Below are 63,797 nucleotides of genomic sequence, written 5' to 3' on the forward strand. Positions count from 1 at the left end.
CGGCCCAATGATCTAGGGGAGGGCCTAATATGATTTATCATTCCTAATGTAATTAGGAATGGTTTTGGTCTTCTAGAACATTCTAGAAGGTCTTATCATTCTTAATTCAATTAGGATTCTTTAGAGTTTTAATTAGATCAAATAGCATTTTCGACTGAAATTATATTATTTTATCTTCCAGTACAGTAAAATTATCATAGTTTCGAAAACGTGTTAAAAGCCAGTTTGGCGTCCAACCCCAGGCCTTGGCGCCTGGAACCAGGATTGGCGCCAGATGCTAGCCATTGGCGTCTGGCGCTAGCCACTGGTCCTGGCGCCAATGAGCCAGGGCTGGCGCCAAGTTGTTTCTGTGATCTTCAGGCTCTGTTTTGATAAATTATCTTTTTTGGCCGATTTTCTCTATAAATATCGTATCAGAAAATTCCGTTTTCATTCACCAATCACCAATTATCTCCAATCACCGATTATCAATTTTCTACAATCTACAATCAATAATCATCAACATTCTCCAATTCTCTTTATTCATCATCTTTCTTTCATCAATTCTCAATCTTTTGGCATTCTTTCTTTCTTGCTTTTTCATACAAAATTCCGCATTCACAAGATCTTGAAGCACCTAGCCATATTCGAAGTTGCCTTCGCCCTACACGTGAAAGGTTTTAATTTCTAAGGGTTTGGTCCCAAATCTCTATTTCAATTATTTAATTTAATTGCTTTGATTTATTATTTTCCTTGAAGTTACTAACGTGTGTATTTTGTTATTAGAAAGAGGTACGAGGCATCCAAATAAGTATTTTAATTGTTTTTATGATGTAGACATCATGTGTTTATTGTTATGATTCCTAATATCATGTCTAGGGTGTTTCTAATATCAAGCATGATTAAAAGTATGATGTTTCCTATGTTCTTTCTAACATTTATGATTATGATTGATGATTATTTATTATGTTTCTTGATATGCCTATTATTGTATATTGTTATTGCTTGATCACCTTTTATTGCAGGTTAAAGGGAATTTGTATTTGCAATCACGCTTAATAAGATAATTAATAATCTTGTTAGGTTAATTGTGATTATAATTTAAGTGATCGCCAATAATAGTTTAATTGTGCATTAATATTCAACCAACATAGATTAAACAGGTTTAGGGTTAATCTATTGATTGTATGTTAGTCAGAAAGCGCACATGAATACGATCAGAATAAAGTAGAGGTCTATTATTAGGGCAGGTTCAATCTCTTTTAGGTTGGATTTGTACCTTCATCCCCGAACCCTTATTTGGTTCATGACCTGATGGAGTTGACGATCTCTTGGATCGTTAAGGGGTGTAACCTTCACCTCGTGAACGATTTACAAGTTCCTTAAAAACTTGTTGGCGACTCTTTTGCTGTATCTTCTTCCCTTTTGGACGCCACCGTACTTTAGTGTATGATCACAGTGGGGTTCAAGCTAGTGGGATTTTTAAAGGCTTGAAACTATTCCCTACAGATATAGAAAACAAGAGATTTCAATAGTAAAACACAATTATATGTCAATTATCTTTAATTTTGCATTACAGTTTATTAAATTTCTCAATTAGATCTTAAAATTAGGGTTTATGGTCAAAAAATTGAATTAAGGGCTTTACGAAATTGAGGAATTTGGGGCAATTGAAGTGTATAATCCAATTAAGGGTTAATGTAGTGCAATATTATCATTTAATTTGGGTTTTTTGCTAGAAATTTTATAAAATATGCCCCAAAAACGGAGATTCTTGTCGGAAACAATAAATGTGATAGTGCTACTCAAACTTTTTGTATTTTTGTGGTAGTTTTTTTAAAAGAAAATTTTAAATGGTAGTTGTTCTCAAAAGTGGTCATTTAAATGGTAGTTATTCGCAAAATTCCCTTTGTTTTACGAGTATTTTTTGGTACATAGTATAATATATGTCATGCATTAGCACGAGTATACAATTCCTTTATCAACAATTCATTGTAGTACTCTAAGTCCCCAACCCTTCAATTATATGCATTTTTTAGGAACTACCATCTAAATAATTTCCCCTTCTCTAATCATAAAAAAAAAATGTACAACACGTTTTTGCGCAACTGGCCTCACCGAATAACTATTTGCAATAGAATAAAGTATATAACTCCTAATTATTCAAAAAAAAAAAGTATATAACTCCTAAAGCAAGACACTAACCCATATGACACTAACTGAGTAACCCGAGTAACCCCTATAACACTAAAACGGTAACCACTATAACTTTGACAAAGTAAACCTCATAATAGCTAGCTACATTATTGCGTGGCCACCAACATAAAAGAGTAAGACCCTATTTTTTGAGCTTCTAAGCAAAGCAGGGAATATCACATACAGAGCAGGTGTCAGCACGACATAACAATTGTCGGCACATTATTAATACGATTACTAATACTCACTAGAACAAAGCTAAGCAGAGTTCAACAGAGTCGACCAGTCCAAAACCGACCATTGTAGCCCAATTAAGTATAAGGCCCCGTTCTCTTCACCTTATTTTTTACTGAACTGAAATTATTTTTACTGAAAAAAAATTATATTTGCTGAACTTAAATTATTTTTAATGAACTTAAATTAATTTTTTACTGAAATGAAATTATTTTTGCTGAACTGAAATTATTTGTACTGATTTTTTTGTTATAACTCTTCTTTAAGAAAACTGAATTTTACTGAATTGAACTTATTTTTACTGAACTGAAATTAATTTTACTAAACAGAACTTATTTTTACTGAATTGAAATTATTTTTACTTAATATTATTTCTTTAAGTTTAAGAGAACAGGGCCTAAGTTACGATATCAAAATCAACTTTTCATATTTTAAATATATTGTTTCTTATATATCCCTTACATTTTTTAAAGTACACTCTAGTTTTTTAAAATTACATAGTATAATAAAAAAAATGTAAATTATATCAACGATTTACATTTGTCATCAATAAAAGTGAACAGTTGTGATTTGATTTAATACGTACAATTGCCACAATTTAACTTTGGTCATTTGAAAACTGTCCTTTCTCTAAATGCTCTTTTGTTTCGACGATGCAATTCTCACAATTAAAAATAAAATAAAACTAAAAAAAAATTTACAAAGCATTTTAGAAATGAACGAACGAGTATATTACTACCTCCGTTAAATGTTATGGGCAACTTTGGGGCATTATTTGTAAGATATAAAATATTCCAAAGTTGCACATAACACTTAATGGAGGTAGTACAGTAAAAAAAATATTAAAATTTTTTTAAAAAAAATTAAAAAAAAAATGAGAATTTCTATATGAAGTGAATGATGGATTCCAACTTAGCCCACTTGTCCCATAAATACTAAATATTTATTAGCTATTATATAATAAATATCTAGAATTATTAAATTTGGTTTATAATTCTGTAACACTATTTGATTGTGCTGAGAGGACAGATAAATGTCAATTATACAATTAAATTGGAAAAATAGAAAAATGAAATTATACTAATCCGTAAACCTGTCAAGGTTACTATACAAAAGAAAACAAAATAGAGCTGTTAGAAGATACCAAGAATAAACCTATTTTAATATAATTGTTTCATTTTAGAGACGAAAGTCAAACCATAAACTAATTAGTAGTGTTAATATGCTAGCATAATCATCCTTAACCCCCTCGCACGAAGCCATCAATTCAAACCAAAAAAACGACATTCCTCTACACATGTGAATCTCTACACGTAAGTCATTAATATATTAAGTTAATGAAAACGACTATGTATGTAAGACGTTGCTAATTGATGATTGGAGTTTGGTTCAAAGCCTCGTTCATAAAGGTGTATGTACCATGCATGGTATATTGTACATACGTTTCATTAAAACAATAAAAAAAAAATAAAAAATGGGATGAACATATTATAGAAATGTAACGAATATACAGTTACAGTGAGAAGAGCGTACTATTAAAATGTAATGATCATATATGTTTAGAGAAAAAACATACTGTTAAATAATGTTCTATCTTTAACCCCATGTTTTAATATAATGTAAATTATTTTATGACATAATGTTCATTACATTATACTACCTTTGATCTTGAAACTTCGACTCGCTTACTATTCATGTAGTCAAAATAAAATAACTTTGACGTAATCTATGATTTACACAGTACAATAGAAAGAAATTAACATGTGGGATTTCATTAGATTCCCCTTATTATATATTTTTCGAATATCAACTTTTTATAATTTTCATTTATACATAGCCGAATATATTCATGGCCAAAAATGTTCATTGGAGACCGCACAAATTAAAGTGAGTCAAACTTTCACGAACGGAGGGAGTATTATCGTGATCCTTATTAATATTACGGGTATTCTTTAAATATACAAAAAGAACTTAAATCTAGATGTTCTTTATAAAACAATTATATGTTCTTTACAAAACAGCTATATGTTCATTAAAAACAATTAATGTTCATTCCGTCTTTTTTTAAAAAAAAAAAAGAAATTTAAAATTTTGTGTGCACCAAGCATGGTGCATAAGCCTATAGGAAGAGAATTTTAAGTTTGGTTTGATCCGGTGGTAGATCCAGGATTTAGGGAATGAGGTTATGAAATTAATTAGTTTGATAAAATAATAAAAAGGAAAAAGATATATGCAGCCCTAAGGGTAGCATATAAGAAGCTAAAAATGAAAAGAAAAGACAATAAATAAACATTTATTACACCGATTTACTCGTGAATTGTCGATAAATTGCCCATTTAATACTAAAAAATGAAGTGCCCTCAAAAAAAAATACTAAAAAATGAAGTATATTAACATATAGCATTACCAAAAAAAAATTACAAAATAATATGTGGAGTGCAATAATTTTTTCCTAACTAAATTTTGAATTAATAAACCATTTCGCTATTGTATTAGAACTAGGTTATCCTCGTCACTATCGAAAGCCAGACCACCTTCTCCTCCACCTCACCACGCAAAACCACTCTTCCCCTCCCCCACCTCCGAAAATAGCCTTAGTGATGGTCTTAATGATGTCGGGGTGGCAACCATAGGTAAGTGTAAAGTGTTGGTGACAAAGCGATAAAAGAAAAAATCAAAATATATGATTGTTTCATCATGTCACCGGCCATTTTAGAGCATAAACAGTGATTTTCCTAAAGTTCGAATTATTTTTAAAAAAATCTAAAATTGGGATAAATAAAAGTAAATTGAGCATAATTGAGATTATAAAGTGAAATTAAGGATGGAGGAAATATCCGATTTCTCTCCATATGTACATTAATAAGACCATCTCTAACGGTATACAAAAGGGACATGCTTGTAAATTAATTAATATTACAAGCATATATGTAGCTTGCCATTAAAGTGGAAAAATTGTTGTAGCTAAATTATATTATACAACTCTGCTCAAACAAGCTACGTTGCTTGATGTTTTAAAGATAACATTACTCACTTAAATTCTGACTTGTGTATAATAATAATAATAATAATAATAATAATAATAATAATAATAATAATAATAATAATTACATGTCTTATTGATTTATTTTACTTCCAAGCTACAATATGCTACAACTAACAATTGGATCACTTTGTAGTTACAAACCTAGTGTGTGACTCGGGTTTCGCTCCAAGTGATACTTTGAATAATTTCATTTTTAAAAGTCTTGTTAACTTTTATGTTATGGGTGAATTAGAATACATTAAAATCAAAAAAAAAGTTGGGAAAAAAACCTGACCTAAGCTTTCTCTCTCTAGAGTTTTAGTCATCGGGGAACATCTTCGACACTTCTGTGTTCGGAGCTCCGGGAGCTTTCCTCTAGCTGAGAGCAAGTAATGTTCTCTCATATGCATTTCTTGCATTTGTTCTGAGTTCTAGTTAGTCTTTCGATTTTTGGGTTCCGTTCACTTCTGTTTTTCTTTAGAGTTAGTCTATTAAAATGGAGTATGCAGCAGATATGGATATTAACATCCACTCAGGAAGTAGACTTAGTAAATAGATCAGTGGTAAGGTTAGACGCAGGGAATGAGGTTGATGTCATAATTCAGCAATCTGAGGAGATTGTTGAAATGGAAGTCACTCAAGAAATCCAGCAAACTAATTCTGCTAAGGCTATAAGCCCAGGATCCCAAGCAGAGAATGAAGGGGGCTATAGTAAGAGTTTGAATACTTCACATGGTAAATTGGGTGGTACTTTTAGAGAGGCTGTCTCTAAATCCTCTCAATGGTTCAATGAAGCTAGAAAGATTGTAATTGCTTCACAAGAGTGGGAAGAGGAGGAGGATGATCTTGCAGGACATTCTCATGCTGTCAGATTCCAGAAGGAGAAACTTAGAGAACTAAGAAGGCCATGGCACATGAAACTGATTGGAAAATGCCTTGGAGTTAAAATCAGAGCTGAATTTATGCAACAAAGAGTGCAGCGTATGTGGAATCCAAGAGGAGGAGTCGAGGTTATTGAAATGGAAAATGGAGTTTTTTTATTCAGATTCTCGATTCAAGATGATCTAGAAAAAGCTCTGTTTGGTGGCCCTTGGATTATATTGGATCATTACCTGATGATGGCTAAATGGAAGCCTAATTTTAGGCCATCGGTCGAAAGCTTCAAAAACATGTCCGTTTGGATTAGATTTCCGGAACTTCCGGTTGAGTATTATGATAAAGAGGCTAGCATTGCGAAAATTGTTGGGAATCCAATTCGAGTGGATTACTCTACGGATAAAATCAGTAAGTGCCGCTATGCTAGGGTATGTGTTGAGATTGATCTTGAGAAGCCATTAATTAACAAAGTATGGGTAGGGAAGGCATGGAAAAAGATTGAATTTGAGAAAATTCATAGTTTATGTTTCGAATGTGGTGGGATTGGCCACTCCAAGGATCAATGTCAATTAAAAAAAGAGAAGCAATTTCAGCAAGAAAAAGGAAGTAAAGATCAAGCTAGCAGCACGCCTCTGCTGGAAAATTCTCCTTCAACGATACTGCTAGGGGGTAAAAGCACAGAGCACCATAAGCCTACTGCGGAGTCTAGTATCTTGCAGAAAGAAAACGATAAAGATGATAAAATAGAGTTGCAGGAGGGAAAAAAAAGCAACCTATGGCCCTTGGTTTTTGGCGGCGCCAAGGAGAAAGTATTTTAAAAAGGATGAGAAAAATAAAAAGGAGGGAAAGTTACAAGAGGAGCAGAAGAATACAAAAGGAAAATATACAACAGAGAGAAATAAAGGGAATCAGCCTAAGGAACCCAACAACTGCCAAACTCGAAATAAAAATATTCAATGGGATTTGTGTAGGGAATATTTCAAGTGTTAATCCCCTAGGTTGAACCCCACTGTAATCATACAATAAAGTACGGTGACGTCCAAAGGGAAAGAAGATAGAGCAAAAGAGTCGCCAACAAGTTTTTTTAGGAACTTGTAAACCGTTCACGAGGTGAAGGTTACACCCCTTAACGATCCAAGAGATCATCAACTCCATAAGGTCTTGAACCAAATAGGGTTCGGGGATGAAGGTACAAATCCAACCTAAAAGAGATTGAACCTGCCCTAATAATAGGCCTCTACTTTATTCTGATCGTATTCATGTGCGCTTTCTGATTAACATTCAATCAATAAGATTAACCCTAAACCTATTTATCTATGTTGAATGAATATTAATGCACAAATAAATCTATTATTGGAAATCACTTGAATTATAATCAAATTAACCCTAAACAAGATTATTAATATCTTATTAAGCGTGATTACAAGTACCAATTCCCTTAAACATGCATAAAAGGTGTGATCAAGCAATAACAATAAATAACAAGCAACATAATAAATCATCATAATAATAATTATAATCATAATTATAAATCATAATAATTAAACAAGATTATTAATATCTTATTAAGCGTGATTACAAGTACCAATTCCCTTAAACATGCATAAAAGGTGTGATCAAGCAATAACAATAAATAACAAGCAACATAATAAATCATCATAATAATAATTATAATCATAATTATAAATCATAATAATTAAAATAATCATGTTAAAGCATAATAATAGCAAGATCCTAGGCATGATACTAACAAGATTAATAACAAACCCTAGCATGTCACTAAGCAATAAAGATCAAATATTTAGCCCTAACATGATACTAACATGAATATTAGGAAAGAAAATAGAAGGCATCATAACAATCATACTTAGTATTAAAACCCTAGACATGATACTAGGAATCATAATAACAACCTAAGCATGAACTCTACATAATAACATCAATAAAAACCATTAAAGTACTTACTTTGATGCCTCGTACCTCTTTCTAATAACAAAATACACACGTTAGTAACTTCAAGAAAAATAATAAACAAAACAATTAAATTAAATAATAATTGAAATAGAGATTCGGGGTCAAACCCTCAGAAATTAAACCTTTCACGTCTAGGGCGAAGGCAACTTCGAATATGACTAGGTGTATTTAGATCTAATGAATGCGGAATTTTGTTTGAGAAAAGCTAGTTTAGAAAAGAGAGAGAGAGAGTAATCAAGAGAATCTTGATGAGAGAATGACAGATTGTAGATTAGAATTGGTGATAATTGGTTATCGAAAACGGAGTTTTTACGACGTTATTTATAAAGAAAATCAACCAAAAAGATAAAATATCGAAACAGAGTGCTGGCACAGATAAAATTGAATTAGCGCCAACGCTGGCTATTGGCGCCAGACGCAAACATTAGCGCCAGACGTCAATGCTAGCGCCAGGCGCCAAGCGTAGCACCAGGCGCTACAGTTGGCGTTTGGCGCTGATTCAGAAATTAACGCGTTTTCTTAAAATCAAATAGAAATTGCCGTACAGGAGGATAAAATCGTATCTTCCTAAAAAAAACGTTCTTTGATTTTAATTAAAACTCTGAAAAGTCAACAAAAGTCAATTTATCAATGCTAATTGAATTAGGAATGAAAAGAACCTTCTAGAAGAATCTAGAAGACTAAAACCATTCCTAATTGCATTAGGAAAGATAAATCTATATTAGGCCCTCCCCTAGATCATTGGGCCGCATATAAGGCTCAAACCGGGCCCAGTTTGGTAATTTGGCTATAACTTCCTCAATATTCATCGAAATTGGGCTTATAATATATCGTTGGAAAGCTCTTTTCAAGCCCCATCCAACTACACTAATATTGGACCCATATCATGGACCAACCAAACTGGATTGTCTGTTTTCTTAAAATAAATTTTCAAAAAATAAAGAGAAGTGAAAAGAAATTAAAACTATCCGCAACACTAGACTTTCCACACTTTCACCTCATTCGATTATGATTCGACATAAAAGGTACTCATCACTGGGTTTGGTTTTGGGGAGACACAAATGGGTGTCTACAATTTGCTAGCAGTGGAAGAGCAGGAAGAGGCTTACATTAAAAATACAAAAGGTGATCTTGAAATAATTTTTTATTTTTTTCTTGCAATAATAATAAAAATAATATACAAACAAACATCAGAAATACGAACCAAACAAAAATAAATGGTAAAATACGGAGTCTTGAAATTTTTATATTCAAGATCAAAACAATGGTAAATCACATTATATTCAACAAGTACATTGTTATTGTACAATACCAAAAAAAAATTAAAAAATTACAATGAATTATAATGAAATTCAACTCAGAAACTGAAATTGTAAAAAAAATAAAAAACAATAAAAAAATTACAACATAAAAACAATATTCCAAAATCAAAGTCTTGAATCCTTGTAGCATGAATTAACACCTGCATCAATTAAAACACAGAAATTATTAAAACTAAAAAAAATACGAGAAACAATAACCCAGAAAACTCATGCATGAAAGAGAAAGAGAAAATCAATCCAGAAAACCCAGAAAACCGCACAAACAATGAATTATATTGACAAAATCAATTAAGCCAAAATCAAACCCAGCAATCAATTAAACCCAGCAAACCCAGAAAATCAATTAACCCAAAACTTTCGAAAATCAATTAAACCCAGAATTTTCGAAAAATCAATTAAGTGCAAAAAATGACAAAATCAATTAACCCAAATAATTCCAAGATCAATTACACCAATTAATTTCGAACAATATTACAACAATCAAACCCAAAAAAATTAAGGCATATAACATAAATAATTAAACCCAAAAACCCTTATCCCGAATAATTAAACCCAGAAACATGCACTAACCTCAAATTTGACCTGAAAATAAGTGGACTTGGTGGCGTCGGTGGTTAGTGGCGTCGGTGGTGGTGGGCAGAAGACAGAAGAGAGGTCGGAGATCGAGACAGAAGAGGACAGAGAGGACAGAGAGGGGAGAGAGGACAAAGAAGAGAGGTCGGAGAGAGAAGGAGGGGAGGAAAGGAACGCCGGCGCCGATCGAGATCAGAGGAGAGAGATGGAGAGGCGCCGATCGAGATTAGAGGAGAGAGAAGGATGAGAGAGAAGGAGGAAGGTTAGCTTATATTAGGGTATATATAAAGGAAAAGGCCGGTTTTTTTTAGAGCACCGGTTCAGTGGCACCGGTGGCCTTTTTATTTTTGGCACCGGTTTGAGCTGAACCGGTGCCATTGTTCTTGGTCTAAATCCCCGCCCAATTGTAGGCCGGTTTTTGGCACCGGTTTGGCCTGAACCGGTGCCAATTGGGGGTTTCCTTTTTGTATTTTTCTACTAGTGTATGGCCGGAAGATGTACTCTAATTAAATCTGTCCTTAACTCCTATCCCCTTTATGTCATGCAAACTACTTTGCTTCCTAGTGCCATCACTAAGGATCTTGAGAGGAGTTGTAGGAGGTTCCTTTGGAATAAAGTGGATAAATCTCATTATCTTCCTAGAACTAGTTGGGAAAAGGTTTGTCTCCCTTCCGGGTTAGGAGGTCTTGGTATGCGTAATCTTAGGAATTGGAATCTTGCTTTTATAGCTAAACTTGGTTGGAGAATCATTCATGAACCGGATAAGCTTTGGGTAAGAATTATTCGTGCTAGATATTTTAAACGCTCCACCTTCCTTAATAGTATCCCTAATTCTAATGATTCCCCTCTTTGGAAGGATATTCTCAAAGGGAAGGATCTTCTCTTGAAGGGTATTTCGTATAGAATAGGGAATGGAAGGGATATATGTCTTTGGTTCCATCATTGGGTGGGGGATAAGCCCATTTACTTAGTCATTGACAAACCTATTCCTAACTCCATGGCTCATTGGGGGGTTAGTCATATTATTGACAATGGAATGTGGAATACTAACAAAATCAAGCATATCATACCGGATTACCTTTGTAAACTTATTGAAAGTATTCCACTTCCTAGAGTTGCCTCGATGGAGGATACTTTATGTTGGGGAGTGGAGACAAATGGAAAATTTAGTATCTGGAGTGCTTACAAGCTTGCTTCTAATTTTGTTACTCATCATTCTTTCCCCTCTATTAATTGGAAGAAATTATGGCATATGCCTATCCCTTTTAAATATAAAATGCTTGTTTGGAACATTTGTCATCACATTCTTCCTACTGCTACTATTTTGGCCTTGAGAATTGATAACTTCGACCCAATTTGTACAAGATGTAACCTCAGTGATGAGAGTCATATGCATTTGTTTAGGGATTGCGTTAATACTAGAACCTTGTGGTCTAGGATTTTTGGCCTAAATAAAATGGATAAAGACTTTAACTATAATATTTTTTTCAATCTTAATTGGGAAGGTTGGGTTAACTATAATCTAGGGATGAGTACTACTTGGAAGGTTGCCTTCTCGATTGCCTTGTGGTACATTTGGAAGGCACGAAACTACACTGTTTTTCAACAAGCTGTGTATCACCCCATTTCGTTATTTAATAAATATAAGTTGGACTTGGATGTTACTCTCAATACTTTTCAGGGCAATGCTAGACTTCCTGTTAATCTGATTCGGGAATCAAGGTGGCAGAGGCCTTTGGGAAGCTGTGTCAAGATCAATTGTGATGGTGCGTGGCAAGGAAAAGAGAAGGCTGGTGCGGGGGTGGTGGCTAGGCTCTCTGATGGCACATGGTTCTTTGGTAAGGCATGGAGCTTTGCTGCTAACAGACCTGCTCACGCTGAACTTATGGCTATCCATGGGGGTATGCAAATGGCGGTGGACGCTCAACTCAAGGATGTCATCATTGAGACAGATGCTTTATCCCTTAAGCGCACAATTCAGGACGTGGCCAAGCATCAAACTCATGATTTGGCAGCGATTCTTATGGATATGCAAGCTCTCCTCGGCAAGGGATGCTCGTTTGACTTCAATTATATGCCAAGGGAAGCGAATCAGGTGGCTCATATCCTTGCTAATTTGGTTGTACAGCAGGGAGGTGGTGCTAAATTCTTTGATGAATCTCCTTCTTGTACTCTGAACTCTTATGAGGAGGATATCACTACGAGTATTTAACTGCTTTAGCATTATTGTTCATTTGCTAGAGAGTTCTGTTGGCTATTATCATGTGTTTTTGCCTGATTTAGTGATGTGTAACATGGTTGCAGGAGTGATTTGTAATTTTGGGGTTGGATTATCTGCAGGTAGTTTTCATATTAGGCCTATGGGGTGGAACTTTGTCTTGTTTGTTAAGCTTATGCTTGTGAACCTTGATTATCGTTAATGAATGATTTGCCTTTTTATGTTAAAAAAAAAAGAATTAGAATACAATGACAAAATAACTTGTTTTGTATTTATTTTGTTTTTGTTCTACATTCTAATACTTGTATTTATACATAAATGTGAATTAATAAACATGATTTATTATAGCTAAGATGGTAATACATGTTTTCATTCAATGAGGTTTTGGGTTCGAATCTCTTTGATGCATTTTTTATTGAGAACATTGAATGCAGCATGATGTTAAAGGTCGTTGAATGATGATGTGGCAGTACTTGTGTAATAGAGGATACATGTGGCACATACACAAATTTAGATACTCTTTTTAATATCCCTAAGCTACCTTATAAAAAGTAGGAGATTGCTCTTATGAATAATGCATGAATCATTATACCCCTTTCTACCTTATAAAAAGTAGAAGATTGCTCTTATGAATTGTGCACGCACCATTATACCCCTCAAAATATTTATATACCTTATTACCCTCATATGTAATTTTCCTAATTTCTCATTGGATTGGGAAATTGTCCGTACATTTTCTTAACCATTTTTTAGTTTTGAGCTTTCTTCTCCTTTCTCTGTTCACCTTCCTTGATGTACTGATTGTCTGATTACTCATGAACATTTTTACTTTCTATTTCTTCTCCATCTCTGTTCACCATCCCAAAATTATATAAGAACAATTTAAATCAAAATCACTTAGTTTCCAATTGGTCATATATTTATAAAATTAATATACTTAACGTTTCACCCCTATATATTGTAGTACGAATTGGTATAATTTTAAGAGCTTTCACATTTTTTTAATGTGAAAGATTGATTTGATTATTATCTACAAGTTTCCATTTGCTATTAATTCCAAATTATAATTTTTTTTATCAAATTTAAGTAGTACCGTTAAGCTCATTTGCAATTGTATTAGTATTTTAAGAGGAGAAAAATAAGGGGCTTTAGCAAGGATGTGAAGTGTTGATCAAATGTGGGTACATGAAAATGAGATTAATTGCCAGAAAGTGGAATATAGATAGTGAATGATAATAAGAAGAATGATGAATTTGGTTATTTGCCTTTTCTTGCTCTATATTTCACAAACTTCCTAGCAATATTATCTTGGCTTGGTGACTCCATTAGATGGATGAATTTGAAAAACCCATCAATTAATTAGAAATTAAATGAAAATTGGAATAATAAATTAAAGTTTAAAATATTTTAAATTTAATGGGGGTTATGGTTTAATTACATGAAAACATTAGTCACTGGACATCTAAAGGTTGTTGCTTTATGTGGGTGTATTTTTTCTTTATTTTGTGAAGGTCAAAAATCAAAATTAACGACTTACCCATAATTGTGTTTAAAGGACATTGAGGCTAATGAAATTAATTTATGATTGTGCCGAAATAGATGTATAGGAAGAAAAGAAACCAAACTGACTATGTGAAAAGGGGAAGAAAGGTAAGAAGGGATTCAATGGAATTATCAAGGGTAGACAAAGAAGCTATAAGTGGAGCAATGTAGAGCTAATACCTGCTAATTTAACTACAAAGCTAAATTCTTAAAAGCATTTTGTCTAAGTTAATTTTTTACTTATTTGTTAGCTTTTGAGCATTGTTAAATCATGTGTAATTAACTCCATGTGAAGTTCAAACACAAGCCGAGAAAAATTAAGCCGAAAGGGCTGGCCACCCCACTCGCAACGTGAGCGATGGCTGCCCTAGTATAGTATAAAAAATATGTATATTATAAATGAGGTTTTATAATAAAAATTATGTGATAAAATATAGAAAAATATTAAATTAGTTACCTTTGTTGTAAATAAAGGAGTAATATAGTACAAATTAAATAGTATAAAAATATTTAAGATAAAAAAGATAATCTCACAAACAATAATGGAATAATATCGGTGTGTCATGATGCAAATCACTAACTTGAAAATGAATTTTGACGCAACCAAGGTGCTCAATTGTATTCGTCAGCACTTTCCTTAAGGTTAACATACCATTTCCCCACAGAGACACTTTTGGGTGGAAAGTTTGAGTCAAGTAACTTATGCCCAATAGAGAATGTGTTTAGACTGTTGTGCTTGATTTATTTTTTAAGTCTAAAAGTCAGGATAAAAAAAAATGATTCTTCTATTTATAGAGAAACATGAAAGAACATAGAAGAAGAATCTCAAGCAACAAGGGAGGTGAATAATCACCTTAAACATCCTCTTAAATAGAGGGTTATGAGAGTTATTACTTATTAAAAGAATAATGGTGGTGATTAATCTCCTTAGCTTGAACATCTTATAGTAATTGTATGACATGGGGCCACATCATCTGCCTAGTCATGATAACACTTGGCGAGCTTTAACATTTAACTAGTACATACCTCTAGTGTTGCCCATGAATTCCGTTTTTTGAAGGGTGTACTTATTTTTATACATCCTTCGAAGTTTTTTATGGTACCCATTATTATTATTATCATTATTTAAAACTTTTTTTTTGTTGAAAAAAAATTATTTTAACTATTGTTACTTGTAAATAAATTACTATTGCCTCTAGTATTTTAATGTCACATTTGAACTTTTGGCATTATTAGCTTGACCTAGTTCGACCAATGTTCCTCTTTGGGTTTAATACTTCCCACAATCGAGTGATCCTCTCTTTCAAAATCTAGTCTTGTCTCTTGTTATTTATATCTAAATCCTTGATCAAATGATAATATGTGAAATTTTAAAAAACAAAAGATAGATAATGACACATTATAAATCTTTTTATGTAAGGGTATTTAATATGAAAACTGTATAAATTTAAGGGAAAAGATATATGGGCTGCATTTAACATGCTAAAAGTGGAAAGAATTGACAAAAAACAAACATTTATTACACCGATTTACTCGTGAATTTTCGATAAATTTCCGACTTAATATTAAAAAAGGAAGTACATTAAGGGTATGTTCTCTTCAGCTTACTTTCAGTTCAGTTCAGTTCAATTTAATTCAGCTCCAATAAGTTCAGTTCAGTTCTTAATTTCCTTCTCTCATAAAATATTCAGTTCAATTCAGCTCAGCTCCAATAAATTTTGTTCAGTTTAGTTCAACTCAGTTCATTCAATCAGAACAGGCTCTAAATGCTTATGGGCTATAGCATTACCGTAAATTTGAATTAGTGCTTAATTGGGAAATGTATAGATGTATCATGTATTTTATATGGTATTATGGTAAGAGAAAGGTAAAGAAAAAAAATTAGTGTATGATGTAAAATGAATATAAACTAGTACATACAATATTTTGGATCACCCATAAAAATATATGCACTACGTTATGTGACAAAGAAAGTATTAATGGAATATATTACGGAATAAAACAATTACATTAAAGTGGGGATGTAATCCGAAGATATAACAAATTAACAATTAACAAGGTGCATCAACATTAAGTTGTTTTGCCAACTCCTAATATCATGGTATTTTCTAGATGAAACATCCTATTGAATAGATTAATTCTTTCTGACCTTTTACCTACCTTAATACTCGCAACTTATTTTCTCATTTAGATGCTTTTCTATGTTTTATTATTTCCCTTTTTATTTGTTTTTATATCTTTATGGTAGGAAATTTTGGATTTAATAACAACTAAAAAAACCCCACATTTTTTTTTTTGTCTTGTGTCATTTTAATGTTTGCTCATTTTCTTTCTTTCTTTCTTTCTCAGTTGAATGGTTAATTAGTGTGTATAATTCATCTATTAGATTACATGGCATGCATGAGAATTGGCTCTAAATCTGACTCTTTGCGTCGTGAAGGCCAAACTTGGTATGTTACGTTACTTTCTTTCATCACTTGTTCATTTTATCATCTTGATTAGTAGTTTTGAGTCGTTGAACCAAGGATTTTAGACGGATCCATATAGTTTTAAGGAAAAGAATTTTACATTCTTTCTTTTTAGGACGGGAGGATAAGGGAAATTCCTATCGATTATAATTTTTTGTTGTACTTGTAATTGTTTGGAATGAAAAATGTAAAAATAAAAAAATTTTGTGAAATTATAATTAAATGGTTTGTAGTCAAAATGACAATAAAAGATAGCTTATCAATGTATTTGTAATAGATGGAAAAGTTTAATAGAAGATTACAAAATACTTGTTATTGTTTTTTGTTTATTGTGCTATTGAGTAATTACATGTGATTTGATATGGAGGAATGAAACCTGCATTATAATCAATTTGAGCTTAAATTGGTATTATGGAAAATTAATTTTCTTTGTATCATAAACATTTCTTTTAGATATATGTTATAAACAAGAAAAAATATAAAATTTATCAATAATAGGAGTAAATTATAAACTATAAACAACAACTTGTTTTGATTGTTAAAGTATAAGGAATAAATAATACTATGTGATGGCCAAGATATGGGATGAAATCTCGCTTACAAACATGTTGAACGGGTGAAAATAACATTGGTGTTATTTTGTGTTGTCTTTATTATTTTCTTTCATTTTCTATTACATGAAACATTGAAATTTAATACATTTTAGTAACATGTCAAAATCTAATGAAGTGTTGATTGATTAATGTTGTGATTTTTAGTTTCTTTGTACAACTTCAAGTTGTTTTCATATATATTTTACTAAAAGATACAAGTAATGAAATATTTGCATTCAAATTGTATGTTGGCAAACGCAAAACTCAAAATATTACTTGTATATTTTATTTTATTTTTTTTTTGAAAAAATTACTTGTATATATTGTACTGAAGAATTGTCTTAAAAAAAATAATAATAAAAAAAAAAAATATTGTACTGAAGAATTATTGTAGTGAATACTTTTAGCCTTTTAAGTTTGGTATTAGTTCAATATTTCCATAGAATACTTCTTTACAATTTTGTTGGTTTCCAATTGTATCCTTTTTTTTCTGTATCTATTTTTTTTTTCTTCAAATATTTGAATATCAGTATCTTATATTTACAGGATTTGTTCATCTGGTCTTGCAAGTGATGTTACCATAGATATTGGTGATATATCTTTTCACTTACACAAGGTATAATGATTTTACATCCATATATATATGTAAATTAGTTATTAAATATGTGTGATTATTTTCATTATGTTGTATACTTGTATGTGTTTAATCTATTCTTATACTTTCGTATTTTCGTAGTTTCCCTTGATCTCAAGAAGTGGACTGCTAGAGAAGCTTATTGGAGAGTTCACAAGTGAGGATGGATCAAGCTGCATCGTCAGACTCGATGAAGTACCTGGTGGATCCAAGGCATTTGAACTTGTTGCTAAATTTTGTTATGGAATGAAGCTTGAGATTAATCCCTCCAACGTAGTCTCTCTACGTTGTGCAGGAGAATACCTCGAAATGACTGAAGAGTATGGGGAGGGAAATCTCATTGCCCAAACTGAGGCCTTTTTTAGTGAAGTATTCAGCAGCTGGACAGACTCGATGCAGGCTCTTGTGACCTGTGAAGAAGTTCTCGAGCAAGCAGAGGAAGCTCATGTTGTGTCAAGGTGCATAAATTCCTTGGCGATTAAAGCATGTTCGGATCCTAGCTTGTTTGGATGGCCAGTTAGTGGACAAAGTAAGAACTCCAAAGAGAAGTCTTTATGGAACAGGATTTCTTCAGGGAGCAAGTCACAGATTACTACTGCTGATGATTGGTGGTATGAGGATGTATCTTCTCTTAGTTTTTCGCTTTATATGAGGCTTATTAAAGCTGTTGAAGCAAGGGGAATGAAACCTGAAAGAGTTTCTGGTTCAATCATGTTTTACGCTAGGACTAATATCCCTCTTTTGAATAAGCAAGCTGAAAAGGATACAACCAAGCAAGGATCAGAGACTTCAACTACTCTGTTGTCTGAAGTTGACCAAGGGAACCTTCTTGAAGACATCGTAAATCTACTTCCTACACAAAAAGGCGTCACACCAACCAAATTTCTGCTAAGGCTACTGAAAACTGCTATGAACTTACATTGTAATCCGCCTTGCTTGGAAAATTTGGAGAAAAGGGTAGGAGCTCAACTAGACCAAGCCACATTGGTAGATTTGCTAATTCCAAACACAGGGTTTGCGTTAGAAACATTGTATGATACTGATTGTGTTCAGAGGATTGCCGATCATTTCATGAAAATGCAGTTAGGCGTGTCTGGAACATCTTCTCCTACAACAGCAGAAGATGGTGTCCAGTTGATAAATGCATCTGAATCTATTGCTTCCATGACTTTGGTGGCCGAACTTATTGATTTTTACCTTGCTGAGGTTGCCCCTGATGTCAATGTTAAGGCTCCCAAATTCCAGGCTCTTGCTGCTGTGATCCCTGATTATGCAAGGCCTAGATATGATGCTTTCTACCATGCCGTTGATATCTATCTTAAGGTATCGCCTATTTCCCTTTTGTATGTTCCAAATAATAGAGATAGTAACAATACATTAAAAATCCTTATATGCTACTTATTGCAGGCACATCCATGGCTCACAGAGTCCGAGAGGGAGCAAATTTGCAGGTTAATGAATTGTCAGAAGCTGTCACTAGAAGCCAGTACTCATGCAGCACAAAATGAGCGGTTGCCACTTCGAATGGTAGTCCAAGTCCTTTTCTTTGAACAACTAAGACTTCGAACTCAGATCTCTGGATGGTTTTTCTTGTCTGATAACCTCGATAGCTCGCAAAATAGAGATCAAGATGAGATTGTGGATCAGGATCGAGCTTTAGTGGTTGCTGGTGATGTGAGGAATCGAGTTTCTGAGCTTGAGAAGGAATATCAAACTATGAAAAAAGAGATACAGAAAATGACTAAGACCAAGAAAAAATGGAGCATATTTTCGAAAATGTTTGCCAGACCTAAACCGCGTGCTCAGTTAATCCAGCCAAAATCTGGGCTTACAAAAGTGCAACAAGCATCTCTTCTCAAAACCCAAGAGTTGGAGAATACAAAGTTTACAGAGTTAGATGGTACAAATCAAAATTAGAAGGGTAATGATTTTGTGTTTGCTTCTCATTTTCTGCTTGGTACTTTAGTTTTAAAGACTCCTATGTTCTACATTTTCTTGTTAGAAAGGTTCTTTTATGTTGCAGAAATTCAACACTCGTGACTTTTTTCTACTTAGTTCGTTGTAATGTAAGTTATTGCGTTACTGTCTTACTGATTTTCCTACACTGCTTCCTCTCCCTAAGTTTTCGAACAAGCTTGATCAGAATAAGCATTGGACATCTTGTTTTGATATAATCCAGCTTGAAAGTTTATTAGTTTGTGTGGCATTTTTGTTTTCTAGATTTGACAGTCCTTTTGGTATATTACGGAAGAGGGTGTTTCGTTTACTTATTCTGGCAGTATGGTAACAAAGTAAATCACCTACTTCCGCTAGGGTTTCGAGGGTAAGGGCAGCGACAGTCGGCGGTTTTAAGGGGACGAGGCTGGGTTTTCGGGCAAGTTAATTTTTTCCGACGAGGGGAGAATTCTTCTAAGGAAGGTGCGATGGGTTCCAATTTGGAGAAGGGAAGGTGCGGCACCTACCAGCGAGGACTGGACGAGATCCGACGAGGACTAGGCCAGCTTCGGCGATGTGGTTTTGCGGTGGGGGTAAGTGGGTAAGGTAGTGGGCTGGTGTGTGTAGTGGAGGCTTAGGAAAGGGAATGGGAAAGTCTAGGGGAGGGTGGGGAATCAAGATAGAAGAATTTGAGGTAAACTCAAAAATAAAAATAGGTAAAGGGAATGAAAAAAATGACAAACAAACAGCAACAAAGGGAATGAGGCATGTTCATTCCCTTTCCCTTTGATTATTAACCCCAACCAAACGGCCCCTCAATATAAAGTGTCTCTATAGACAAGTTTAAACGTCAAAAATCAAATGCATCAAATGATATAATCTTGAAAATAACACTATGAAAGATTTGCTGAAGAATGTGAAATACTGAACCTGAAATTCTTGCATAAAGACTTGTAAATAATGCCTGGCTGAATTTCTCTATTAATTTATAAAAATGTATTGATTATTCCTAAAGCCATAGTTGGTCAAATCTCCAAAGGTACAGCATAAACCCTTAAGATATAGTTCTATATAACTAAAAGACGAAATAAAGCTATACAACATTTATCAAAGATTATATTTTTGTCTCAAAAATGTAAGTTGAAGATACGGCCAAACCTTCAGCATCGAATGTGCGTACCAATCTCTGCCTTTTATCAGGAGACTCAAGCCAACAAAACTCAAGATGAAATGACTTTAGTTCAGCCACACTCTTCGCTATATCAGTAGGGCATCCCATATACATACCTCCAGGCAACAAAGTTAACTGGAAACCTTTGTCAAACTTTATCAGGTTGTCCTGCATCGTGCCCGTCCATTGAACATTAGCAGTGACATCACTTCCTTTGACAGTTGAACTTATGTCCTGTATATTTGTGACCCAAAAAGAGGATTATTAGGAACCACACAAAGATCACTTAAAATATCAAGTCATGTCAACCGCAACATGAACTTCAACGATCCGAAAAATTGAAAGGCTACGATAGCAGTTTATGTAAGTATCTAATAGTATGAGAAAACACAAAGATAATACTAGTATAAGACTACGCATACATTACTCTTAAGGCACTGATGAAGCTTAAGCAAATTGGATGCTTAATCTAAAATAAAGAAATATTACAGTGGATGGAGCTACCAAAGTTGTTTTTGTCACCGCCAAACTAATAGAGTTATTGAAGGTACGTAACTAGGGCATTTCGAGATGTCTTCTATTCTTTATTTACACACGTAAGATAGCTATTTTCATTAATCCCTAATACTTACCACCGTTTTTTTTAGTTGACAAGTATATCTTTCTTTTAGGAAGTTTAATTTTAGTTGACATGTTTCCTTTTTAGGTAAGTTTTATACCTTACTTTTTTAGTGTACCCCACTTGCTTTACCATTCTCTTTCATTATGTTGACCTTAAGTTTTGATGATGAGTCAAGGAACCTAAGCAAATCCATAGGTGTTTTAACCTTTGTCTATTAGCTTTGATTTGTTGTCAGGTTTTATGCAACGAAGTTTTAGAGTCAAAATGGAGCATGGAACAAGGCAAAGGATGAGCTATGGATGAGTATAGAAGACAATCAGAAGCCAAGTTCCTTGAGTGAGGAACTGAAGCCTCAGAGTCGAAGCTTCACAGTGTGTCAAGGAGTCTAATGTATATTTATCTCTATTTTAGGCTTTTTGTATCTATGTTAAGTACATTGTTAATTGATAGGATTTAAGTGGATTTAATTTAATTTGATAAAGATTTTTATTTTCCATCTTTTAACTTGTTTCAATCTTATTTCGGAAAATATCTTTTTAGTTAAAATATCTTTATGATTAAAAGATTTTCTGTTTTGATTCTATCCTATTATTTTGGAAAAACTGACTTGGAAAATATTCTTTTAAAAAAAACGGTTCTTCTACCTAGTCAAGGAAGTTGATAGAATTAAGGAAGCAGTAAACCACTTCCTTGAAGAATGCTTCAGCTTGCTGCCCAAGCACCCACGAACTACACTTCCTAATTTCATGGAAGTAGTGGCGTAGTGGGAGTTAAGGCTAACGGAAATATTTCAACTTCCTGCCTCTAGTATAAATAGGATTGGTTTTCTGTTTTGAAATACACACTTGAGTATTACAATCCTTAGCTTTTTGAAAAGAGTCAAAAATCCGCTTAAGTCCTTGAGTGTCTTTGTACTTAGCAATTTAGAGTTTAATCTTTTGAGTTGTATTGGGTTAGAGTTTGGGAAAACTCTAAGAGTGTTTTATTGCTTTGAGTGAAGCAAGGAGAAAGAGAGAGTGCTTGAGAGTTCGACTGATTGAGGGATCAGTTGAAGGGAGCTTAAGTTCATAGAGGAACTTGAGTTTAGAGTCTTAATTTGTAATAGGTTGTTTGCCCTATAAATATTAAGAGTTGAGTTAAAATCCCTTGTGGTCGTGGTTTTTCTTCTTGATTAGGGCCAAGAAGTTTTCCACGTAAAATCTCTCTTTGCACTTTTAGTTTTTATTCGAGTTCCTTTATAAATTCCGCAAAAATTACCCCAGTTCCTCTACAATACAATTCACCCCCCCTCTTGTATTGTTCATTCGAGTCAACACATTATCTCTCCTCTCCTTAATATATGTGCCTAAATTGAACGCGTCAACTAAATAGAAACGAAGTCATTTACTAATATTCCACCTACCTTTTCAAAGTTAAACATGTGATATAGCTTACACTAGATTTTTTCTAGGATGCTAATCTAGAGTTGTTGCTTTAGTTGGACTTTGTGTAAAATTAGTACTCATAGTTCTGACAATTTCAAAATAAACAATTTCATCCTGTATGCATGCAAGCAGTCTACCAAATATGTCAGCTCTGACAAGGCATCCAAAAACAGCATCTCGCACACAATAAATATAGTTGCTGTTAAACTACCCCATTCTGGTGCCTAACCTTTCTCACAAAACCACCAAGATATAAACCTAACCTTTCATGCAGCACATTTATGACACCAAAATTTCCCAGTTTATATGGTGCAAATGTTCACTCCCACTACAGTGTCACACTGTCACCATTCTTGATCAACCTTTAGCATTCATCATTTGTGAGGCCAGTAATATTATATCTAATTTGCCCAGCCTTCATAATTGCACATTATATACATTTAACCATCGCTGCATTTGACACCACCTACGTGATAGTTCTGAAAATAAATAGGAAGACTCGTGGACAAAATCCTGCACATTGTCCCACAAGACTCTCAGTCTTGACAGTGTGTACACAAGACTATGCATCAGACCCCCAACAAACAGACCCTTGATATGTACTCTTTCACAATAGCAGCTGTTAATTTATACAATAATGAGCTACTTAATTCTCAATGTCCAGTAATTTAACTTTTGCATTCACTGATGAGCCATAATTTTTTATAATGAATTGTCACCATCATTTTAATAAAATTATAGTATTCCCTCTATCCGAAATTTTCCTGGTTACTTTTTTGTGATGCACATACTTGACCAAAAATATTATAAACCATGCATTAGTAAAAATTAAACAAAGTTGATATGTGGAAATATAAACTATAATGACCTTTAAACAAAATTTCACATGTTAATGTCTTTTCATATATATTGACAAAAAAAAACATGACCAAAGTTTCAGTTTTGCAACTGAGACATCACTTGTAAGAAAATAACAAATGATATAGGAGTATAAAATTTATTTTTCACATCTTTTCAAAAGCACATAGTTAATTTTTATATAAGCAAGGGGACTGTATATGCAAGCATTATGTCAATCTAAACCACATGAAGTCATAAAATAAACAGATGTACTCTGCTTCAAGCATAGTAGTATAGTACTTTATGAAGCATTTGGTCAAACACTAAAATAGCATCCAAAATTGATAATCTGTTGAGGGGAGTGTCATACCTGGATCAACAGACCATTTTCATCAATTTCTAGTGAAGCAACTGTATCATGCTCAGCCATTGTTGCACCATACACACCACTGCGTTTGGTGACTGAACTACCCTTCCATCGACCAAGAAAAGGTAAAAGCCTGTTACTGTTATCCTACGAAATCCAAAAGGATCAGCTAAATAGTTACATTCCTTGGCTTCTTACATTTACTTAATAATCAATTCAAGTAATTATACAAGGGTTTTTGGTTGGTGAATACCTCTAAGGAAGGGGGTGCATCAACAATGCTTCCTCTCTCTTCAAGAAATATAAGAAGCATTTCTAGAATTCCTTTTGGGTCCATGATATGGAATGCTCTAGCTCGCATATCTTTATTGATAGAATAAAGGCAATTCTCACAGACAATAGATGGCCGCGAAGAGGGCAGCTTCAAGTTTCTGTGAAATAAAAAATATTTCTTTAAAACCTGGTGAGTTAACTCAAAGATATTGACAAAAGTTACAGAAGGATGACACTTTAAACTTTAAAGTGTAGATGTAAAGTCACACTATCATTTCCAAGATCCTAACGTGGACTCAATGCCTTACATATCAGAAAATGCATGATCTGTTATCTGTACTATGTAAGATTTTAATATCTCCTGCATGTTTTACCCTATTTGTCTATACTAGTATACATTCAAAAAGGTCAAAGTGAACCATCAATTTACATCAAAGAAAACAATGATGGACATTTTTTCATGGTTTGTCTTTATGTTGATCATCTTATCTACACTGAAAATGGTATGAAACTTATTAATAATTTCAAAGAGTATATGATGCAAGAATTTGAAAAGACAGACTTAGGCCTCATGAAATACTTTCTCGGAATTCAAGTAACGCAAACCAAGGGAGAAATTTTTATTATATCAAGAAAAATATACAATGGATCTCCTCAAAAAATTTCGAAAATTCTAAATCTCAGTTCCCCTGCTTCTCTCTCTAAAACAGAAATGCTCCTCCTTCTCTCTAAAAACAAAAACAGAGCCCCCTCAAACTACCCCCGCCGCCGGCGGCCAGAGCACCAGTGCTCAACCAAGGTCGTCGGCGAGCATTTCTTGACGACCTAGGCGACTATTCAAGTGCGGTTCCTCCTAGCTAACCCAAACATTCTAATTTTCTTGAAGAAAAGTTAGGGTTAGGGTTTCAGATTTCGATTTCGGGGGAACTTTTTTCGATCTTCTACCTTTCCAGATCGAAGAACTAGTGATTGGTTGTAATACCACTGTTGTTCGGGGTGGTGTAGGTGCTGCTAACGGCGCATCTGACGGGGTTTTGCGGCTCTGCCAAGGTGTTCTTTATAATGGTCTCTCTGGTATGTCTTGTTTGGTTATGGAGAAGCTTGTTTTCTCTTTGTTTATCAGTTTGAACCTTAGTTTCTAGTTGTTTGGTATTTAAAGCTTGTCTTAGTTTTAAGTTTTTATGGATAAGTTTGAAGAACTTAGGGGGATTTTGTGTATTGCTCATGTTGAAGAAGATGATATATCTTCACATAAACTAGAGCTTTTAGTTGGTAAGTTGGGGAATCCTTATGGTATTCTGGAATTTGTTAGGGGTTTGAAAGATAAAGGTAATGCCTTCTACAAACAGTGTAATATGGGATTAGCGTTTACTAAATACTCTCTTGCACTCAAGCTATTATCTTTTGTTACGGTGGGTAATGATGAAGATAAATCAGTTTTTTCGAGCCTAGCTATGTCTCTTAATCTGAACTTGGGTGCTTGTTATGTCAAAGAGGAAAACTTTGACAAGGTGGGTCAGTTGTGTACTGCAGTTTTGTGTTATGATACTTCTAATGTGAAAGCTTATTTTAGAAGGGCGGTGGCAGCTTTAGGGCTCAATAAACCCGAATTAGCTTTCATGGATTTTGCACAAGCAATTAGGATTGATCCCACCAACAGAGAGTTTCAACAAAAACTCAATGAGGTGATATCTTTATTGGGTTGGTCCTCAGATTTTGTTAATGAGGCACTTGCAGTTACAAGAGAGGATAAAATGTTTAGAGATTATGCTAAAATTGGGAAAGAAGAAGAAAAGAGGAAGTTAGGGAAAAAAGGGAAAAGAAAGGAAAGAGATGGTAGTGGAGATGGTTGTGTTCGTAGGTGTATTGGTGTAAAAGATGTCACCAAAAAGGAAAAGGATGTTGCTGGCAAATCTTTGAATTCGGAGGAGGGTAAAGTTAACCCTATCGATCAAGATCGAAGGCCCAACATTATTGATAACAATTCTGATCTGAAGTCAACTTCCAAATCTTACAGGTCAAGTTATCGGTTTTGTTACCGAAAACGTATTGATTCCTATTTGCATGTCACTCCAACAATGTATGGAGCGATTTCTAAAGGACGGACACTACACTACTATTGCTCTTCCAGGAAGGATTTTATTAGCATCCGAGTACTCGATCCTCTAAAGAAGATGGATTGTGTTGAAACTCAAGAAGTTTTTACACCAATGGAGATTAGTCACCCCCCCTATGAAAGGGCATGATAGGTGTGAAGCAACTCCAAATTTGGCACAAGATGATCCGACCATAGGTATGGTTGATCAAGTGTCATCGTGTGAAAGTATGTCGGTGCCCCTTCCAGTTGCTCCAGTCTACTCCCCGTTGAAATCTGCTGCAAGCCCCAACAACCCCTCTTCTCAGATTTTGAAATTATTGGTTTCTATTTGTCGTTCCAGAGCTAGAAGGAAAAGTCAATCTCTAAGAAATTTAACTTCTTCTATCTTTACTAACCCTTTGTTTTGCAGGATGAGTGGCTCAAAAAGGAAAGCGTCTTATCCCACTGAACTCCTATGGCTTCCGAATAGAAAGTTGTTATATGGTTCTACCCCTAATGTTCTAGTGTGTACTTTAGTTTATGATTAATTTAGGGTTTTGCTGTTGTAAAAAAAAAAAAAAAATCATATGGAGAATTGCTAAACTGTGAATACTCCTATGGCATTGAATGAAAAATTAAGTCAAGATTATGGAGCTAAAAAGGTCGATATTAATATATACAGAAGTTTGGTAGGCTCTTTACTATACTTAACCCATTCAAGACCTACCTGACATAGCTCAAGCAATGAATATGGTATCAAAATTTATGAATAATCCTAGCAAAACACATTTTGCTGCCGCGAAAAGGATAATATGTTATCTTCAAGGCACCAAGAAAATAGGCATAATAAGATACCGAACTAAAGAGTGTGATAAATTGATTGGATACACAGATAGTGGCTCTGTAGATGATCGTAAGAGTACATCAACTTACATATTCTGCACAAAAATAATATCATGGAATTCAAGGAAACAACAAAGTAAAGCATTGTCCTCAACAGAAGCTGAATACATGTCCACTAAAGCAGCATGTGAAGCGGTTTGGTTAAGAAGAATTTTAAAAGATTTGGAAAAAAATGCAAGAAAGTTCAACAACATATATTGCGACAATATGTCGGCAATTGCAATGACAAAAAATCCAGTGTTCCATGGTAGAAGCAAACACGTTATGATTCGACATCATTTTATACGTGACTTAGTCCATGAAGGAGAAATAAAGCTTAAGTTATATTAAGATTTCCTTATGTTATAAAGGACTTGTTAGGTGATCAATTACATCACACCCTAGAGAGCCAACAAATTAGGACTCATTGTTTATTCAAGTTGTTCTTTCTCCATTATATGAAGAAGCTTCCGAATCCCCCACCTGTGGACGTTGGTCAAATTTGACCAAACAACTTGTGTTTTCTTTGTTTTCTTTATCGTTTTTCTCGTTCTAAATTTTCATTGACTTGTTCTGCATTAATCAAACATAATGCCACCCGACTTCCCAACAACTATTTATCACAATTAGCAAAGCAAGTGGCAACTAGATGCCATAACTACAATAACTATTTGACAAACATGGTTGATTATGGCTCCCTCCTAAAAGGTGAATGCATTAGATGTTGGGAAAAGTCTAATATGAAGAGGAAGAAAGACAAACTCATGTCCCTACTATAGAACCAAGGGCAATCACGGTAGGACTTATATTGTTAAGATTAATGTGGCCAAAATTGGAAATATATTGCTTCCTTAGGTCTCGAAAGGAAAGATTTATAAATTGTTTCAAATAGATTGGTAGTAATATATATACCATGTTGAGTAGGGTGTGAGAGGGAAAGAGGTTTAAGTAGCAACTGCTACATACAAAATAAAAAGAAAGAGTATATTAAAGAACTCAAACTTAGGCAGAGTCTACTTGGAAGGAACTTTAAAACCTTCAGATTAATATTGTACTTCATATGCAATCTGCAGTTCTATTCGTGTGCTAGGAAATATCAAACAAACATCGAAAAGGGAAATATATCTCTACTTGTTTTCAAACGATTGTGTCACTGACACTGTGTTATTTGCCTATTATATAGATGATTTCACCTTTAAAAAATCCCATACTCCTAGAACATATCTTATTAAACAAGCCATCTTATAATGCTTGATTAAAATATAGGAGAAACTGCCTTAGAAAAGAGACCACCTACTTGGGAGATTCTTCACCGGTGTCATCTTCCCCAAGAACCCCCTGTCTTAACACTGTTTCTAACATACCAGCAGTCTGGTATCTTAGGGCAAATGCCCTCTCATTTGGAAAGAAGCCAATCTGTAAATGAAACAGGTTTTACATCAAATTCAAAAGACAAAAATCACTAAATGTAAGGTTTACTCCAGAATTTGAAAACCATCTGCCATGTATTGAAAGAAAAACCTGTTGATACTTGTCCACAGTAAACATGTTGCTTTCTTTGATTTTGTACTCTGCCCACTCTGTCTCCTCCTCATCACCAGAAATGGATGTGCTTGATACAGGCTGTTTTATGTACAACCTGAAAGCAGTTCATGATTGTCACGAAAGGCAGAGAGGGCAGCCACAAGGCCCACAAAATAATGGATTCACTGATCATAATATCATACTATAAAACATAACTTCAATATAGTGATTGCAACTCATAAATATTTATCACTAGCCAAAATTATTGAGAACATTATACTAGCACCTCTAAAGAGAAAACCCCTTATATCTATTAAAACTTTCTTATGATCCGAAACCTAGGGGTGTCTATTAGGCATTCAGTTTGATTTTGGCCTATATCCAACCCAGTCCAAACTAAAATTTGAGTCCAATCCGATCCAAATTTTCCCAAAATCCAACAAGATTCAATCCGAATCAGATTTCAGTAGTTAGGATCCAATCTGAAATCCAAATTAAAATAAACTACCATGTTTTGTCAAGCCAAACGACCCTTGTATGCAATAAAAACATCATAAATCATCAATGCACTAACTAACTCGAACACGAATTTTGATATAGATCATAAATCAGCAATAAGTATATTATGTAAAAGTAAACAATGCAAGGATTGTTGTGAAACATCATGGACTCATCTATCCAAGCCATGATGAGGGAGCAAGGGAGAAGTTAACATACGTCTGAATGAGGCTAATGAGCTCATCTTCACCATAAGAGCCAGCAGAGAGCCGAGTAGTCACTTTATGCAGAAGCTTTCCATTAGCATCAAATTGCTGCCAACATCAAATATACTGCTTATAAATGCATCAAAAAAAAAGTATTGTGCTGGTTAGCATCAAGAGTTGTATATTAAAAAGATAACAGAAAAGAAAGTATGTGACAGTGGTTAGCTAACTAGATATATTCACTCATATATAATGAAATAGGTGAAATTCCCCAAGTGCTTAATGCTGCGGTAGTACTATTTTTTTGTTCCAAGAACAGTTTGCAGATTAACCAGCCAAAAACATATGAACCTCTAATAGGAAGGTTTACACTACCTTCTATGGAATCTAACAACAAAATCAGCGTAAGTATGGCATATTCAGACATAGTTTTTTGCGGTACTTTCCTATACACAATGTAAAAGTTCTTCAGTCATCTAAAACCAATTCTTCCAAAAACCATCTAGATACTAGACCTCATCCAATATAAATCCTAGTAGACATCAGCAGAAAAGCCTTTGAATCTTGTGTAGCTAGACCATTTAAGCAAGCCAACCCTTTGTAGCAGGACACTCAATGACTAATGTTGTATGCCACCAGAAACAAAAGTTCACTACACAAACATATTGTATCTTACTTATCTGCTTCAAGTCAAAAGCCTATCATGCATCTCGAGCCAATCATGAAACAATCTCAAGGAACATTCTTGTACCCATTAGCCTCAACCTTTTTTCAAGCAGAAAAAAGCATAAATGTTGCTTATTATGCTTAATATGTATCTCCTATCATCTCCGGGATTAACACTTGAAATAAGAACTTCCAGGCATCAATCATATTTGAAATATTGTTAGGTTTGTAACTATAAAATCTAGGTTGGTTTATATTCTCAGCTTTATGATTTGGTTCAAGCTCAGTCCAGCAGCAGCAGATGCAGGGCAAATAATCACAACAGGTTGAGCTCAGGCAACTTGGTGATCAGACAACCTTGTCCACCTCAACAAGAGGTTGTTGTTAGATAGTTTGTTATGATATTCCAATTTTGTTAGAAAGTTGTCAGGGTGTAATAAGCTTAGCTCCTTTCAACTTCTGTATTTCTATACACTAATATATGTTAGCTGTAAATAATGAAAAATGAGAATTCATAATTTTTTTTTAACAATGTTGTTTGATTAGTCCAATGTATATTTATACAAGATCAATTTCTGAAAATTTTTTTTTTTTTCCAACTTATAGCCTGTTACGGATATTAATGGTAAAATACATGTCTCAAAAGTAGCAAAATACAAAGTAAATTCATACACAGTACAGAGTACTTAATAGTCCCAGAAATACTCTACCACTAAAAAAGAAACCCAGAAATTATAAACAAAAACCATGAAGAAAAAAAAAAGGGGATTAAAATTGAAATGAGGAAGAAGATACCCACATAGAAAGAACCAGCCCAACTTCCGAGATTAATTTGAACAAAACGATGAAGATTGTCGATACCCAATGAATCCTCATCTGCTATCTCCAAGTCTGGGACAGAAGTTGGGGTTGTAGTTGCTTTAATTGAATATTTGGGATGATTTTTGATGCTGTAAAATGTTGGAATTGTGCGGAAGTTTGAAGATGGAAGAAAAATTGGTTGATATTTGTTGTGAGAAAGAAGTTTTGGGGTAAATGGAGAGGAAATTGAACAAGAAAAGGATGCCATAGTAGTAGCTAGGAGGAGAGACTGGAGTTATCCTTTAGAGTTGGCTTATCCAAGAGTAGACATTATTCTGCTATAGTGCTATGGAGTAACAGATTAACGGATAGAGAAAAGTTTTCAATTTCTTTTGAGCAAGTGTAGCGCAAATTAGAACGTACACGAGGGTGTAAAACTTACCTGATCCTAAAGCTTTATTTGAACACCCCGTCTTATGTGCGGCTTAGACCTGGCAAATGGGTCGTTCAGATCGAATACCGTCAGATAAGTTTCGGATCTAGTTAATTCAGGTGGGTTATTATGAGTTTTCGGGTATAATTCCGGTCAGGTATCGGGTTGATTTCAGATCGGGTTAATGTCAAGTCGGATCATTTCAAGTCATACTATTTAATCAAGCTCAAATCAACAGTTGGATTTATTTATGACACCAGACATGTTTAATTCAATTACAGAGTAATTTTAGTTCGGGATATTCGGATATCGGGTCTGTTCGAGTCAATTAGAGTATCGAGTCTGTTCAGGTCAAACACTTCGGGTGAAATTCGGATCGGGTCAGTTCAGACGTCGTGTCAAGATCGAGTCAACTGCATTTTCGGGTTCGGTATGGGTCGGGTCGGGTCAATTTCGAATTTCGAGTCATTTTCGGGTCGATGTTTTTGGGTCATGAGTTAGGTTATCAGGCCTGGCTCAGGATTGCTAGGTTCGATCTAGTGTGGTTGGCCACATCATGTAGCCACTTATAACAGAACAAAATAACCCTAATAACACTGATTGAGTAACCCTATAACACTAACAAAGTAACCCCTTTAAAAGTGATCAAGTAAATCATATTATAGTAACGAGGTAACCTCACATATAAGAATTAGTGTTACTTGAAATCGAGCCGGTTTTTGATCTGAATTTTTTTTAATACAAATCCGATTAACTTGAAGTTAACTTTGATATCAATTTTACCCCGATAATTTACAATCCAAACACAACTTGGTATCAACTCATTCTTTATCTAAAACAATATAATATGATAATTCAATATATGAATTGGATCTTACACGAAATGAAATAAAACCATTTACACCCAAATAAAACCTCATTTTACCCAACTTAAAACTATTCAAGCCCGATTAAACCCGACCCAAAACATATTAGGCAATTATTTATTGACTTATTGATTATAGTAGAGAACAAAGGAGGACTTATAATATTTAGTATAAAACTAGTTATTGGCCCGGACGATGCTCCAGATCACTATAAATTTGTAAGATTGATCAGAATTAAATTTAAAAGTTTGGTATTCAACAATATTTATAAATAAATAAAAATGTAATAATAAATTTTAGATTAATGGGGGGTTAGTTTTTATTCATTTTACTTTACATTATAAAATAATAACTTTATAAAAATATTATTGTACTTCGTGGTATTGAATCTAGTAAATTAGCATCGAAAAAATCAATGACAATTAGTGTGAGATTAATGTCTTAAAAATTAAATTATAGAATACTATGCAATTACTTAGGAGTTATATTCTATGAAAAAATTAAATACGTACAATTGAATATTATGCATATGAAGAGCTTTAGGATGATGAATATTGACACATAAGACCAAGTGACACATAGCGCGCGCGCACACACATATATATATATATATATATATATATATATATGAGAAATTCTCAATAGTAGCCTCCTGTTTTTGCTTATTTCTAATGGTAACCATTTTTTTTATTATTATCTTTGGTAGCCCTAAACTTTCATTATTTTACAACCGTGACCTTAAATCCTTAATGATGATATTTCCGTTAATTCTAACTTACTATTCAACTAAGGTTAAATTATTCCAAAAAAATGTTAACTATTTATATTTTTTAAAAAAATTATTAACAAAATAAAATACCCATTCCCCAACCAACCCTTAACCTCCATTGACAAGCGTCCCAGGAACCACCTACAGACCAGAATCTCGCTACAGACCAGAATCTCGCTGGTCATCGTCAACCAACATCCCCAATCCCTCCGTCCACCTTCGACTAACAACGCCTCCTACCGGCAATCCAAATCAGACCCCACAATGTTTCCCCTAACCCCGACCCTTTTTCTCTCCCCAAACCCGGCCCCAACCCAGACCCTAATGGCGTGGCTAGGCACTTTACCTGGCTACGCCACTAGTCGTTGTTGCGACTAGGCAGGGTGCTCAATCAATCTGCTACGGCGGTCAGACTAGCAAGGGCAGCAAGTCGGCAAATTTAAGGGAGGGGCAAGGGGGTTGATGCTGCCGTGGTCGGGCTTCGACACAGCTGCATTAGTTAGCTATTGCATTAAGCCATTAATTGGTCGCGATTGTGGCTTTGGCCTGGCTACGGCGGGTGTCGGCGTCTGCCTGTTGTGGTATATTTAGGGATAGATAGAAGATAGGGGTAGTGGTTGGCTTGTTGTCGTGGGGTTTTGGGGTTGGGTGGTGGCAGGCTGGAAGCTACGAAAGAAGGGAAGCTAAGGAAAGAGAATCGTTGAATAGAGACAAAAAAAAAAAGTTGACCATGGTTAAAGTTAATGGTTAGTTAACGGTTTTAGGCTTAATAAGGTTACAGGTGTATGTTTTTAATAGTAGAGGGCTACCAAAGATAATCGGAAAAAAAAATATATCTACTGTTTCGGGGTTTTCTGATGTCCTGCGGGAGAGTTACAATTCCGAGACTGGAACCGGACGCCTGTACCTGCAAAATAACGGAGACTCCTGAGAGCTCCGCCTCCAACGGTCAAGTTAGTACCTGATTAAGAAGTAATTAATACGGAAATTAAAGTAATAAGATCTCTCTAGGTGAGAGTGTTTAATGTTGGTAATCTGCGTCGTTAGCGAGATTAGCCGGTTATTAGTGTTCCGTAATGTTTATGTTCTTCTCTGTTCTCTTGATTTCTTGATTGCTTGACTGCTTATTTAATGAGGATTAATTAAGTATTTATAACCTTGAGAAGCGTGCCACTCTCTAGGTTTAGGGTAAACCTAGAGCTGACCGGGCCTCTAGACAGGATTGGGCCTTGATGGCCGGTTTTCCCATTTGGCATGGGTGGACACGTGGCGTGTCTCAATTGGTCCGTAGAGAACGTATATGTGATTGACACGTGGCAGGCTCCTATTGGCCTTCGTGAAGGACACGTGGCGGAACCTGGTTGGTCCACTTGTCAGACGGTGATTGGTGGATAAAAATCCCCTAATCATTTGCCCCTCACAGGTGGCACGTGACTGGTCACGTGTCGCCTGTGACAGGTGTCGCACGGTGACAAGCGACGGCCTGCTACAGGTGTCACCTTGCAAATGGCCGAGAGATTTTCCCGCCCAAATTTCGAATTTGGAAGCGACCCTTCGCCTTCTCACTTTGCCTATAAAAGGAAGTGCTGACTTCGGTCATTTTCACATTTGAGAACTTTGCGAGAACATTCGGACCCCTGAACTTGCTCTGACATTTCGGACCTTTTCTGCCTACCGCCTGTTCTGACAAGCCGACTGCACCGGATTTCCAGAACTTCATCAACCGTCACTCGTTCAGGTAACTCAGTTCTCTTACTCTTAATTTTCTTTTTATTTTTTGAAATGGCACCACGGAAGCACACGACACGACCTAAGTTAGTGATCAGCCGGTCACCGGGGACGGCTGAATCTAGGACTAGGAGTGCCGCCTGCCCTTTTCTGGACCCATCTTTGCCCTTTATACAAAGTCCGACTGTATCTGTGTCTATGCAGAACGTGATGGCCAGAACAAAACAGACTGCTATGATATCAAATTCAGACGGCTCCTCCCAAAGGGTGCTCATTAGTGAAACATCTGACCAGGCGCCAGATGTAGAATTGAAACAAGGCGGCTGCCAAGCCGACAGTTCTGAGAGAGGGGCCAAGGCGGTCCCTTCCCATCTTACCGTGGACATGTCTAATTTTCCTCTTGCTCCTTCTAAGGGAGAGGAGGCGGGCCCCTCTGGGAGAGGGGAGGAGTCGTCCTCTTCGGACTCGTCAGAGGACGAGTCCGAGTCCAGCTCTTCTGGCCACAGTTCTCCAAGCTCAGAAGAAAGACATAGCCGCCTACAAGAGGCGAGACTTTCTCATGCAGTTGAGAAGGGGGACAATTGGGCGGAGCCGTCCGCCTCTTACAGAGAGGAAAACGCCCCCTACTACTGCATGGTACCCCGGGGCCGGATCGCAACCATGCAAGACAAAGTGGCGAGCTTTATTGCTAACCACAGAATGGGCCCGGAATTTTTACTGTTCGTGCCGGATCCAGAAGACACTGTCGTCTGGCAGGCTGGTACCAGCTATGATGACGGCTGCTTTGGCTGCTATGTGGCGGCCATCAAAGCTGGACTACGCTTCCCATTACATCCGGCTGTTCAGCGGATTTTAGATGGGTATGATTTGGGGTTATGGCAGTTAGCCCCCAACTCTTGGGTAAACGTACTCGGCTATGTGGCCGGGTGCGAAATGTACGGGGTGGAGCCAAGCTTTGAGGCTTTCGCCCACATGAACTATCTCAGCCGGACCCCTAAGTCGGGAGGTACCGGCTGGTATCAATTAACAAGCCATAGGGGTTACCTCATGACGAGAGGTAAGGCGAACAAATGGAAGGATTGACGGAACACCTTCCTTATCATTGAGGGTTCAGACACGGAGCTGAACCAACGTTTTAACAAGTGGAATAGGGATCCGCCTCTTCTCGCAGGCGGCCGCAGCATGCCGCCTGTTCCCCCAAAGGCTAAAAGAGAGATCCTAGACAAAGGACTCTTCAAAGTAGAGACTAGGGTGAACCCTACTTCAGGGGTACGAGAGCAAGTACCCCTAAACTGCGTCCCGAGCTTCAAGTGGCTCTATGACGAGTACTTTTTGGCCGCCTGTGGCCTCAGCAGTCGGTGCTCTAGAGGTAGCCGGCCTGACAAATACTCTGTTTTTTCCACGCCTTGTTTACTTGGGACCTTTACTAACTTTGCTGTTTATTTTTTGCAGCTGACGCCATGAGTAAAATAACAGCATCCAAGACTGCGGCGGCCATGTTGCGGGCCTCTCTCATGCAACAGTCTTATGCCGACTCCCCCAACAAGGGGGCACCCTTGGTAGGCTTCGAAAACTCTTCCTCTTTTAGTTGTCTTATGCATATACTAACTCTTTTTGTTTTCAGTCTGGCACTCCAAGGGCTTCTTCCTCGCAACAGCCGGACCCCAAGGCCCGGAGGACGACTGTTGCAAGCTCTCCTGGGTCTTCCAGGAAAACAGTGGCGGCCGAGAAGCAGCCGGCCACTTCTTCTAAAACCCCGGCGGGGCCGCCTAGAAGTATGGACAATTACTTGTAAAAACTCATTTGCTTCCTTCTTGACTAGGTCTAACTTGCTTTTTTTTACGCTTGATGCAGCCGGCCCTCAGGGGCTTGACTTGGTTGAGGTAGCCAAGTCCATGATCAAAGTCGTTCCTCCATCTGAAAGGGAGGCGGTCAGGGGTGCCGGCACCCTTGACCTTGATGGGATTTCGGGGGTCCTTGCTGAGGTATACTTAGCATATTTTTGAGTATTTGAGTTCCAGGACGCCTGTTATCTTTTTTGTTTGGAAACTGACGCCTGTTTTTTTGTACTTAGGCCCTGCTCCGAGTTAACAGCCTTCGCAAGCCGATTGATCGGAAAAACAAAGAGGTAAAGGCCGCAAAAGCTATGGCCGCCTCCAACTGTGATAAGGCAATGTTTCAAATTGCCCAAAATGAAGAACTGACCATTGATCTTCTTTATTATCAGGCGCAGGCTACCGCCGCTGTTCGGGCTCAGTTAGAGGCGGCCCAAAAGAAGAATGACGAGCTGGAGGCGACCGTCACAAATCTTAAGGCCGAGCTGAAACCTCTTCGCCAAAAATGCACTCTTACGAAGCCATGGAGAAATCTTTGGCCAACGTAAAAGAACGCCTGGTGAGCCAAGAGAATAGTCTTACCCAAGAGCTCTCGGAAAAGGCCGAGCAAGAGAAGAAAGAGCTCGTCCGGGAGATGGTGGAAGACTCCGCTCAAATCCAGCGCATGACCTGGGGCCGACTGTTCCCCAGTGCCGACTTTGCCTCATGGGAAAGAACGTACCGCCAGTGTTCGGAAACATATAATCAACAGATCCTGGCGGCTGCTGAAGAAGAGGCGTTGGAAGGTACGTTGGAGGAGGAGGAAGAGCCGGTTGTGGCGCTTGTGCCACTTGGGGGTAAGGCATCAAAAGAGGGTGCAGATAAAGCCGAGTCCAGCAAGAAGAGTGCTGACCAGGCGGCAGCTGCTAATACTGAACTGCCCCCTTCTTAAGCTTAAAGTATATTTTTTCCACGGCCTGCGTGCCGTTTGCTTTGTATTTACCCGGCCAGGGGGCCGGGGTTTTGAATATTTTGCTGGTCTTTAATGACCGGCTTTATTTTTAATCAAATTTTTGTTTTGATTCAAATTTTTCTAAGTATTCCATTGTTCACTAGACCGACTGTTGTGTATGGCCGAACGTTGCAGACAGGTACAAATAGTAAGTACGCCGCCTATGCCCCTGGACGACTGGTTGTCTGTTTCCAGGATAGACGATCAGTCGACCATTTATTCAATCGGTATTCGAACTATTTATTCAATCGATCTGACCAAGTAAATAGTATTACCTAGTCGCAAAGGAATTAAGTAAGATAACAAGCGGCGGGTACCGGTTGTTTCCCTTTATTGCCAATGTTGGCTTTTAACTCGTAATTTGTTAACCTAGCAAGAGTAGTGGTTGAGAGCCCCTGTTTATTAAAAACAGGCGGACGACTCATACCTTTTAGGCTCCATACTAAGTTTGAGTGACTATTAAGTTAACATAGGAGTTACTTAGTCTTCGTCACAATCTAGATTGAGTAGTAGAGGTACCAGGCGGCGTAGGCCGGCTAGACCCCTTGATTCGCCAATGTTTGTTGGCTATTAACTCAATAGGTACCCCCTGCATTTATCCCAAGTAATACAGGCGGTCATCTGACTCAGATGTCAACTGCTACCACTGGTTTGGTTAGTGATAAAGTTATCCTTGTCTCAAAAACGGCTACGTGGTTGCCCTTGGGGACAGTCGTATAGGTGCCGTGTAATTAGTTTATAGAACAATGTTCCACCCAAAAGGGAGCTGCTCTCTGCGACGAATTTCATCCGGAGGGATGCCGTCGGACGCCTGCTATGATGTTGGGACAGGTCGTATTAGTTTTGTAGATTTGATCAGGTGGCTTGGCGCCTGGTCTGATCATTCGGGCCGGTGGCCTTGGTAAGTTCTTGGTGAACGTAGGTGCTAAGTAAAAGAAGGGTAGCCGCCTGTTAGGCACAGGGTCGGCCAGACCCTAATCTTTTTAGCTAAGTATTGTGAGTAAAATACTCAATGGAGAGTAGCCGACTGTAAAGGAACAGACGGCATGCCCCTCTGAAGATTGAGTGAAAAACTCAAATGGAGAGTAGCCGACTGTAAAGGTACAGACGGCATGCCCCTCTGAAGATAGAGTGAAAAAACTCAATGGAGAGTAGCCGACTGTAAAGGTACAGACGGCATGCCCCTCGTAATACAAAAATTGAATAGTAAGTGCAAACTTTATTAAGTAGCTCTTTACTTTACATCTTTCAGAAGAAATATTTTTTAAGGTTATCTACATTCCAAGTTCGAGGCAACGGTTGTCCGTCTGGTGTTTCCAGACGGTAGGTACCGTCCCTGACTTCCTCATAGATTCGGTAGGGTCCTTCCCAGTTGGGAGTTAGTTTGCCAGACTCATTAGCCCTACCAACTGCTTTCATTTTTCTAAGTACAAAGTCCCCTACTTTGAGTGGACGCCTGTGTACTTTTTTGTTGTATGATCTAGTCATTCTCAGGCGATAGATCTCATGGCGCAAAACAGCATTGCCCCTCTTTTCAGGAAGTGAGTCTAATGCCAGGCGCATGGCTTCCCAGTTTGCCTCTTCGTCATACAGCATTACTCGAAGAGTCGGCTCGTAGTGTTCTATTGGAAGAACAGCTTCTGCACCATAAGTTAGGAGGAATGGAGTTTCTCCAGTCGCCCCTTTTTCAGTCGTCCTAATGGCCCAGAGAACATGTGGTAGTTCATCCGCCCATAGGCCGCCTGCTCGTTCAATCTTTTTCTTGAGACCGTCTGAGATGATTTTATTAAAGGCTTCTACTTGGCCGTTTGCTTGTGGACGGCCGACAGATGCAAAGTAGTGTGCAATTCCTTGGTCTCCCAACCAGCTTTTGAGAACAGGCGTCTCAAATTGGGGACCATTATCAAAAACCATAGACATGGGAACCCCGAACCGAGTGATGACGTTTTTCCAAATGAATGAAATTACATCTTTCGTCTTGATTCCCTTTACAGCCTCCGCCTCTACCCATTTAGTGAAGTAGTCAACGGCAACAAGTATATACCTTCTGCCGCCTGTAGCAGGCGTATATGGACCCAGAATGTCCATGCCCCACTTAGCAAACGGTAGTGGGCTGTGAATGGTAGTGAGGTCAGTAGCCGGACGGTGAATTAATTTGCCAAACCTTTGGCACTTGTCACATTTTTTCACCATCTCCATTGCATCTGCTTCCAAAGTAGGCCAAAAGTAGCCCTGCCGCCTTGCCCTTTGAGCAAGCATCCTACCACCTATATGAGAAGCACAGTAACCAGAGTGAAGATCATCTAGTATCTCTCGTCCCTTTTCAGGAGTAACACACTTTAAGAAGGGTTGAAGGTACCCCCTCTTGTGAAGTTCTCCCTGTATCATTTCAAAACAGGAGGCTCGTTTTTTCAGTGCTGCCGCCTGTTGAGGATCATCCGGCAGTGTACCGTTTGTCAGATATGCCCTGATTGAATCCATCCAGGTTGAGCTTCTGTCTAGGATTCCAATAGGGTTTTCCTCGATGCTTCTCTTCTCCATTACTTCCCAAAAAACAGTTCGAGGAGTATCGGAGGAGGCGGATGATGCTAATTTTGACAGTGCATCCGCCTGGTTGTTTTCTGATCTCGGCACTTGGATCAGATGGAAATCCTCAAGGGAGCCGACTGCTTGTCGGACCGCCTGTAAATACTTGATCATGGCCGGATGGGTTGCTTCGTATTCGCCATTGTACTGACTCACTATCAATTGTGAATCAGAACAGGCGTCTATTTTTCTTGCCCCTGCCGCCTTGCACATGCGGATCCCGGCTAGTAAAGCTTCATATTCTGCCTCATTGTTTGAAGCCTGAAAACTGAAGCGTAGAGCATACTCGAACCTGTCGCCCTCTGGAGATTGACATACGACGCCTGCCCCACAACCATTTGAAGTAGAGCTTCCGTCTACATATACCTTCCAGACTTGGTCTGGAACTTGAGAGTCAGGAGGACGAGTCATCTCTACAATAAAGTCAGCAAAGGCTTGCCCCTTCACTGCTTTTCTAGGCTCGAAAGTAACTTCGAGGCTCTGTATTTCTATGGCCCATTTGATCATTCGTCCTGACGACTCCATGATGGTAAGGGGCCGCTTGATTGGTTGGTCGGTATACACGACGACTGCATGTGCCAAAAAGTAAGGCTTCAATTTTTTAACAGCCATGAAGAGTGCAAGACCAAATTTCTCCACTAGGGGATACCTCAACTCGGCATTTTTCAGTACGTGACTGACAAAGTAGACCGGGAGCTGACAGCCGTCCCTTTCAGCAAGGAGCACAGCGCTTAACGCATGATCAGAGACGGCCAGGTACATGTAGAGATCCTCTTTGGGCAAAGGGCTGACCAGCCTCGGCAAGGAATGCAAGTGAACTTTTAATTTCTGGAAGGCGGCCTCAGCATCCGGCCCCCATTCAAACCTTGCCTTTTTCTTAATTGCCTGGAAAAAGTATAGGCATTTGTCGCCTGATCGGCTTAGGAATCTCCCCAAGGCCGCCAGACAACCTGTTAACTTCTGAACCTCTCGGATGGTACGAGGCGACTGCATGTCAATGACCGCCTGCACCTTCTCAGGGTTCGCCTCTATTCCTCTCTGATTGATAAGGAATCCGAGAAATTTCCCAGACTCAACTCCAAATACACATTTCTTGGGATTGAGCATGACATGGTGCCGCCTGAGTGTGGCGAAAGTTTCTCGGAGGTCCGTCAGATGATCTTTCTGAAGTTTAGTCTTGACAATCATATCATCAATATATGCCTCGACGTTTCTCCCAATCTGATCAAAGAACACTGTGTTTATCATTCGTTGGAAGGTAGCCGGGGCATTCTTAAGACCAAACGGCATGACCGTGTAACAGTATAACCCCTGATCAGTGACGAAGGCCGTCTTCTCCTGATCTTTCTTCCATAAAGGAATTTGATGGAAACCAGAATAGGCGTCCATAAAACTCATCAAGGCATGACCTGCTGTTGAGTCGACCAGATTATCAATTTTAGGCAGAGGGTAACTGTCTTTGGGGCACGCCTTGTTTAAGTCTGTGTAGTCTACACACATTCGCCAGGTGCCATTCGGCTTTTTAACAAGCACCACATTTGCAACCCAGTCTGGGAAGTAACATTGCCGAATGAACCCTGCATCAAGTAATTTTTTAACTTCGGCGGCTGCCGCCTGACTTCTTTCTTCGCCATGGTTCCGCTTCTTTTGCCGTACCGGCTTCTTTTTCGGATCCACAGCGAGTTTATGTACTGCCAGATCAGGACTAATGCCTGGCATTTCATGGACTTCAAATGCAAAGATGTCCTTGTATTCTTTCAATAGATTGTGAAAGTCGTCACCAAGGTTTCTCAGAGCAGTCGTCCCAACTTTGACTGTTCGGTCAGGACGTGAGTCGTCTAAGATCAGGTCCGCATGCTCACCAGCCGGCTGAGGACGGAACTCATCTGGCCGCTCCTCTGCCAATGATTGCTATTTTCTTGCTTTTCTTGCGGACTCTGTCTGGGACGCCTTTCTCTTTTTGTCGCCTGTTTCTTGAACAGGCGCACTCTCCTTGACATTGTCAAGGTCTGTTTTTTCTCCACTTGACCCAGTGGCCATAACAGTGGCCTTGACATCCGAGAGATAGCACTCTCGGGCCATCCTCTGATCTCCCCTTAGGGAGCCGACTGTTCCATTATCCCTCTCAAACTTAAGCAGCATAAGAGACGGGATTATAACAGCCTTGGAATTATTCAGGGTTGGACGACCCAGAATCATGTTGTAGGCCGAGAGTTCCTCTACTACTAGGAACCGGACTACCATGTGTCGTCCTTCCCCTTTTTCGCCCAGGCGAATAGGTAAATCTACTCGTCCCAGTGGGTGGACGACTCCTCCTCCAAACCCTATTAAAGGGTGGGAGGCCGGGTGTATGCAGTCCGTCTGATATTTCAGTTTTGACAGACATTTGCTGCTGATGAGATCTGAGGAGCTCCCGGTATCTATGAGGATTCGGCCAACTCTCTGGTTGGCCACTTTACATTCAATAACGAGAGGGTCGTCATGCGGCCCCCTTACCCCTCCTAGATCCTCTTCAGTGATGACAATCTCAGGAAATGTATATTTGGACGGCCGTTCTTGGTGAACGGAATTTACATCTAACCGCCTTATATTATCTTTGTTGCCCCTAATAGTGGGGCCGCCTCCTGAGAAGCCGCCTGCAATGGTGTAGACGACTGCATCATCTGTATCGGAACTGTCGGCCTGTTGATTCTTTTTGGCCGACTGCTTTTTTGAGGAAGTGTTCCCCGTAGATTTTTTGACATAAGTGTCAAGATCACCTTGCTCAGCCAAGCGGTCTAGGTACCGCATGAGACTGATGCAGTCATTGGTGTGATGACCAACGTCATCATGATAAGCACAGATTTTGTCTTGGTTCCGGTTGTTTGCAGAACCCTTCATGGGGAGCGGCTTCTCAATTGAGAACCGTCCCTTTATTTCTTTTAGGATAAACTGGTTATCCTTGTTAAACACATACTTTGGGGAGTATGGTTTGAATTCTTTTTTCTTTTTCTGGGCCGGCTGTTTAGAGGAATCAGCCGCCCAGACCTCTTTTCTTTTCTCATCTTTGTTAGACGACTGTTTCTGTCGTCCTTCTCTTTTGTCGAACCTTTTCCCGTCCGAATGTTTTATCGTACACAGATCAGTCGCCTGTATATAGGCTTCTGCTTCAATCAAGGCCTCTTGAAGAGTCTCCACCCTTTTTCGAACTAAATCAAATTTGAAGGTAGACCCATCTTTGAGACCTCTAAAAAAGTCAGTATAAGCTACCTCATCCGGTAACCCTTGAATCTGTATTCTCATCAGGTTGAACCGCCTGATGTAAGAACGAAGCCCCTCCTTCTCGCCCTGCTGAATTGTTCCCAAATCAAGGGTCGTTTTCTTCGCAGGGATGTTCATGGCGAAGTTGGAGGCAAATAAGTAAGCAAGCGTCCTGAAGCTGTTTACACAACCAGTCGGCAGGTTGCCGAACCATTGCTGTGCGATTCCCTTGAGAGTAGCTGGGAAACACTTGCACCAAGTGGGATCATCCAACCCTTGAAGGTACATCAGGTTGGTGAATGCCATCAGATGGTCTTCTGGGTTAGTAGTGCCATCATAGGTGCCTACTAGTACATTTTTTACTTTGGCCGGCTGAGCGGCTTCAGTAATTTCCTTGGAGAAGGCCGACGGCTGTTCACCAAGTCTAAGCAGCCGTAGCTGCCAGTCCATAGGTTGGACGTTTTTTGCTGCAGGTCCACCAAATGGAGGTGGCTGCATAAAGTACTGTTGTTGCGGCACAAATGGTAAGTTTGGTACCGCCTGGGCACTATGAAAGCCGGACTGACGGGAGGTGCCGCCTGACTGAATCTCATGGTACGACTGAGTATGCCTCATCGAGGCATTTCGCAAACTGTCTTGAAAATTTGAAGTAGAAGCCGACTCTGACAATCGGTCACTCTTCTTCTGCTCTAGCAGTAGCCGAGCATCTGTGAACGTTTGCTTTGACCCGTCCGCCTGAATATGACGAACCGGTTTCCTATTTCCCGTAGGATAACGGAATTTTGTGAAATCAAGAGCAAGTGGCTCCCGCTTCTTGGATTTAGGATGAGGAGTCGCCTCTCGCCCTTGAATTGGCTTCCTCTTCAGTGAAGTGGAAGGTTTTTTGGCCGACTGCTCTTTGACTGAAGCAGGCGGCTTTTTGTTGATCAACTCTTGAATCTCTCCCTTGAAGTCCCTCATGAAGGTCATGAGTTCGTTCCTTGTGAAGGGAGCAGACCCATCAGTCGGCTGTTGCCGAGCAGGCGGTGCGCCTGCTGGCTCGCTTCCTGTTTGAAGATGCTCCCGTTCCCTCCTTTCGGTATGACGGGTACGTCGGGCCCTTAGGGTCCCGTCTGGAGCTGTATGAGTTTCCACTTCAAATTCACTTTCGGTATCATGGTCCGACTGAACTTGAGGGCCGTCTAGGGGACGCCTCTCTTCAGGAGTCGGTACAGACTTGGATGCCATCTCTGAAGTACTCTCCCCACAGACGGCGCCAAATGTTTCGGGGTTTTCTGATGTCCTGCGGGAGAGTTACAATTCCGAGACTGGAACCGGACGCCTGTACCTGCAAAATAACGGAGACTCCTGAGAGCTCCGCCTCCAACGGTCAAGTTAGTACCTGATTAAGGAGTAATTAATACGGAAATTAAAGTAATAAGATCTCTCTAGGTGAGAGTGTTTAATGTTGGTAATCTGCGTCGTTAGCGAGATTAGCCGGTTATTAGTGTTCCGTAATGTTTCTGTTCTTCTCTGTTCTCTTAATTTCTTGATTGCTTGACTGCTTAATTAATGAGGATTAATTAAGTATTTATAGCCTTGAGAAGCGTGCCACTCTCTAGGTTTAGGGTAAACCTAGAGCTGACCGGGCCTCTAGACAGGATTGGGCCTTGATGGCCGGTTTTCCCATTTGGCATGGGTGGACACGTGGCGTGTCTCAATTGGTCCGTAGAGAACGTATCTGTGATTGACACGTGGCAGGCTCCTATTGGCCTTCGTGAAGGACACGTGGCGGAACCTGGTTGGTCCACTTGTCAGACGGTGATTGGTGGATAAAAATCCCCTAATCATCTACCATTGCTGACAAGCTAAAGTCGTATCACCTAATCAAAAGTAATTCCTAAAACCACTAACTAAAATAGATAGGGAAGTAGGGTTGAATCCACAGGGAAACGAGTCTTTTTATTCCTAATTAATTAATATAATCTAGATTATAGAGTAACAAATTATTATTATCGAAGGGAAACTAAACTACTAAGAGTAAAAGTAGAAAAGAACAAAAGTAGGAGGAGAAACAATGAATAAAAGACTTAGGCCATAGGTTCACCAATAAACAATATTACAGGGTAAAACATAATAGTCTATCATCAATGCATCAATTAATCTGATCATAAAGGGCTTTCGCTACGTATTACATACAATCACATAATTAATCTACCGGTATTAAATCTCATCTCTCGAATCTCTACTTTACCATTTATAAATTAACCTGCCTATTGAAACTAGACATAAACATCAATTCTCATCTCTCGAATCTCGAATCAATATAGTCAAACTCATGCATAAAAGACCAGGCCTAATATAGTCACAGAGCATTAAATCAATCAATAAGAAATTAACCTAGAATTGACAATCAACAACAATAAATTACTCCTTCATATTATTTATGGATCCCCATAAACCCTAGAAATAATAAAACTACTCACACATAATTAAATACAAACTAAACAAAGCAATTAAATGAGACATGATAAGGATCAAAGCAAAGAAAATAAGTAATAAAGAAGAGAAGATAATACTAAAAGAAAGATATATTAAATTGTATAAATTAAGAGTTTAGAGAGAGAAATAAGAGAAAAGTATTACTAAGAGTTTAATTAAGAGGAGAGAGAGAAGTTAAAGAGGGAAAGAGAAAAGAAAGTTAAGTAAAACTAAAGAAAAAGATAACTAAAACTAATAAAAGAACAAAAACTAAAAAACTAAAAACTAACCTCCTAACTACCTACGTACTCCAATCCTTTAATAACAAGGAAAAATAGTTTTAGATATACTCTACTTTCTCATCCCACTAAAACAAGGATTATTAACAAGTATGACAGCTTGCAACCCCGATTAGATACGTAGCACTATAATAGGCCCAAATCAAACAACAAAAATGACTTAATAAACAACTTGCAGCCCACTAGCAATTAGGGAGCTGGGCTGCTTTGCTTCTTGGATTTGTATCTTCGACTTTTCTTGGTCCGTTAATTCATAATTGTAATTTGAAGTTTTGGACGTTTCTCTTCTCTAATTAAGCCATTAATCACCGAACTCAGTTTCTCTAATCTAGTCTTGGGCTTTAAATATTCGGTCATAAAATACAATCGGACTCTAATGCTTTGTAGTGGCTCAAAAAGCTAGAGAATTGCCATAATCATGCAAATTCCTGCAAAATAATATCATCTCTACAAAAACACTAGAAAACGTATATTAGTAATAAAAATAGCTCCGTAGAGCTCAAATAAGCACAAATATGACCGTGGGACGAGGGATAAATATATATATATAATAGACTTATCAATTGCAAATAAGCAAAATCAGGGGGCTACCATTGAAAATTTCCCTATATATATATTTTTTGAACAAATAATTCGTATTTAATTGTTAGTAAAAGATGTAAATTATAAAATAGTGTAAGCGGGATTGGCAAGAGTGAAAGTTAATACTTCCTCCGTTAACAATTATTTGCAACAAAGGGGGTCAGCGCGGACTCGTAGGCAAAACTTCAAAAACATGATTATTGAAAGTTATGGACATCAAATTAACTATTAATCAAATCGGAAAAAAAAAAAAAAAAAAGCTATTACAATTTAAACATAATTTCCCAGAACCACCACCACACGATACCCAGAACCCACTAACTACCACCCACGCCACCCAGAAGTCACCGGAATCCACCCAATAACCACTGAAATTCACCCCACAACCACGAAATCCACCCAACAACCACGAAAACCATCCAAGAACCACTGAAATCCACCCACGAACCACAAATTCCATCTAAGAACCGCCGAAATCCACGAACTAAGAAATCCACCCAACAACCGCGAAAACCACCCAAGAACCACCGAAATCCACCCAACAACCACCGAAAATCACCCACGAACCACAAAATCCACCTAAGAACCACCGAAATTCATGAACCACGAACTACGAAAATCGCCTAACAACCACGAAATCCACCCAACAACCACCAAAATTCACCCACGAACCACCCCCACAAACCTGCAAATCCACCAACAAGCCACCAAATCCAACTACAAATCAAGCAAACCACCCAAGAATAACCACATCTGAAACCCACTATTAGGATGGATTGAAATTTGAAGAGAGATAAGAAATTAAGAAGATGAAATAAGAGATGAAGGAGGAGAGAGAAAGATGAACTGAGAGATGAAGGAGGAGAGAGAGAAAAAAAATAGATTAAGGATATAATATTTTGTAATTATGTGTAGTATTAAGTGCTAATAATTTTTAAATGAGGGTATTTTGGTTATTTTAACAGAAAAAGTTACTAAAACAGGAAAGAAATAAGTTTATTGCAAATAAAAGTTAACACCCTTTATTTGGTAAATGTTGTAAATAACTGTTAACGGAGGTAGTAAAATACTTGTGTAGGTAGGGTCGTGGGGCTAGTAGGGTAGAGAAATAATAAAATATATAAGAACATGTTGCAATTAAAACCTAAAATGAAAATGTGACAATTATTATGAAATATAGGGGGTATAACTTTATTGCCAATATTAAAAATCAAGCATTACTAAAGTGTGAATTTCTCGTACTCTTCATCCCGAAACTTAAATGATTTGAACTAAAATTGAGCTAATAATAAAAAAAAAATATGACTCAAGATCTAATCGAATTCGAAATGTCATGATTCAAAGTCTATTAAATCCATTTTGACCCAAAAAACCTGGTTAGATCCGAATTTGATCTCACTCGAACTCGATATGCCTTAACCTAAATTTGACTTTACTCAAATTCGATTTGTATCTGATTATACTCGGACCCAACTTTTACCCGAATCTAATCAAGCTCAAGCAACTTGATTTGGCCTGCCGAATATGAGAAGACGAGTAAAAGGTTGGATAATTCTAATCAGGGCGGTTTCAAGGGTGGAGGAAAAGGGGCGCTTTTCAAGAGTTGGGGAAGGGAGGGGGGATGTTTTACGAGGTGAGAAAAGGAATGGGGCGGTTTTCAAGATTTAGGAAAGTGAAAGGTGTTTTATGAGGCAGGGAAGGGGATGGGGGAGGTTTTCGGGGAAGGAAGGGGGGTTGTTTTATGAGGTGGGGATGGGAATATGGCGTTTTCAGGAGTTGGGGAAGGGAGGGGGTTCTTTTACGAGGTGGGGAAGAGAATGGGAGCAGTTTTCAATGTGAGGAAAGGTTGGCTTGTCGTTTTCAAGGTGGAGGAAAAGAAGGGAAGTTTTCGGGGTTGTTAAACATCGCCCACAAATTACTACATAAAGCCCACAAAATTCACTTGGTTTCCCAAAATTGCCCTTGACCTTAAAAAAAAACACTCACACTCTCATCACTCACACTCTCATTGCTCATCTTCTTTCAACCTCTCTAAAAAAAAAATTTCAAAATAACGGCAATTTCGAGGCGGCAAGGCAAGGAAGTGGCGGCGGCGGCGGAGGGAAGGATGTCCCAAGGAGGAAAGGTATATTTTGTTTTTTTAAAAAAAAAAGGGAGAAAACCGCCGTGAACGCGGTGGGGCGCCCTGGCTGGACGCCCAGCCGGCGGTGGTGGCGCCAGATGCAGACGCCGCCACCAGTTGGCTGGCGCCTGGGCTGGACGCCACCGCCACGGTTGTGGCGTTTATTCTAGGCGTCGCAGCCGTGGCTGTGGCGTCCAGCCCAGGCGCCAGCCAACTGGTGGCGGCGTCTGCATCTGGCGCCACCACCGCCGGCTGGGCGTCCAGCCAAGGCGCCCCCCCCATTTTTTTTTTTTTTTTTTTTTAATTTTTTTAAAAAATTGTTTTTAATTTTTTTTTTCTTTTTGTAATATAATTTTGAATTGTTTTTATATTTTGTTGTTTATTTTTATAAATTTTTTCAATTTCGTTGTATTTTTTCTACGTTTATATTTTGTTTACAATTATTTGTATGTTTTTAGTTTATTTGATTTGCGATGATGATTATTTATCGTATAAATTTTTGTATGTTTATATATTTTAAAATTTTGTGTAGGGTCGTCATGGTGGGGGGAAGAATATAGAGCTTCTTAGTAGAAGTTATTCAGTGGAGAGGTCGGGGCATAGACATGTCAGATCCCGTGGTATTTCGGCCTCAGTTCGTAGAGAACGGATCCACCGTCGGGATGAGGATGACGATGACGATGATGATGTTGAGGAGGGTGACCAGGAGGAGGGCGCAGATGAGGATGAGGATGTGGACGATGGCAGTGGACCGTATGATGATTACGGTCCATTCAGTCAGAGGGTTGATGACATGTACGAGACGCATATGGTGGAGGTGCGTAAGGGTAGGGGTGGTAGGTTTGTTAGTAGATCTGGCACATCATCTGCGTCCACTGTATCTGGGGCAAGCAGGAAACGGTCGAGGGCGGGTAATGATTCTTGGGTTGTTAGGAGTGAGGTGCCCGGTGGGCCTGTTGACGGGAGTGTGATTCCTAGCTTTCTAGGACACATAGCTGCCCGTATTTGGGAGGACCAGGAGAGGCCTTCAGTTACGGGGTTGTTGAAATGTCATACCCGGGAAAAGACTTGTAGTTTTTTGCGTACATGGGCTGAGGCCTGGCCGGCGGAGAGCGAGATGTTCGAGCGACTGGAGGGCACTGGGGTGAAGCACGTTCCTGCCACCATGCACGATAAGATTGACAGTACGCTGATCACGACTTTCATTGAGCGATGGCAGCCGGATACAAACTCTTTTCACCTTCCGTTCGGTGAGATGACGATCATGTTACATGACGTCGAGGCCATTCTGGGGATTCGTGTTGAGGGTAAACGACTTTGTGCTGTGGCTGATGCGGATCAGGCAGATTCGCTGGCGGAGTTGTTGGCGGTGGACAGGGCTGCACTGTACACCGAGGCGCTAGGTGTTTGGGAACACGGAGGTGTGAAGATCGCATCCGTGTTGCAGCGGTGTTTGTACCCGAGTGCACGTAGGACGCCCGACGCACAGCTGAGTGCTTATGTTTTTCTACTCCTCGGATGTACCTTGTTTACGGATAAGAGCGGCGGAAACAAGCTCAGGCCACGCGACATCGTAGAGGCGTGTGACCCCGACAGTGTAGGCCAGTTTTCCTGGGGATCGGCTACGTTGGCGTATTTGTATCGCCAACTAGGATTTGCGAGTCGGGCTGACGCGGCAGGTATCACTGGGTGTCTGACTCTATTGCAGACTTGGATATACGAGTACTTTCCTGCATTGCGACCACATCGTGACCCAGTTCCTATTGATGAGGGGATGCCACGTGCTTGTGCGTGGAGTCCGCGCTCGGAGAAGAAGTCCGTTGACCGCCTCCGATCGATACGGTTATTGCTGGACAGGCTGTCCCCCTTAGAGGTAACGTTTATTTATAGAGTCTACATTTTATTATTTGCACATATTATATTCATGTTATTAAATTTTATATGTTGTAATTGTACAGGTGAACTGGATGCCTTTCGGCCCGAACCCTAGTGTTAGGGTACCCAGGACCCTGTACACGGGACTCATTCAGTATCGTGACATCGTCGAGGCGTACATGCCTCAGCGTTGTCTTCGCCAGCTTGGATTTGTCCAAGTTGTCCCTCCTCCCCCGGCGTGCCCGATGAAGGCGGTCCGACCTGCATCGTCGAGGGAGTACGTCGTGGAATGGCCGGATATCATGACCGGGACGTGGGACCAGTTTCCGATGGTGGCCCGATTATGGACAGCGGAGTTGCAGCGGCCGCCCTCTTGGGTTACTCCCATGTGTGACCATTACTACATGGAATGGTTCAACCGGTATTCGCACCCGAGGTTGATCGCTGATCTCGACCACAGCGATGATGATTATGTGCCACCGCCTACTGCCACGGAAGCGGTATGTCTTTTATTATATTTATCGTTGTCTTTTAATTAAGTTTTATTTGTTGTTATTGTATTTCATCTTCTGTTTTTTGTTGTATGCAGTGGATGGGAAAGATAATGCAAGACGTTCAGAAACTTTCTCTTGAGAAGGACAGCATGAGTGCAACAGGGAGAGCTGTTGTTGATAGTCTGGAACAGAACCTTGCGCAGTGGGAGTCGTCGTCGAGGAGGGATTACTGATGGTTATTGTATTTTATTTGTAGAGCATTATGTTGGACATTATGTTGTAAAATTGTAACATTTTAGATTGTTCTTTTAGCTTCCAACTTAAACATATTATCAGTGCTGTTTTTAAATTTTGATATAACCGTTCGTGGATCCGCGCAACTTACCCATGCAACATATAGAATGCAGTAAGCAATACAATATAAAATATTAATGTTCTCATTAAAAGAGCAACGTACAAATAAGATTACAAATAAAGAATGTAAACAAGAAAAACTAAAATGCAGCTAGGGTGTTCCATTCGTGGATCCGATCATTATATAGCGCATCCCAACCCTCTACGCTCGCTGTGCAAATGTTGTACCACCGAGGTATAATCGGTGGCACCGGAAAATCGGTTGACATGTCTAGTCGGATGAAATGTCTGTATGACGACCCAAGAAACGCAATAGCTAGCTCTCTGACCGGTGTGGTGACAGTCTCACGCGACCGCCAAGGGAGAACCGTGGTACAAGGATAATAAGCTTGACTATGCACTCCCAGGCCGAAATGCATGACTGCGCATTTGTAAATGTTTGCAACGGCAAACAGATCTAGGGGCGCGTCAAAATAATGATTTTCGCCGCAAGGTCCACCTCCCCACCGGATACGCCGGAGAGCGCCATCCAAGTCATCCTGGTACACATGACGATAAACATTTCGGTTAGAGGCAATTTCGCTGTACATCAACTCACGCACCAAACCGTAGTTGCCTTCGCCCATTTGAAAAACATCAGCCACGACCCGGAATCCGCAGTTACCATCTCCGATTACATCATTCCACCCTTCCAAGTACGACATGATGATCGCAGGTATCCTTTCCTTGTACGGAAACTGATCAACATAGTTTCTTCCTATTCACCAAATAATTAATTATAGACAGTTAAGAAGACAGGAGTAACACTTTAAAACTATGTGCAATAAAAACAACCAAAACGTACCAGTTCTCAGGGGCATATTCACAGACGATGAAGATTGACTACGACTAGATGACGATGTCCGACCACGAGAACGACCACGACCAAGACCACGGATATACTCAAACGCACTCCTGTTCCGCCGTTGTCGACCTCGAGGACGGTCAACTCCTTCGGGTTCCTCATAATCTAAGTTAGACGGGTGGAACATGTCATGAAGCACATGAGTAGCGTCACAAATAATAGAAGGATGGCTGGAGGACACTCGGTCGTACATCGAACGGAACTGCTCCAACTCTTCCTGTTCACGGTCGGCCGTTTGATTGTCTGCATGCTCACCAATAACAAGCGTCCTCCAGAATGAATGGACCTGATCAACATGTAACGACGCCCTTTCTTCTGTAATAACGTGATGAATGGTGCATGCGCAAGGTAATCCATGAGTTACTGAAATAGTACACCCACACCGAGTATACACTTCGTCAGCCAAGTCCCTCACCCTGTTCAGCTCAGTGAGAATCAACCCCAAGCAGTAGTGCGACACACGACCATGGAGAATCTTAAATATAAAATGGCTATACATCGTACCATGTCGTCGTCTGGAGTCCTCTAGAGAGTTCCTGATGTCGTTCTTCTGAGTTTCAATTGACTTGTTCAGTCTAGCGAACAGTGTATCCAAAGCAGCGGTCGATGAATCAATCCAGTCCTTGGTAGCTCTATGAGCGCTCTCAACTCTACATGTTGTAGTGTTCCCAAAATGAAGTACCTGGTTTGTCCAATATTTGACAAACTTTTCCCTGTGAGGGACCCATTGATGCATCACATAGTCCACCAGTGCCGGACACCACTGGTACGAATCCCTGAAGTTAGCCAATGCTCGCTCATACGCTTCCTCTATGGTAGCCTGTAGGATCTTCCGCCACTTACCATTCACCAATCTCTCTGCCATTTCCAAATTCTTCTTGAAAAGGTTGTAGGCTTTCACTTTCACGCAGTTGTTGATGTGCCATGTGCACAATAAGTGGTTCGATTCGGGAAACAGCTCTGCTATGGGGGCAAAGAGACCTCCCTCACAGTCGCTGACGATGGCTGCTGGATGAACATTAGGCCCGATGTAGTTTCTCAGCTTCTCCAAAACCCAATAATAACTTGGAGCCGTCTCATCCCTGATGATTGCATGACCAATCAGAAAGTTCTGGTTCGTTGGAGCCATCCCAACCATCTCAACCAGAGGGAACTTGTACTTGTTTGTCTTGTACGTTGAGTCGATCAAAATCACAAATGGCCAAGACTTGATCATATCAGCACAATCAGGATGCACAAGGAAAAGATGAGTCACCTCCGCTGTATCTTCATCAGAATCAAACCAGAACAGGTAACCACGTGATTGTGCCTGGTGTAGCAGCTGCTGTATAGGGTTCCTTCCCTCTGACCGTTCAAACCTGAGTTGCTGTCTGACGTTGTAGATGTGTCTTCGGTTTGGATGGTCTTCTGGAAATTTCTCTAACACAGATGCTAATATTTTAGCAGGCTTCACTTGAGCATCACTCATTTCTTTCACAACTAGTTTCGCAGCAGGACTTAAGCCGCTCAGTTGTCGATGACCCTCTTCATATACTATCATCTCATGGTTGTGATACCCCCATTTAGAGTAACCTATCACTTCCCAACCGTCACGACTCCGTAGTTGTCGAACCTTTACTCTGAACTCACACCCACAACCTTTCCGCTTTGTGTCAAACCGAGTGGCTGTACGAAAATCTCTTTCTTCTCTTTTGCGATAACGGTCACATCTCAAAATGCGATCCATTCTACCATCCGTTGAGATTTATGAGTTGCTACTACCAAGCAAAATCCAGCTGCAATTGCAACCTGTTTTGCCCAATCAATCGCCTGTTGAGCTTCTTCGAATGGACCATCATGTCCAAATATCTCACTGTAATCATTTCCGTCTCCACCATATTCCTGCATCAATTATATATTACAATAAATACATTTAACGGATAATACATTTAATTTCTATATTTCCACATAATTAACACAAAAAAAAACATAATTATATATAATCAAACTTAATTTTTATAAAAACCCAATTCGAATTTTCAAACTAAATTTAAAAAATATACCATTTCGAATTTTTCAAATTTAATTTTAAAAAAAACCTATTTCGAATTTTCAAATTTAATTTACAAAAAACCCATTTCGAATTTTTTAAAAAAATCATTTTCTATTTTTTATTTTCACAAAAAAATTAAATAAAAAACAACAACAAAATCAAAAAGGAAAAAATAAAAATTAATTATTAAAGGTGGCTTCTGCCAGGGCTGCCACAGCCACTGGACTGGCGCCTGGCAGGGCCGCCTCACCCAGTGGAGTGGCGTCTGCCCAGGACGCCAGTCTGGTGGTCTGGGCGTCTGGGCTGGACGCCACTCCGGTGGTTCTGGCGTCCGGCTTGGACGTCCAGGCTACGGTTTGGGCGTCCACCCTAGGCGCCGGAACCACTACGACGGTAAACCGTGAATTTTAGCGGTGACTTACCTCGTTTTCCGTCGACGACGACGTACCTCCGGCGTCCCCCGCATCTCCGGCCTGCCATCCGGTCTCCCCCGGCGAGCCAGTACGGCTCCACATTTTTTACACCGAGATTATCTCAATTTTAGAAAAAGGGCATAATGGTCAAATCATAACATATTTGTGGGCTTTATATGGTAAATTGCGGGCGATGTTTAGCGTTTCACAAGTTTTCTTGGGGGAAGGATAAGGAGGGTTTTTTTTTTTTTTTTTTTTTTTTTTTTTTTTTTTTTTTTGTAATTTTTGGATCAACTACAGCTTCCACGTGCTAGATAACCTATTATAATAGGTTATTGACTTTTGTTGACCGGTTGAGACTTTTAGAAGAAAACACATCTCAAAGTTAGGATTATTCCACAATAGTAAAATACTAGGGTTAATTCAAAAGAAATCGACTTTTATGTCCATACATTGAAGTCATACAATGCTATTAATTGATACGGAATTATTAGATCCTCCATTAGCTTAAGGGGGACCATGCGGCAAGATTTATCAATGGCAACCGCAAAATTCCCGGGCACCAACCGTTTAGTTTCCAATTACCTTAATATATGCAGTTGATTGCTCCAATTTTACTTAATCGGTGTCATACTATATTCTTGTTGTTTGAATAATTATGAATATATGTAAATGGTGACACACCATGATCATTAATAAAAAAAACAAATACAAAGTCAACATGTAAAATTTCTCATAAAGATAATGTAATCAAACTGCCTTGGGCAATTTTCTTAATTTCACAAACAAATTCGGTTTCAATAAATCAAGAAATACAGCAATCTTCCAAACACTAACAGAAAGGCTAAATGGAAATGAGATTTAAGATACTTATAAAGAAAAAAAAATTCTTTAGTTCGATCAAATAAGTTATCTTCTACGAGTAAACGCACGACATTTGGCAACATGATATGATTAACCCATGACCCGGAGGAAGGAATCCCAAACAGCACCAATGGCAAATACTAGAGGCAAAACAAAGTGGGATCTGTAAGACATCCTTGGAGCATCACTCTTAACGGGGGCTGCTTTAGGTGGTGGAGGGGGCTTCTCGATTCTGACAGACAACTTCATGCCACCAAAACAGAATCCTTTTCCACTGACGAAGTAGCGGTGTCTGGTTACATTAAGTGGAACCACATCCCTTCCAGCTCCTGTAGTCCAGTTTGCCACAGGGTGATCGGTGTTGCAGTTTTCATAGTTAGTTTTGTTCACCTCTAGGACATCCATCTGGTTCCGGTCATACACAAAAACTAAATAGTGGAAAGAAGAAACAAGTTAATGACAGCTTTTACACACTAATGCACTAAGTGACACAAAAACAAGGAAAACAGGGAAATGAAACTCAAAACAGTCGGGTTATAAGGAGTGGAACCACCACATAATTAACAAGCTATGTTAAGACAAAAAAGGCAAAACCATAATCATATTTTTTTGTTTCAAAAATCCATAGTCTGACTTGCCATCAAGTATTATAAACAATTATATACTCGTATATGGGTTTAAGGTAAATAATAATGATAGATACAGTACATTAATGATAATAAACTAAATTAGAAATGACTGCTATAAATTTGACGAATAATTTAGATCATAAAAAAAACTCCAAACAATATATTGGGAGATTCACAATTTAAAAAGATTCTAAAGTACTATATTTTTATCATTGTTTGATATGCATTATACTCCATAATACTTTTTGTTGAGAGTTGGAATTAAAAACGTAAAGAAAGAAAGTAAGAGGTATGAACTTCAAAGGAAAAAGTTTCAAAAAGTATGAGGACTTGAAAAATGATGATATGCAGCCTCGGTCCTTATACCAATATACCTCAAAAAACACTCAAATGACTTTGTAGGTCCCAGCTAAATCACTAAAGCTATTTAGTTTCACAAGAGCCTCGATAACTCGACCCCCCTTATAAACTTATTAGGATTTACTTAGAGAGGATTACTTTTAAACATAAAGAAAGCCATCTAGAATATTAAAGGATACATAAAAGAGGAGAGCTTGATCATCATCTAAAGAAGAAGTTTATATGAGATTCCTCAAGTTCTCGACTTTCCAAGTCATCAAAACGGAAACCAGCCTCCAAGATTTAATACATCAAAGAGATAAAAATAAGAAGTTAAGGCATTTCAGATATCTCACATGGGAGACAAGATCCAGCATATGTGATCAGCTTTGATTCAAATAATTAGTATTAAACTTCTTATTCTGATAACCTCAGTGGAATTTAAAAATTAGATAGATGACTTGGATATGAAGACGATTAGGTTCTCAGTCAAAGAGATTTTACAATCCATTATAAAATAAGTTAAAACATTTTAAAATAACTAAGTCTGTAAAAATCTGTCTGCTACACTAGTCTTGAATGTGAATCTTTCTGAGTTCAGATATCAGTTTTCTTATACTTCATTAACACAAATCAGGACCACGCCACGGAAATTGGCAATACATATTGATTATTACAGGCTGTATTTTCTAACCCACACAATGTTCCCACCAAATCCTCATCTGCTCAATAATAATACTTTTGGCATAAGATTATTAGCTACCTTAAGACCATTAGATATTGTGGCTTTTGACAGATCATAAGACCTCGACAACACGGTTTGCCTGTATTGTATCTCTCTTCCATCAATTTTAACTCCAATTAAGCGCGTGTAATTTGGATGATCAAGCAGATCAGCTATATGTCTATTCTGGTATTGTCTCTTTAAGGTGAATCTCACTGCTGAAAAATTTGAACTCCCAAACTCCTTACCACAGAAGTGACATATCCTAATATCAGCTAGCAATCTAGCATGAAACAATTCGTCTAGTGTAGCTAATCTAGCTACATTTTCTTCTTAAATCTCCGACTCCCTAATCTCAAAATAAAAAAAAGGCAATGGCTCATTTCCACAACTAGCAACCTCAAAGGCACATCCAATATTGCTACATTTACCCATTGCATAATCTCGCAAACAAATTGTCAATGGCTCATTTCTACAACTAGCAGCCTCAAAGGCACATCCGATATTGCTAATTTGCTAAATTTAGCCATTGCATAATCTACCCACATGAAACAAACATCGAAACAAATTAAACTTTCACCCATTGCATAATCTACCCACATAAGAATGGGTAATCTACTCACTAGTGTACATTAAATTGTGCCTTAAGACAATGTAGCACTTTGTCAAAAAAAAAAAAAAAAAAAAAAGACAATGTAGCATATCATGGACATTAATTATATGATTAATCGTACAAAACCAATTTAATTACTAATCCCACATGAAAATGACTTGTAATCAAACATTGTTAACTTTGACCATCATTAGTCATAGTCTCATAGATATCAAAACTAAAAATTACTACGAAACAAGAATCTTAAAATTTCATGTTTTGTTCACAGAACTCCAAATGCCACTTAAATTATTTTGACACCCAACACTAATTAACCCAAAAATCCATTCATTTAACTAAACTATTAATAGGGTATTCATCGATTTTGCTAAAATTAGAAATTTCTTTCAAATTCAAATAAATAAATAAATAACAACCCAATATGAAACTTGAAAAAAGCAACATAATTAAGATCTAAACAACAAAAACACTGAAATGAACACAAAATAAGATCCAAACAACAGATCTAAACACAAAAAAGTAGAGAGAGAAAGAGGAGAGAGAAATTACATAGCCAATCTCCAAGGTAAAAGTGCTTATCACTAGCCCAAACAGTGTAATTAACATTGGAAGTCCAACCCTTATTTCCTCCAACAATGTAACGTTTAGCAAATACATGAGGCACCATAACCATCACCAAGGCGCATGTTAGCGCCATTGCTACAAAGCTTGACTTCATTGAACTTGTTTGTTTTTCTCTCTCTAAATTTTGAATTTTTTTTTTATGAACTTTTTTTTTTTTTTTTTTGAGCTGGTGATTAAGCTGGTACTAGAAACTGGTTCTGCTAAAAATATGGGTTCCAGATAATTTTGGTGGGGTTATAAATAATCAATGGTACTTGTATTATTTTTATACTTTTTATTTTTATTATTTTTATATATTGTTGTTTTTATTTTTTGGATTTGAAAGAGCGAAATCTAGAGTGACAGGTTGGAAAGTTATGTTGAAGATATCTAACTCCCACATGGGGTAGATAATTTGTATGTTTGTTTTTGTTTATATGGTTGTAATTTTGAATTAATTAATAAGAGTATGAATTTGATTTAAGAGAATAAATGAAAGTGAAAGGAGTGTGAGTTAGCTGTTGTGGTGGCCCTTGTGGGCGGTGACCGGCGGTGGCCGATGGTGTGGTTGTGTGATGGGGAGAGACGTGGGAGGAGACTATTTAGAGATAGTGTTAATCTTATACACTATTTATAGTTTGAGTGGATATTGTAAATTATTTCTAGTATATAAAGGTTTTAAAAAAAATGTTCTAGTCTGGAAATTGAGTTGAGAATGTTTCACTTAAATCAATATTAAGCTGAGTTTAATTTAATTAAAATGGTATAGCACAAAATTGTTGATTGGGACTGAACTGAACTGAGCTGACCTGAATATTTTATGAGAGAGGGAAATTAGGAGCTGAACTGAACTGAACTGATTGGAGCTGAACTAAATTGGAATTGTAAATGTGAACAAACCCTTATTAGTTGTACAATTGTTTTATTTTTTGAGTTTGGTTTAATAACATAATAATGCATTTTGTTGCAATCATAAACCTTTTCTTCACTATTAGTTTATGATAAGTTATTAATAGTTGGTCAAATCATGAAAAGTGTAATTGTATTGGTCTAACCAATAAATAATCCATCCCTTCCCAAATCCAAAAATGTTTCCACTTGAAATTTATTCAAACTTATCATTATCTTACTTGAACCAAATTTTACTAAATATCAAAGGATTAAATAACCTAACTTGACAGATCAAATTAGACTCAACCTGAACCCGATCTGAATGTTAGATTGATAGATTTTACACGACTCAACTCGAATATGACCTATGACTTGACATGACACCAATGAAACTTGACCTTAATACGAAACTAACCTATAAATAAGCAAAACATAGTTAAGTGAGGTTTAGTTTGATTCTTATCAATGAGTCATTTACGAAAATTCCTTTTAGTTATTTTAAAATGACAATATATTCATTTTACACGGCGTTTTAGAAGATTCATATAAAGTGAATAGATGATGTAGTTTGTTGGTGAATTAAATATTAGGTTTTGTCAAAAAAAAAATTAAATATTAGGAAATAATGAAGAAAAAAATAACGAAGAATGTACGAGTAAGGATCACAATATCAATAACGAAGAATGTACGAGTAAGGGGCCTAAGAGCCCAAATTACATAAGACGGGCTTGATGAATGATGAGGAGAGTTAGAAGATAAGGGAGCCGTATGTCACGGGTCATCTCCCACACCAAGGATGGGCGTCAAGAGGGTCACTAGGCAGCAAGGCAACAATCGGGGCTAGGGGCTTGCCTTGGTGCTCAGGTAAGCACTTCCCCCTAAAGAGCTTTATATTGCACCTTGCTTAGAATCCTAGTGAACACCCACTTGACAGTAACACAATAATGGGTCGTTGGGAGACCCAAATGAAGTCCAAATGGGCCCAAATTTGGGGGTCCACCGTATTTTGGGCCAAGGAAGACGATGGTGGTGTCAGTTTTCCGAGACAAGGTCCCGAAATACAAGTTTGTGCAGCAGGTAGCCCGGGAAACGTGGGAAGCTTCTAGAAGGTTCCGGAGCCATCTACGGAGTTCTTTTGGAGGAGTATTCTAGAGAGGATGTCTCTAGAATATTCAAGGTTCATCCAGTGTATCTTAGAAGTCTCTAGGGCCTTCTATGTATGTACATTTTGAATGTAAAGTTCTAGAATGTTCTAGGTTAGTCCTTAGCATTCTAGGTAGGAAGCTTGTAGAAACCTCCATGTATGTAGTTCCTAAGGAGGTGGGAACACTCTAGATTGTTGTAGTCTAGAACCCTCCATTTGAGGAGGTTAGGAACGTTCTAGAGAAAGAGAGTAAGTAGGGTGGAGCACTATAAATAGGCTCCAAGGCATCATTTGTACATTCAAGTTGAAAGCAATACAAAAATCCTTTCTTAAGCACTTGTGTTCTCTTGCAACTCAATTCTTTCTTTCCAACACTTAGAGAGTGTGAGGAAAACTAAGGCACGAGGGTGCCAAGTGAGTGATCGGGCATACCAGCAAGGGTGATAGCTTGGGTGCTCAATTGTCTACGACACTTAGTCGTAAATTCGGACTAAGGCACTAAGGGTGAGTGCTTAGTTCAACTAAAGGGGACTTGTTAGCATAAAGGGATCGTACTAGCAAACTTATACTAACAGCACAAGGAGTTGTGCTACGTGGGCACAAGGAGTTAGTGTCAAGGAGAAAGCCTGACTCGGCTTACGACGGACTGTAAGCGGGTGGCGCACGGTGCGTGACTAGGGCAAAGCAGTCGACACGTGACAGGTGGTATCAGAGCAAGGCTACGATTTTCGTGTGGGATCGGCATCGTAAATTCGAGGCGTTGCTGTTGGAGCTACGAAAGGACGGTAGCTAGGCAACAAGGTAAGTCGCTTCATTCTTATTGTGGAAATAAGTATGGCTGGCGACAAAGAAGTTCCGGCGAGCCAAGTTTTTCAAGGGGAAGAGGAGACAACAAGGAGGTCCAAGAAGAAGGGAACGAGGGACCCATCGAGGGATCCATCGGTGCCCAGAACCTTGACCTCTGAGTTGGAACCCCGCCTCATGAGGGTAGAGTGTACTGTGGCGGACATGCACGATGATATCACACAACTCTCGGACTCCGTGGAGGGGCTCGAAGGAAAAGTGGAGGCCGCACACACTGCTACCCAAGATTTGAGGGACGAGACTCTTGGGCTCGTCAATAGCGCGTTGGCAACAATTCGCGAAGAGGTCGCGAAACTCAAAGAAGAGTTGCTTGGGCAACTAAGGGACATCCGAGCTGAGGTGGAGTCGGTGAAGGAGGATGTCATTTTATGTAAGAAGGCAGCAGTGACCGGGAGTGTCACTATCCAACAGGGGCCAAAGATGGAGGTCCCAAAGCCACAAAAATACCATGGGAAGCGAGACGCTCGAGAAATAGACAACTTCCTATGGGGCGTCGAGAGGTACTTCGACGCAATGAAGATGGATGACGATGCATCAAAGATCAATACCGCCACAATGTACTTGGGCGAGGATGTTGTCCTTTGGTGGAGGCGTCGAGAGTTGGACATCAAGAAGGGGACTTGTTCCATCAGCACATGGGACGAGTTCAAGAAAGATTTCAAGCGTCAGTTCTACCCGGAGAATGCCAAGAAGGTCTCCATGATGAAGCTACGTGACTTAAAGCACACTAGCACAATCAAGGAGTACATCAGGCAATTCACATCCCTCATCCTTTCCTTCCAACACTTAGAGAGTGTGAGGAAAACTAAGGCACGAGGGTGCCAAGTGAGTGATCGGACATACCAGCAAGGGTGATAGCTTGGGTGCTCAATTGTCTACGACACTTAGTCGTAAATTCGGACTAAGGCACTAAGGGTGAGTGCTTAGTTCAACTAAGGGGACTTGTTAGTATAAAGGGATCGTGCTAGCAAACTTATACTAACAACACAAGGAGTTGTGCTACGTGGGCACAAGGAGTTAGTGCCAAGGAGAAAGCCTGACTCGGCTTACGATGGACTGTAAGCGGGTGGCGCACGGTGCGTGACTAGGGCAAAGCAGTCGGCACGTGACACGTAGCCGTAGGTTGTGGAGGACAAAGGTCAAAGGAAAAAAGGGAGTCCAACAATGACCAACATCGATCATCATCATCATCACCGTCAAGTTCATCAACAATTAGGCTCATCAAGCCATAATTGCTTATGGAGATGCATATACAAATTTGCACCTACATACAAAAATTTTACTTAAGTGACTTAAGTAAGTTAAGTTCAGTTCGGCTCCAATAAGTTAAGTTCAGTTCGTAATTTCTGTCTCTTATAAAATGTTTTGTTCAGTTCATTTCCATTAAATTCAATTCAGATTAGCTCAGCTTAGTTCAGTCAATCAGAACGGACCATTAGTGTTGTTTTTTAATTTCAAAAATTGTAGACTATGGGCCTGTTCTCTTCTGATTATGTTCTGTTCAATTCAGTTCTTAATTTCCTTCTCTCATAAAATATTCAGTTCAGTTCAATTCAGTTCAGCTCCAATAAGTTTAGTTCCAATAAGTTCAGTTCGGTCAATCAGAATAGGCCGCCTATTTAAAAATAAACTCATTTAATTACATATATTTAATTCCTTAAAAAAACATACGTTCTTTTCCGTTAACCATGTTTTTACCTAATGAAAAATATGTGAGATGTTGTTAGATTTGTCACGATATAAATATCAATTTAGCAAGGTTGACTCCTTTTCTAGCCTTCAAAATATCAACTTAGCAAGGATAGGCTCCTTTTCTAGCCTCAAAGGTTAGATTATGAGCATAAGCCACGCCTAGTCTAGGAGCGTAATAATTAGAGGTGGGCAACGTGCCGGGTCGGGCCGTGTCCGGTGGTGGCTCGTGTAACACCCTAGAAATTCCTTTCTTTTAAAATACATGTTTTTCTCTGTTTAAAACTCAAAATAGGAAGATCTAAGACATTACCGCCACCGTGAAAACGACTAAGACAACTATCAAAGACACACAGCGGAAGACTATCCTTAAAAACATTAAAAACGACAAAAGTCAACCAACGAAAGTAAAGTCAAACCAAAGTAAAACAAGTCTACCTACAACTTGGAACCATTGTAGGTCATAAGGAAAAAAAAACCGAACTAACTTTAAAAATCTTTGCATTAATCAGACAGACATAATATAATAAAATA

General features: G+C 38.4%; 3 protein-coding genes across 3 annotated transcripts; 1 reads left to right on the top strand and 2 right to left on the bottom strand.

Annotated features, from left to right (window-relative positions):
• Positions 1-15,960: 15,960 nt before the first annotated feature.
• On the top strand, positions 15,961-20,320 carry LOC110689073 (BTB/POZ domain-containing protein At5g03250-like). The gene is made up of 4 exons (XM_021865810.1): positions 15,961-16,389; positions 17,547-17,616; positions 17,737-18,957; positions 19,042-20,320. Exons 1-4 carry the CDS (start codon positions 16,331-16,333, stop codon positions 19,549-19,551), a joined length of 1,860 nt encoding a protein of 619 aa, XP_021721502.1. The 5' UTR covers positions 15,961-16,330; the 3' UTR covers positions 19,552-20,320.
• Positions 20,321-20,523: 203 nt separating this feature from the next.
• Positions 20,524-31,347, bottom strand: LOC110689004. The gene is made up of 7 exons (XM_021865755.1): positions 30,919-31,347; positions 29,467-29,561; positions 28,747-28,864; positions 28,523-28,641; positions 24,247-24,424; positions 23,997-24,140; positions 20,524-20,974 (listed from the first exon to the last, which is right to left on the bottom strand). The coding sequence occupies exons 1-7, from the start codon at positions 31,186-31,188 to the stop codon at positions 20,684-20,686; spliced, it is 1,215 nt and encodes a 404-aa protein (XP_021721447.1). The 5' UTR covers positions 31,189-31,347; the 3' UTR covers positions 20,524-20,683.
• A 24,265-nt stretch (positions 31,348-55,612) lies between these two features.
• LOC110689005 (lamin-like protein) lies at positions 55,613-59,109 on the bottom strand. The gene is made up of 2 exons (XM_021865756.1): positions 58,622-59,109; positions 55,613-56,195 (listed from the first exon to the last, which is right to left on the bottom strand). Exons 1-2 carry the CDS (start codon positions 58,788-58,790, stop codon positions 55,858-55,860), a joined length of 507 nt encoding a protein of 168 aa, XP_021721448.1. The 5' UTR covers positions 58,791-59,109; the 3' UTR covers positions 55,613-55,857.
• Positions 59,110-63,797: the final 4,688 nt, after the last annotated feature.

Source organism: Chenopodium quinoa, unplaced genomic scaffold (genome assembly GCF_001683475.1).
Source record: "Chenopodium quinoa cultivar QQ74 unplaced genomic scaffold, ASM168347v1, whole genome shotgun sequence".
NCBI classification, from domain to species: domain Eukaryota; kingdom Viridiplantae; phylum Streptophyta; class Magnoliopsida; order Caryophyllales; family Amaranthaceae; genus Chenopodium; species Chenopodium quinoa.

Coding starts and splice junctions, on each gene's coding strand:
- LOC110689004 (XM_021865755.1), bottom strand. CDS start 31,188: ATGGCATCCTTTTCTTGTTCAATTTCCTCTCCATTTACCCCAAAACTT. Junction 29,562..30,918: donor GTTGGGCTGGTTCTTTCTAT/GTGGGTATCTTC, acceptor TGATGTTGGCAG/CAATTTGATGCTAATGGAAA. Junction 24,141..24,246: donor ATGCACCCCCTTCCTTAGAG/GTATTCACCAAC, acceptor TGGATTTCGTAG/GATAACAGTAACAGGCTTTT.
- LOC110689073 (XM_021865810.1), top strand. CDS start 16,331: ATGGCATGCATGAGAATTGGCTCTAAATCTGACTCTTTGCGTCGTGAA. Junction 17,617..17,736: donor TATCTTTTCACTTACACAAG/GTATAATGATTT, acceptor GTATTTTCGTAG/TTTCCCTTGATCTCAAGAAG. Junction 18,958..19,041: donor CCGTTGATATCTATCTTAAG/GTATCGCCTATT, acceptor TACTTATTGCAG/GCACATCCATGGCTCACAGA.
- LOC110689005 (XM_021865756.1), bottom strand. CDS start 58,790: ATGAAGTCAAGCTTTGTAGCAATGGCGCTAACATGCGCCTTGGTGATG. Junction 56,196..58,621: donor TTACCTTGGAGATTGGCTAT/GTAATTTCTCTC, acceptor TCCACTATTTAG/TTTTTGTGTATGACCGGAAC.